Here is a 72,089-nt window from a genome sequence, read left to right on the forward strand (position 1 = left end):
CCCTGAAAATCATAAAAGTCCATACTCATGTCATCCAAGCGTGAGGTTGTTGTAGTATATCATGAACAAAGTTTGTTGTAACCTTTTTAACTGAACTATAAATGGCCACTAACATTCAAATCCCAGGCGGCTTCATTTGTTGATGTCATGAAGGCGGCATGAATGTTGATCTTTATCCAGATTTCTCGGGGGATCACGGCCCTGAATTTTGGTACATCGATCGGTCTTAACAGTATTAGATGTATCCAAATGTATAGAAAACTACAGTAATTAACTCGCGTGGTGATATCTAAAGTAGTGGAAGGTCTTCGGTATATTAATTTTATGTAATAAGAATAATCTTTAAAAATATATAGTAGCGATGATTGTACGACCATATTTGAAGTACAACGTTATTAGTTGTCTTAACATGAAATATTTTTATAATAATATTTGTGGCATTCTGTTGTAGTACTTATCTCTTGATTTGCATTATAGCATATCTTATTTTCGTCCATGTACATGATCTTGTTGCATCATGAAATTACTAGTGATTTTAGGTACTTTCCGATTGGTTTATTCGAGGGATTAGGATTGCAAACGTAGTTGATCTAATATGACCCACATCTAGATGTATTACACATGCCTTGTGTATGGTTAGTCTAAGATAAGTTTAGAGGATAACCGATGATGTTCTTGAAAGACTCAGTCCTACTGGGTATGGAGGATCAAAAAGATGATTTTTCTCTCATTCCGTATAGTTGTTTTTTCCAGTTGAACCTCTCTGGTTCAATGCACTTTTTATAAAAAAATGAAAAGCAATACAAATATGCAGCAGAATCCTGCCGTTTCCCTAAAAAAAGCAACAAGATGATTGAATTTTGCACCAGGTTACCAGATAACATAGCTACTAGGTCAAAATCGTTGCTAACCTTCCCCGCAAAAAAAAAAGCTTTGCTATCTTGACACTCAATAATAAAATTGCATCTTTCTTGTATATCATGCTTTCTTTGTCAAAATTCACATGCCACTTTTGGCCACTTTTTGGCAATAAATTTGGTTGTTGCCACCCAAACCAATTGCGTAGAACCCTAAAACTCAATTGCAAAAAGCTTCACATGTGTGCATAGCGGTGCCAAACAAAGTCGTTTAGATAGAAACCCTATAACTCAAAACCCATTGTTGTGTGAAAAGCTTCGCAGACATTAAACCCATGTGCATTGGTGAGCGTTCTATGCACATCTGGTTTGTCAATTGTTCTTTATATCAGTACCAGCCTTGCATCCAACTAATTTATGACACGTGTAATTTTTGAATGGTTTTGTCACACACACGCATGCACGCACACCGACACGCACGCAGGCACACACGCGCGCGCGCGCACACACACACAGCGGATTTATATTTGGAATACTATTGCCATCAAATGTTCATATTGAAGCATAGTCTACTCTATTTTGGTTCTTCGAAGTTAGCAGCATAACGCATTATAACTTAAGTATTTATTGCCTGGAGAAATCAAATTACTCAAATACCTAGGTGTTTTTGTAAAGTAAAGGAATACGTATGAAATATTGCAAATTAAATTTCAGGAAAGACAAGTCCTAACTTATCTACCATATCGCGCAGACTCGTAAGCAACTAAGTAAATATTTTTTAGGAAACAACAGGACTCTGCTGCATATTCTTAGTATTATGTTTTATAAAAAATACAACTAAGTAAATGTCTCTCTTAATTTTGTCCTACACTACTAAGCGGGAAGTTGCGTCATACACAACTTTGGCATAATTGATCCACAAACTCTGTAAAGTATACACTACTACAAAACGAGCTAGCAGTGGTGGATGACAAGTATATGTGTGCCACCGAAACATTTAGCCCATCACTAACATGGTAAGAATTTATTAGTGGAGGGTGGCATGTTTTGCCCGCTAGTGCACATCCAATACCTGTTGTCAGCCCTCTTCTGTACCCACCCCTGTTGTCAGCCCTCTTTTGTACCCACCACTGTCTAGACGAAATAGCGGTGGCATGTACCTATCGGTGCCCGCCAATAATGTGCCCCACCTATAAGCATTTTCCATGTAGTGATATCATTTTAATCTGTTATTAGGATTCACCACTATAATAGAATAAGATCCAAGAATCAAGCACCTCAATATCATCAAATTCCATACTCTCATACTTACAAATAGGTTGTTTTAATATAGATGAACAAGGTTCAACATTTAGATGTGAACGAAAATGACCACTAACTAGCAATCAATGATGGCTTCACTAGTTTCAGCGGTATGAAAGTTGATCTATATACATATTTCTCAGGGTGGTCGCATCCTTGAATTCTGGTACATCGGTCATTCTTAACATCACCATAAATATGAAAATGATTGAAAAAACTTGTAGTATCTCCTATAACGTAATATCTACAGTACATTACGGTCTTGAAGATACTAATTTTATTCATCTCTGGGAGCCTTCTGTCACAATCTACCCAGCAACGGACGACTGGGAGGCTTTCTTCGCCCGACTGTAGAGATCATGCGCCTTGGTTCCACATGTCATGGATACACGCTGACTATAGAGATCACGCGCCCTTGGGCCACCCGTCATCGAGCTTCCAACTGGGTCGCCCGGTTGCGAGCCGTCCAGGCAGATCAGATGGCCCGGAGCCGCCCCACGAGGCTCCTGTCGCTAGCCAACTGGCAATGGATGGGCAGGAGCCTTTCCTCACCCTCGAAAAGCCTAGGAAGGCCCGCACTTTAGCATTCTTTATATAGGAATAATGGGTTAATTGATTCAACATGATTTACCGGAATCTTTATGATTTAAAAAATTGATAACGATCATTTTTGGACTATCCCCAATTATAGTTCATAACGTGTTTGCAGGCTCATCACAGTTTTTTTATGTTTGATGTATACAATGTAATAAGCGTCAATTCTCCATCATTATTTATGGGAATATTATGGAAGATGTTGTTTTTTCCTCTTTAACTTGACGAAGTAGTATGAAAATAATATTTATACCCATATTAGTTGTTATATTTTATTTTATTTTTGATATAATTAAATATGTATTGTCTATGAAGTGTTCTCATTCTTTTTGACAAGTACTATTGTATGTTATGGATTCTTGATGTGGCAAACAAATTGTATTCCTTTAGTGGTGCTGCTTAAATGAGTACAATGTGATTAAGCCTTTTAAAATTGTACTCTATTGGACAATGTTATTTGTTCATCTTTTAGGAAGTGTTTACCATTATGGCTCATACAAATAAAATTATGAAAAAATGATCCTTAAAAAGGCATGATTAAATTCTTTTCTACAATTGTGATATTTTATTTAACACAAAGATTGTATTGTTTACTTACCATACTAAGGGCATCGAGGTGTCTTGGAGTAGCAAGCCATCCATGATGTACCCATTGATGTGTGGATGCATTGGCTTGTCAGAAATCCCGCCAACTGGATGCAAAGCAGGGGGAGGTGAGCAGGCTTACGAACCCCCACAACGTACTAGTTCAGCACCCCGGTCCAATCAAAATATTCTCTCGAGCACGCGCCATCTCCGGCGCAACTGCATCTCCACTATCCACGCTGCATTCAGGCCGGCCTAGAGGGGACGCGACCGGTCACTAGAGCCATCATTGAATGGGAGTGCTGCCCGAGTGCGCCACCCCCGTCACGTCATGGTCTCCACGCCTGTTCAATGCCGGAGAGACGTGACCGGATGGGGTGATGAGATGACTATCTACCGCATTGAAGTCGGGTGCTCATCTATCTGTGTGTCGACATTAAACAGACGTGATAGCCGAGAAACCCACTCCAGTGTCCGCACTGAAACAACTTGATGTTTGACTTGGTCGATGCCCTTTATTTATACATGGCCGCGCACAACATGATCCGCACCACACCACGTCCATTTTTATTCCTCTGTGCACCACCTTTGCCACGACAAGCTCTAGAGCAAAGTGGGAGACCCTCTCAGCGGAGAAGAAGCACGAGTTGGCCAGGCTTGCGGCTGACTAGCAGCACCGTCATGTGTGACGAATAGAGGCTGGTTCGCCGGAGGTGAGAGACGACGACGTGACGATGAGCCGGCGCCCCCGCTCACACAGGTCCATGGTGAAACCACACTTCAACATCGCCATGATGGAGGAGCAGCCGACACCACTAGTGTTGATGTTTTGGCTGGCGCCGGAGGAGCAAGGCTACAACCTTTCCAACCTCCCGCATTACCGGCAGGCTGAGGGCCAAAATCTATGGCGACGTTGCAAGCAGGGAGGCCACGGCGGCCATGGCTTCGGAGGAGCCGAACTTCGTCGAACAACAGGTAGCGCTCTACGGGAGCACGTGCAGCGCTCGTGCCGGCTGCAACGCTATAACGGTGGAGGTGGGCATGACGGCTTAGGCGATCGGGAACGGGAACGGTTACATAGGCAGCTCCGCGTCACCCGTGGTTCCCGTCGGGCCACAAGGACAACGAGTCTGGCCCGTTCCACGTCCATCTTGGACCTCAAATTGACTGACGACATCCAAGCAACGCAATTCGACAAGGAAAAGTAGGACATGGGAGAAGAAGGGGTTCGTATCCCATGTGGGCATGCCCGTGTCCCATTTCTTACTCTTCATCGCCGGTCAGCCACAACTTCACTTCGTGGAGCTCAGGCCCGGCAAAGATGCCGGACATGGGGAAGACGGGACATGGAACAAGGACGCCTCCACGGCTGGCGAAGATTTAGACTAGATTAACATTTTATGTTAAAAAATGTCATGTACACTTTTTAAAATGAAATATGCAAAAAATGTCATGAATTTAGACCGGTTTAAAGGATCATCCAGTTTGTTCAAATACCGTTTAAAGTGTGTCCGGACGTTTGATGGATAGGGTTGAATGGCCGACTCCTGTATCACTGTCCGTGGACAGATATTAATGTCCATTTTGGGGGATAGCATTGAAGATACCCTAGAGCCTATTTTCTTGAAAAACTCTATAATGCTATAAGACTTTTTGGAGATACATTTATGGAAATGATAAAAATAGAAATACCGAATATTAATCTGACAATCTGACTTGAGATGTTTTTTTATCAGAAAAACTAATTTAATTTATTTTGAAAATTACTTAAACCGTTAAATTCCTAACTTAGCAATGATGCTTAGCCACGTTGGAAAGAAATGCAATGGGAGAAAAGACAACATTCGTTTAAGAAAAGACAAACTTCACACAATATATGTATAAGCAGCAGAAAAGTGTGGTTCCCATCAGCTAAACACACGTAATCTAGGTCTGATCACCTCATCCTCATCCGGGGCATCAGACGATAAGCTAGACTGACATGAAAAGTGCCCGTATCCGGTGACTTTCAGGTACGAGAGCGCACGCTCGACCGAGGAGACGCATGCATCCGCGCGAGAACAGAACGGCAAAGCGATGAAAGCAGTAAAATCAGCAATGCAAGCTGTACTAGTGTACTTAATCCCTTTACGTACACGCCATGATATATATCTTTTGTCGTGTTCCGTTCCAAGCGAGGACGCGCGAGAAAGCAGCCGCATGACCAGCAATCGTGTATACGAGTATAAGCTATACTCTCCATCCGATAATATAAGAACGTTTTTATACTAGTATCAAAAATGTTATTATATTATGGGACAGAGGGAGTAGGAGATATACAACCAAAACAAAAGTTAAAAGTAACAATGCAAGCTTTACGTGCACGCCATCATATGTATTTTTTGTCAGTCTTTATAACCACTCTCCATTCCTGGTGAGGCGGCGTGGTTCCAATGAAGCTGAAACATACGTACGCGACGCACGGCATGATGCCGGCTGGGTAAGCTGCACAAAACCCGCTATTAATATCCATCGTCTTGCACACATCCGGCATCCACCTCAAAGGGAATCTACCTCCGTTCGACTGTCGTAAAGGCCATGGCAGCCGCAGCAGTGGGTGAGAACAGCAAGTTAACTGGAGTGAGAAAGAAGGGGGAGGGCAAGTTCACGGCAACGATCAAGCACCCGGTGACGAAGACACAGTTGTGGCTGGGGACGTACTCTTCCCCCGAGGTCACCGCGTGCGCCTACGACCTCGCGGCTAGGGAGTTGAAGGGCATAAAGGCAAAGCTCAACTTCCCCTACCCTCCGCCGGCCAGACTGGTTAAGGAGGTGATCGCAGCACCGAGGCACCGCTGCCATGGTCACGACACACCGCTCTTTGAAGTCGTTATAAGGGAACCATGGAACATCTCAACCAGCCCACTTGTTTCAGTAGGCATTGTTGCTGTTTTATGAGTAAGAAAACTTTCATGTGAAAATCAAATAATGTTTACACAAGAACAGCAATAAGTACTCTCCACAAAACCAAGGAATTAAGAGAGAGAACGGTTGTACAAATCTGGGTGAAGGAATCAACCTGAAATTAAACAATCAATCGACCACTTCACTATTCTATAACTTAAATTGGCGTTTAACGTGTTATATTACAACATGGGCAGATTCAGTGTTAGAATATGGTGCCCACAAATATTTGGAACGCAGTCCACAACCTAGTCCAGCACACATCTAGTCTTCATGTCTACTATAGTCAATATATAAATAAATCGAGACACTTCCACTGTAAAAAGTTAAAAACAGATGAAAACATGCGCAATACAACTAGGCCATGAGCAATTGAAAAAAACCTTAGTCATGAATTCAATGCCACTGGTGGCGGCAAAAGCGGCTGAGCGAGCATGCGGAACAATAGAGGGTTAGGTCTGTGAGGTAGCGAGTGGAGTTCAGTAGCTGCAGGTGACATGAGGTCGTGTGTTGTCGCTTGGTGTGAGCTCACGGCCATTGTGTAAAACTATTGTTAAACAATCTGTATAATACTTTTGGTAAATTCTCATCCGATATGCCAGAATTCTGATGCATCAGGACTTCAATAACTATTTGTAACGTGGTTGACCGAAAAAAATTGCTACCCGTTGTGATGTTGTCTATGATTGCCCCCATATTGGTCAATAACTCAAATCCTAGATCCGCCGCTTTATTACAATCCTATTATAGCTACAAAAAACTTGCTTCATATATCCCATAACGGTACAGCCAGGATACTAAAATAGCAGCCAGCGGCAAAAAAGAAAGATGTTAATCATACCTACTCACATTGCAAATACAAAAATCACTTGATAGATGAAGGGGTACAAAAGTTTAACGTGTTTTTTGAAGGACATGTTGTGTCCTTAAAATATGCTAGCAGTATTATTTGAAGATGAAGGACACGTTGGTGCCACAAAAATTCCTTGATGGAATCGTAATGAACACAACCATCCTAGGATTGAGATTATCGATTCAATAAAATATACCCATCGTAGCCTTGCATTTACTGGTCAGTAGGAAAGCAGGTTGCTAAATTAACAACAACAGATAAGTGACACATTTAGCTCAAATTAAAGCAAGAGAGACTGACACAAGAAAGTAAACTGAAGAGGGGGCTTACATGCGCCTCATTGTTCTCCTCCACCTCCTCCTGCAGCGGCTCCTCCAACTGCTTCATAAATACCGAAAAAGATAATAATAACTTGTTAGTTTGTACCAACTTCAACCTGTGCAAATGCAAACTTAAGCATGTTAACACTAATATAACATGGCATGCTTTATGTAAGGTAGTCTGAATCCTAGAATGGTTGGTCCATCAATTAATTCCTAATTTTCTATTCATGATTTAATCATATAAAACAGTATAATGATGAAGCACTTCAATAAATTCACAGCCAAACAAGATGAGAAATCTATCTATTACTCCCTCAGTCCCAAAATAAGGGTCGCTGCTTTGGTAAAATGGCCAAATGTCTCTATGTTTTGTTGGATTTTCTGGAATATTGTTCCTTTTCCTCTCTATTGTGCTTTTAGCCTATACTCCATCCGTCCCAAAATAAGTGTCGCTGATTTTATGAGGCAATGCTCAACTGCTATTCCCATCTTGTTTTGTGAAATGTATAGCTAATGGGTCCGTCATTATGGCATTCCCTATGATGACAATTTTATTAAAAGAGAATGAGCCAAACCATCCTATGATTGAGGTCGCCAATTCGATCAAATATGCCCATCGTAGAGCCTTGCATTTGGCGGTCAGAAGGAAAGCGGACTGGTAATTAGCAACAAAGAATACAGTTACACACTTGCATCGAAGCATGAGAGACACAAGAAACTAAATGGAGAGAGAGCTTACCAGAGGCTCATCCTCCTCCTCCTCTCTGCCTGCATCAGCTCCTGCAAATACTCATAAATATCAAAATAATAATAATAATAATAATAGTACTAATAATAATAGTAATAATAATAATAATAATAATAATAATAATAATAATAATAATAATAATAATACAGTTACACACTTGCATGAAAGCATGAGAGTCTATCACAAGAAAGTACAGAGAGAGGGAGCTTACTAGAGGCTGATCCTCCTCCAGCCCCACCTGCATCGGTGCTCGCGCCCAGCACGATGTTCCTTGGATCCTTCCCAAATTCTGGGTATTTGAAGTTCAACGCTTGCCACTGGCTTGCATCCTTAGGGTGACTCAGCATCTTGTCTTTTTTATTTATCTCCGGATCATTTCCGTCATCTTCCCGCTTATTCTCCTCCTTATCCGCATGCCAACGCAGGAGCTTTGCTACCTTAGGGTCCGCGAAATACCGCTGCAGACAAGGAGTGATCGGAAAGTACCACACCGATTTTCGAGGAGCTTTCTTCCTCTTCTTGTATCGAGTGACGCCGCACAGCGGACATATGGTAGACTCCGCGTGCTCGTCCCGATAAATGATGCAATTGTTCATGCACACATGGTATTTCATGTGCTGCAAATTCAGAGGACACATGATTTTCTTCGCCTCCTCGAAACTGGTCGGGCACTTGTTCCCCTTGGGAAGACGTTCGTGTCAGAATGACATGTTCTCGTCGAAGTATGCGTCGGTCATTTTGTGTTTTACCTTCATCTCCAGAGCCATGAGCGTTACTTTCAGGCGGGTATCCTCGGGCCTGCATCCTTCATACAATGGAGTAACCGCGTCTATCTCCAGTTGATCCAGCTTGGCTTTCTCTCAGGCGGCAGCTCTTACGTTATCCGTCTGCTTGAGAAGCAGCTCTTGAATATGAGGGTCCTGTACCCAGCCTCCATCGTCGTCTGCTCCGGCATCTTCATCTTCATGATCATGCCCTTCGTCTTGATCTTCCTCATCATCATGTACGACATCTTCTACATGATCACTGTGTACAGCATCACCACCGTGATCATGTCCTGGAGATTCTTCGTCTTCTCACCCGCCCTCGCCGCGGTGGTACTCAAACTAAGTCCTAAATTTCTATTCATACTTTAGTCAATTGAAACAAGCAGTATAATGATGAAGCATTTCAATAAATTCACAGCCAACAAGATGAGGAATCTATTATGTACTAAAAGCACAAAAGGTGAAAGAACAATATTCTAGAAAGTCCAGCAAAAATTAGAGACATCTACGCATTTCTGTACTTCAGACTCAATTAACCATTAAACAACAGCCATTGGATCCCACAGCACCGCCTCCACTGCCGCCCAAGCTGGAAATTTACTTTCCATTCCCCTTTGAAGCACCCGCCAGCGACACCCCACCGGTGCCAGCATATCCTTTCATGCACATGCCGCTTCCGGCACGAGCACGTCTCGGCCTACAGCCAACGCGCGTGCACGCACCTGCTCCACAGCCACAGCAGCCGATCCGACGGATGGAGATCGTGGCGCATGCAGAAAGCTGCTTAAGCTCCTCAAGTAAACACCTAGGGGCTCCGTCTCGCCACCTGGTGTTCAAGAAACCAAAGTTGTCCGTCGTTCCCGTCACTCCTAGTGCTCCAACAGAAGGGACTGATGATAATTTCACCAAGCCGTGGTATTTCCCTGATTCTCCTACTGTTTAGCCTCGGCCGTGCGCAATATGCACCGAGATCCCATAGTCGTGTGCCATCATAATCCAGAGGCAATCTGATTCTATATATCATTTAAGTTACAATGTATTTTCATTGTTGTTCTCATGTGTCGCTGCCATGTATTGGGTTTACTATGGTGTTGTTTATCACCATGTTGTTTCCTTCTACCAATCATGTAATCTGTTCACTCTTGTCTTGTGTTTTGTTTTGGTGTGGGTGCACTCTTTGCCTTATGTTACCATAATGTATTTTGAATGAAAATAATATAATCAGGTTAGTCCATTAGTTAATCAATATCTTGTTTGGTGTGGTGTTTGAGATAATTGATTTGAGGTGAAGGGAGAAAATATTTCTCAAACACCGATGTTGTTATATGTTTTGATGCAAAGCAAAGAAGTATGAAATATGCAAATTCCAAATTCAGGAAATCATACTCAAAGATCGAACGACCCTGAAAATCATAAAAGTCCATACTCATGTCATCCAAGCGTGAGGTTGTTGTCGTATATCATGAACAAAGTTTGTTGTAACCTTTATAACTGAACTATAAATGGCCACTAACATTCAAATCCCAGGCGGCTTCATTTGTTGATGTCATGAAGGTGGCATGAACGTTGATCTTTATCCAGATTTCTCGGGGGATCACGGCCCTGAATTTCGGTACATCGATCAGTCTTAACAGTATTAGATGTATCCAAATGTATAGAAAACTACAGTAATTGACTCGTGTGGTGATATCTAAAGTAGTGGAAGGTCTTCGGTATATTAATTTTATGTAATAAGAATAATCTTTAAAAATATATAGTAGCGATGATTGTACGACCATATTTGAAGTACAACATTATTAGTTGTCTTAACATGAAATATTTTTATAATAATATTTGTGGCATTCTGTTGTAGTACTTATCTCTTGATTTGCATTATAGCATATCTTATTTTCGTCCATGTACATGATCTTGTTGCATCATGAAATTACTAGTGATTTTAGGTACTTTCCGATTGGTTTATTCGAGGGATTAGGATTGCAAACGTAGTTGATCTAATATGACCCACATCTAGATGTATTACACATGCCTTGTGTAAGGTTAGTCTAAGATAAGTTTAGAGGATAACTGATGATGTTCTTGAAAGATTCAGTCCTACTGGGTATGGAGGATCAAAAAGATGATTTTTCTCTCATACCGTATAGTTGTTTTTTCCAGTTGAACCTCTCTGGTTCAATGCAGTTTTTATAAAAAAATGAAAAGCAATACAAATATGGAGCAGAATCCTGCCGTTTCCCTAAAAAAAGCAACAAGATGATTGAATTTTGCACCAGGTTACCAGATAACATAGCTACTAGGTCAAAATCGTTGCTAACCTTCCCCGCAAAAAAAAAAGCTTTGCTATCTTGACAATCAATAATAAAATTGCATCTTTCTTGTATCTCATGCTTTCTTTGTCAAAATTCACATGCCACTTTTGGCCACTTTTTGGCAATAAATTTGGTTGTTGCCACCCAAACCAATTGCGTAGAACCCTAAAACTCAATTGCAGAAAGCTTCACATGTGTGCATAGCGGTGCCAAACAAAGTCGTTTAGATAGAAACCTTATAACTCAAAATCCATTGTTGTGTGAAAAGCTTCGCAGACATTAAACCCATGTGCATTGGTGAGCGTTCTATGCACATCTGGTTTGTCAATTGTTCTTTATATCAGTACCAGCCTTGCATCCAACTAATTTATGACACGTGTAATTTTTGAATGGTTTTTTCACACACACGCATGCACGCACACCCACACGCACGCAGGCACGCACGCGCGCGCGCTCACACACACACACACACAGCGGATTTATATTTGGAATACTATTGCCATCAAATGTTCGTATTGAAGCATAGTCTACTCTATTTTGGTTCTTCGAAGTTAGCAGCATAACGCATTATAACTTAAGTATTTATTGCCTGGAGAAATCAAATTACTCAAATACCTAGGTGTTTTTGTAAAGTAAAGGAATACGTATGAAATATTGCAAATTAAATTTCAGGAAAGACAAGTCCTAACTTATCTACCATATCGCGCAGACTCGTAAGCAACTAAGTAAATGTTTTTTAGGAAACAACAGGACTCTGCTGCATATTCTTAGTATTATGTTTTATAAAAAATACAACTAAGTAAATGTCTCTCTTAATTTTGTCCTACACTACTAAGCGGGAAGTTGCGTCATACACAACTTTGGCATAATTGATCCACAAACTCTATAAAGTATACACTACTACAAAACGAGCTAGCAGTGGTGGATGACAAGTATATGTGTGCCACCGAAACATTTAGCCCATGACTAACATGGTAAGAATTTATTAGTGGAGGGCGGCATGTTTTGCCCGCTAGTGCACATCCAATACCTGTTGTCAGCCCTCTTCTGTACCCACCCCTGTTGTCAGCCCTCTTTTGTACCCACCACTGTTTAGACGAAATAGCGGTGGCATGTATCTATCGGTGCCCGCCAATAATGTGCCCCACCTATAAGCCTTTTCCCAGTAGTGATAGCATTTTAATCTGTTATTAGGATTCACCACTATAATAGAATAAGATCCAAGAATCAAGCACCTAAATATCATCAAATTCCATACTCTCATACTTACAAATAGGTTGTTTTAATATAGATGAACAAGGTTCAACCTTTAGATGTGAACGAAAATGACCACTAACTAGCAATCAATGATGGCTTCACTAGTTTCAGTCTGTACAGCGGTATGAAAGTTGATCTATATACATATTTCTCAGGGTGGTCGCATCCTTGACTTCTGGTACATCGGTCATTCTTAACATCACCAGAAATATGAAAATGATTGAAAAAACTTGTAGTATCTCCTATAAGGTAATATCTACAGTACATTACGGTCTTGAAGATACTAATTTTATTCATTTCTGAGAGCCTTCTGTCACAATCTACCCAGCAACGGACGCTTGGGAGGCTTTCTTCGCCCGACTGTAGAGATCATGCGCCTTGGTTCCACATGTCATGGACACACGCTGACTATAGAGATCACGCGCCCTTGGGCCACCCGTCATCGAGCTTCCGACTGGGTCGCCCGGTTGCGAGTCGTCCAGGCAGATCAGATGGCCCGGAGCCGCCCCACGAGGCTCCTGTCGCTAGCCAACTGGCAATGGATGGGCAGGAGCCTTTCATCACCCTCGAAAAGCCTAGGAAGGCGCGCACTTTAGCATTCTTTATATAGGAACAATGGGTTAATTGATTCAACATGATTTACCGGAATCTTTATGATTTAAAAAATTGATAACGATCATTTTTGGACTATCCCCAATTATAGTTCATAACGTTTTTGCAGGCTCATCACAGTTTTTTTATGTTTGATGTATACAATGTAATAATGCGTCAATTCTCCATCATTATTCCTGTCGTGGTGCTGCTTAAGTGAGTACAATGTGATTAAGCCTTTTAAAATTGTACTCTATTGGACAATGTTATTTGTTCATCTTTTAGGAAGTGTTTACCATTATGGCTCATACAAATAAAATTATGAAAAAATGATCCTAAAAAAGGCATGATTAAATTCTTTTCTACAATTGTGATATTTTATTTAACACAAAGATTGTATTGTTTACTTGCCATAATGAAAACATACAGGAAATGATAAAAAGAAGTTAACCATTTCAAAGTTTGATCACAATAATTAAAGATGGTGCCCTTGCATATGCGAGGAACACTTTGCAAGTGTCATCTAAAAGAATACTTGGTAATTATCTATTACCTTTGAGAAAAAATCAATTTTTGTGGCTTCCTAAATCCTCTATTCCTAAAAAGTTCATTCCCACTAAAAGCAAAGTATTCTTAAAAAGTTAGTCCTGACCACAAGCAATTCTCTCAACATGCGCAGCCCTCCACCTCAAAAAGTGTTCAATGTCAGCATTCACTATTTTTTAGCCATGCATCACATCAATTACCTTTAAGTCTTACAACATGCACTCACCAACCTCACCAAGACATGAATATTTGGCACATCACAATTAGTCATGTGCTTATCGAAGTCATGCATCTTAGAAAAACTCATGTCATTAGCATGCCATCTTATTGATGTGGTACAGAATACTAACTCAAACTGACAGTATATATTGATCGTTATGGTGTGGATTAAAGAGTGAAAATATCAATTGAAGAATGCAATACGTGCATACAAGTATTGGCTAGTGTGCCGGCTATCTGTAAATACTAAGGGCATCGAGGTGTCTTGGAGCAGCAAGCCATCCACGATGTACCCATTGATGTGCGGATGCATTGGCTTGTCCGAAATCCCACCAACTGGATGCAAACCAGGGGGAGGTGAGCAGGCTTACAAACCCCCACAACGTACTAGTTCGGCACCCCGGTCCAATCAAAATATTCTCTCGAGCACGCGCCATCTCCGGCGCAACTGCATCTCCGCTCTCCACGTTACATTCAGGCCAGCCAAGAGGGGACGCGACCGGTCACTTGAGCCATCATTGAATGGGAGTGTTGGCTGAGTGCGCCACCCCCGTCACGTCATGGTCTCCACGCCTGTTCAATGCCGAAGAGACGTGACCGGATGGGGTGACGAGATGACTATCTACTGCACTGATGTCGGCTGTTCATCTATCTATGTGTCGACATTAAACAGACGTGATAGCCGAGAAACCCAGTCCAGTGTCTGCACTGAAACAACTTGATGTTTGGCTTGGTCGATGCCCTTTATTTATACGTGGCCGCACACAACATGATCCGCACCACACCATGTCCATTTCCGTTCCTCTATGCACCACCTTTGCCACGACAAGCTCTAGAGCAAAGTGGGAGACCCTCTTGGCGGAGAAGAAGCATGAGTTGCCCAGGCTTGCGGCTGACTAGCAGCACTGTCATGTGTGACGAATAGAGGCTGGTTTGCCGGAGGTGAGAGACGACGACGTGACGATGAGCCGGCGCCCCCGCTCACACAAGTCCATGGCGAAACCACACTTCAACATCTTCATGACGGAGGAGCAGCCGACACCACCAGTGTTGATGTTTTGGCTGGCGCTGGAGGAGCAAGGCTACAACCTTTCCAACCTCCCGCATTACCGGCTGGCTGAGGGCCAAAATCTATGGGGACTTCGCAAGCGGGGAGGCCACAGCGGCCATGGCCTCCGAGAAGCCGAACTTTGTCGAACAACAGGTAGGGCTTTATGGGAGCACGTGCAGTGCTTGTGCCGGCTGCAACGCGGTAACAATGGAGGCGAGCACGACGGCTTAGGCGATCGCGAACGGGAACGGTTACATCGGCAGCTCCGCGTCACCCGCGGTTCCCGTCGGGCCACAAGGACAACGAGTCTGGCCCATTCCACATCCATCTTGGACCTCACATTGACCGACGACATCCAAGCAACGGAATTCGACAAGGAAGAGTAGGACATGGGAGAAGAAGGGGTCTGTATCCCATGTGGGCATGCCCGTGTCCCATTTCTGACTCTTCATCGCCGGTGAGCCACAACTTCACTTCGTGGAGCTCAGGCCCGGCAAAGATGCCGGACATGGGGAAGACGGGACATGGAACAAGGACGCCTCCACGCCTAGCGAAGATTTAGACTATATTAACATTTTATGTTAAAAAATGTCATGTACACTTTTTAAGATGAAATATGCAAAAAATGTCATGAATTTAGACCGGTTTAAAGGATCATCCAGTTTGTTCAAATACCGTTTAAAGTATGACCGGGCGTTTGATGGATAGGGTTGAATGGCCAACTCCTGTATCACTGTCCGTGGACAGATACTAATGTCCATTTTATGGGATAGCGTTCAAGATACCCTAGAGCCTTTTTTCTTGAAAAACTCTAGAATGCTATAAGACTTTTTGGAAATACATTTACGGAAATGATAAAAATAGAAATACCGAATATTAATCTGACATTCTGACTTGAGATGTTTTTTTATCCGAAAAAATAATTTCATTTATTTTGAAAATTACTTAAACCGTTAAATTCCTAACCTAGCAATGATGCTTAGCCACGTTGGAAAGAAATGCAATGGAAGAAAAGACAACACTCGTTTAAGAAAAGACAAACTTCACATGATATATGTATAAGCAGCAGAAAAGTGTGGTTCCCATCAGCTAAGCACACGTAATCTAGGTCTGATCACCTCATCCTCATCCGGGGCATCAGACGATAAGCTAGACTGACGTGAAACGTGCCCGTAGCCGGCGCCTTTTAGGTACGAGAGCGCGCGCTCGGCGAGGAGACGCATGCACCTGCGCGAGAACAGAAACGGCAAAGCGATGAAAGCAGTAAAATCAGCAATGCAAGCTGTACTAGTGTACTTAATCCCTTTGCGTACACGCCATGGTATATATCTTTTGTCGTGTTCCGTTCCAAGCGAGGACGCGCGAGAAAGCAGACGCCTGACCAGCAACGTGTATACGAGTATAAGCTACTCCCTCCGACCCATAATATAAGAACGTTTTTATACTAGTATCAAAAACGTTCTTATATTATGGGACGGAGGGAGTAGGAGATATACAACCAAAACAAAAGTGAAGAGTAACAATGCAAGCTTTACGTGCACGCCATCATATGTATTTTTTGTCAGTGTTCATAACCACTCTCCATTTCTGGTGAGGCGGCGTGGTTCCAGTGAAGCTGAAACGTACGTACGCGACGCACGGCATGATGCCGGCTAGGTAAGCTGCGCAAAACCCGCTATTAAAATCTATCGTCTTGCACACATCCGGCATCTACCTCAAAGGGCATCTGCCTCCGTTCGACTGTCGTGAAGGCCATGGCAGCCGCAGCGGCGGGTGAGAACAGCAAGTTAACTGTAGTGAGAAAGACGGGGGAGGGCAAGTTCATGGCAACGATCAAGCACCCGGTGACGAAGACACAGTTGTGGCTGGGGACGTACTCTTCCCCCGAGGTCACCGCATGCGCCTACGACCTCGCGGCTAGGGAGCTGAAGGGCATAAAGGCAAAGCTCAACTTCCCCTACCCTCCGCCAGCCAGACTGGTTAAGGAGGTGATCGCTGCACCGAGGCACCGCAGCCATGGTCACGACACACCGCTCTTTGAAGTCGTTATAAGGGAATCATGGAACATCTCAACCAGCCCACTTGTTTCAGTAGGCATTGTTGCTATTTTTATGAGTAAGGAAGTTTTCATGTGAAAATCAAATAATGTTTACACAAGAACAGCAATAAGTACTCTCCACAAAACCAAGGAACTAAGAGAGAGAACAGTTGTACAAATCTGGGTGAAGGAATCAACCCGAAATTAAACAATCAATCGACCCCTTCACCATTCTATAACTTAAATTGGTGCTTAACTTGTTATATTACAACATGGGCAGATTCAGTGTCAGAATATGGTGCCCACAAATATTTGGAACGCAGTCCACAACCTAGTCCAGCACACATCTAGTCTTCATGTCTACTATAGTCAATATATAAATAAATCGAGACACTTCCACTGTAAAAAGTTAAAAACAGATGAAAACATGCGCAATACAACTAGGCCATGAGCAATTGAGAAAAACCTTAGTCATGAATTCAATGCCACTGGTGGCGGCAAAAGCGGCTGAGCGAGCATGCGGAACAATGGAGGGTTAGGTCTATGAGGTAGCGAGTGGAGTTCAGCAGCTGCAGGTGACATGAGGTCGTGTGTTGTCGCTTGGTGTGAGCTCACGGCTATTGTGTAAAACTATTGTTGAACTATCTGTATAATACTTTTGGTAAATTCTCATCCGATACGCCAGAATTATGGTGCATTAGGACTTCAATAACTATTTCGGTTTTAGAGGATACTATCTCCGTCTTAGAGGATAGCGTTGAAGATACCCTAATGCCCTTTTTCTTGAAAAACTCTAAAATGCCAAAAGACTTTTTGGAGATACGTTTACGGAAATGAGAAAAATAGAAATACGGAATATTAATCTGACAATCAGACTTGATGTTTTCTTATCAGAATAAATAATTTAATTTATTTTGAAAATTACTTAAACCGTTAAATTCCTAACTTAGCAATGATGCTTAGCCACGTTGGAAAGAAATGCAATGGAAGAAAAGACAACATTCGTTTAAGAAAAGACAAACTTCACACAATATATGTATAAGCAGCAGAAAAGTGTGGTTCCCATCAGCTAAGCACACGTAATCTAGGTCTGATCACCTCATCCTCATCCGGGGCATCAGATGATAAGCTAGACTGACGTGTAACGTGCCCGTATCCGGCGCCTTTTAAGTACAAGAGCTCGCGCTCGGCCGAGGAGACGCATGCATCCGCGCGAGAACAGAAACGGCAAAGCGATGAAAGCAGTAAAATCAGCAATACATGTTGTACTAGTGTACTTGATACCTTTACGAAACCACATGCAGTGCTCCGCATCACCCACGGTTCCCATCGAGCCACAACGACCACGAGTCCGGCCCGTCCACATCTATCGTGGACCTTACATCGATGGGCGACGTCCAAGCAATGGAATTCGACAAAGAAGAGTAGCACATGGGAGACGGATGCGCCCGTGTCCTTGCGGGCATGTCCGTGGCCCATGTCTTATTCTTTATGGCCGGCGACTACCAGCTTCACTTCCCGGAGCATAGAACCGGCAAAGATGATGGACATGGGGAAGACAGTACATGGAACATGGACGCCTCCACGGCTGGCGAAGATTTCGACTAAGTTAACATTTTATATTAAAAAATGTCATGTACACTTTTGTTAAATGAAATATGTTAAAAATGTCATGAAATTGGTCCGGTTTAAATGATCGTCGGTTTGTTCAAATACCATTTAAAATGTGACTAGATGTATGATGGATAGGGTTGGATGGCCGGCTCCTGTATCACTATCGTGGTTGGACACTAGCTAGGTCCGCTTTAGGGGATAGCGTTGACGATACCCGAAAGCCTTTTTTCTAGAAAAACTCTACAATGCTACAAGACTTTCTGAAGATATGTTTATGGAAATGTTAAAAATAGAAATACCTAATATTAATCTAACAATCTGACATTTTTTACGGTGAATCTAACAATCTGACTTGAGATGTGTTTTTAACAGAAAATATAATTTAATTTATTTTGAAAATTCCGTAGACACTTAAATTTCTAACTTAATATTGATGCTTAACCACGTTGGAAAGAAATCATTAGAAGAAACAACAACGTCCGTTTAAGAAAAGACAAACTTCACACAATACATGTATAAGCAGCAGAAAAGTGTGGTTCACGGCATGTACAATGGTGGCATATGGATACATATGCCTCATGACAAAAAGTAATTTGAGGCACCTACATTTATTTTTTCTCCCCAATGCAAGCTATCACTAGTGGGCCTCATTAAGAAATAGAAAATAAAGACTTTAGTACACATGTATCTCTACTTTTCACTTCAACCTTTTCAGCTTTTGTCACCGGACCACACTTTTTCTCTTCAAGCACCCGCCTCCTGGAGAGGATCCCGCTTCCCTATCCAAACCTACTTTACGTCATATCCGATCCTACGTGGCATGTGAGGCATCACCTTGAGGCTATGTATTGTACATGCCCTCACATCAGCTAAGCGCACGTAATCTAGGTCTCTGTCCAATCTGGTGCATCAGATGATAGCTTGGCTGACGTGTAACGTGCCCGTATGCGGCGCTTTTCGACCGAGGACGCGCCATAGTAAAATCAGCAATGAAAGATGTACTAGTGTGCTTGACCCCTTTACGTACAGGCCATCGCATATATCTTTTGTCGTGTTAATCAGCGAGAAAGCAGTGTGTGTATAATAGTATAAGCTGGGAAAAATACAACCAAACAAAAGTGAAAAGGAACAATGCAAGCTGCAAGGCGGTTCTATACGTGCACGCTATGATATTTTTTTTTGTCAGTGTTAATAACCACACTCCGTTCATGGTGACGCGGCGAGGTTCAAGTGAGGCTGAAACGTACGTACGCGAGGTGATATCTGCACCGAGGCACCGCAGCCACGATCACAACGCACTGCTCTTTCAGGTTGTTAAGTTGCCACCAGACCCCACAGCACCGCCTCAACCGTCGCCCAAGCTGGTAGTTTACTTTCCCTTTCCCTTTAAAGCGCAAGGCCGGCGACACCCCGCAGGTGCCTGCATGCCTATTCCTGCACATGCCGCTTCCAGCATGAGCACGTCCCAGCCTGCGGCCGGCGCACACACCTGCTCCACATACACAACAGCCGATCTGACGGATGCAGATCGTGGCGCAGGCCGAAAGCTGCTTAAGCTCCTCAAGGGAACCCCTACGTGCTCTGTCTTGCCACCTCTGGTGTTCAAGAAACCCAAGCTATTCGTCGTTCCCGTCACTCCTAGTGCTCCAATAGAAGGGACTGATGACAATTTCGCCAAGCCGTGGTATTTTTCTAATTCTCCTGCTGTTTAGCCTCGGCTGTGCGTAATATGCACCGAGAGCCCATAGTCGTGCGCCATCATAATCCAGAGGCAATCTGAATTTATCTATCATTTAAGTTTTAATTGCAAATGTATTTTCATTGTTATTCTCGTGTGTCACTGCCATGTAATGGTTTTACTGTGGTGTTGTTTATCATCATGTTGTTTGTTTTTACCCGTCACGTAATCTTTTCACTCTTGCCATGTGTTCTGTTTCGGTGTGGGGTGCACTCTTGTCTTATGTTACCATAATGTATTTTGAGTAGAAATCATGTAATCAGTTTACTCCATTAGTTAATAAATATGTTGTTTGGTGTGGCGTTTGAGATAATTGTTTTGGGGTGAAGAGAGAAAATATTGCTCAATCATCGGTGTTTTTACAATTTTTAGTGCAAAGAGAAGAAGTGTGAAATATGCAAATTCCAAATTCAGGAAATCAGGATCAAGGATGGAAGGATGCTGAAAAATCATCAAAGTCCATGCTCTGATGTCATCCAAGTGCACAGTTGTTGTAGTATATCATGAACAAAGTTTGTTTTAACCTTTAGAACTGAACTAAAATGGCTACTGGCAATCAAATCCCTGACGGCTTCAGTAGTTTTTGTCTCGAGGGGGGCATGAACATTGATCTCTATCAAGATATCACGGGTGATCGCGGCCTTGAATTCTGGTATATCGATCGCTCTAGACAGTATTAGAAGTATCCAAATGTATAGAAAACTATAGTAACTCATGGCTGATGATATCTGTATATTGATTTAATTCAATAAGAATAATCTGAAAAAATGTAGAGCAGCAATCATTGCACGACCATATTTAATATAAAAAGTTATTAGTTGTCTTAACATGAAATATTTTTATAATAATAGTTGGGGCATTGTGTTGTAGTACTTATCTCTTGGATTTGTAGTATGGATGTCATATAGTATATCCTTATTTTCTTCCATGTACATGAGCTTGTTGCATCATGAAATTACTAGTGATAGTAGGTATCGTCCAATTGGGTTATTCCAGGGAATGATTGCTAATGTAGTCCATTCTAGTCTGACTCACATCTAAAGGTCTTTCACTTAATGTCTGTTTCGGAATCGCTATTTCAGAAAAGGGTGACATATTCGACCTCACATTTGATGGCAACGTGCAGCTGGAACCCAGCTAAATATAATAGTTATTTTGAATTTTTTGGTGAATTGAAACCTTCACTTTTGGACCAAATACAACTCAAAAAAGAAACTTTTGGACAAAATACAACTCAAACAAAAAAAAAATTTGGACCAATTTCTCCCGCCCCGCCCTTCCGGTCTTCAAATTTCAACCACCTGCCTATCATTCGCATTTTCAACTCTAGGCTCGTTTCCTATCAACCCGGCCCTTCTTCACTGTCCGATCTGTCATCAATGGCGCATAATTCCAAAGATAGGTCCGGCCCGAGCATATATATAGCGCCAGCCCCGATGAAGAATTCCTCCACTCACAGCCAGCCTCCAACGACACCTCGCGTTCCTTTCCGTCTCGTCGTTGTTCACTTTGGCTCTCACCATCCCTCCGCCTCCACAGTTGGCCCTCGATTCACCTCTCCATCTACCCGTGCAGCCGGGCAAACCTGTGACTGCTTCATCGTCTAACGCCAGCCGACCGACCAAGCGCGCGCTTGCTCACTGCAGGTGGAGAGTAGGACTGGACGTACGAGCGAGCTTTTCGGCTCGGCCCGAAGCTCGCTCCAGCTCGGCCCGTTACAGCTCAGCTCGATAGGATAATCGAGCGGGCCGAGGTCTGAAAACAGGCCCGTTTCGCGACCGAGCCGAGCCGAGTTTCGGCCGGTCCAGCTCGGTGACTCGCTTGCGGCCCAGCCCAATTCTATCGTCCATCGCAATGGCTAGCGCAGCATTAGGGCACGGGCAACACAAAGCCAGTCTCTCGTCTCTCCCTTTCTCTCCTCTGCGCCGCTTCGCCCCTCTCTCACCACGCCGCAGATCTGGATCGACGGCGACGAGCGACGCCGCGTTTCCTCGCCACACCGATAACAACGGACTCGGCACCGACGACGACGGGCGGCGCGACCGTTCCTCATCACACCGGACGCAGACGGACGCGCCTCCCCTGGTTTCTCGTGGAACATGACGAGCGGGAGCAGGTACCTCCTTCCTTCCCAATCCCTAGCCGCAGCTCTCTGAACTTCAGTAGTACGCATGTGATGGATCAATGGATGGATGGATCGATGGATGTAGTTATGTAGTTCGAACTTCCAGTACACATCTGATGGATGGATCAATGGATCGATGGATGTAGTCAGGTAGATGTATACAGACAGGTAGATGGATGGACGGATGTAGGGCCGAACTCCCACATCTACGTAGGGCTAGATGGATGGATGTATTATAGCCTGTACGGGTAGATGTAGCGGTGACGGATGGATGGATCATGGATGGATGGAGTTGTAGGGCAGAATGGATGGATGTATTATAGCCTGTACGGGTAGATGTAGCGGCGACGGATGGATGGATCATGGATGGATGGAGTTGTAGGGCAGAATGGATGGATAGATCAAAATTTTCATTGATTCCATGTGTAATTAGTTTTCTGCTGTTGATGACCTAGTTGATGATCTACTTGTTGTAGCATAGTAGCTTGAAAAATAATCTACTTGCTGGAAAATTACATAGACTCCATGTCTAATTAGTTTACTGTTGTTGATGATTGACCGTTTGTTCTTTGCTGATGTATGGAGACAATGGACAAAGAAAAGGGGAAGGCGGGTGGGAAGAAGGAGAAACAAGGTCGTTGGACTCCATTATGAAGAGCAAGTTGCCGGTCTCGGGGATGCAGAAGGAGAATGGGAAGGGCAATGCAGTAGCTACTGTGCGGCTGCCAAGGAAGCTGGCAAATGATTCCAGCAATTTCCCAATCGCTGAGTTGTTGTATAGGGTAAAAAAGGAACCTCTGCTATGACGTCTTCCTGAACCCGCCGGCGCTGGGGTGCGTGCCGGAATCGCTGTTGCCTCCGGCTCCGCAAACTACTATGAGAGGGAGGCTACATCTTCCCAGGTATGTAGGTGCAAAATATATATTTGTGCAAGCTCGTGTATGTGCTGTTTTTCTTTTTGAGAGTCAAATTTATGTGTGCCCAAGCTCATATGTGCTGTTTTTGGTACCTAAATGTCGAATATATGTTTGTGCAAGCTCATGTGTGTGCTCTTTTTGGTACACAAATGTCAAATATATGTTTGTGCAAGCTCACCTAGGTGCTGTTTTTGCTATCGAAAAGTCAAATATATATTTGTGCAAGCTCATGTATGTGCTGTTTTTGCTATCCAAAAGTCAAATAAATGTGTGTCCAAGCTCATGTGTGTGTGTGTGTGTTGTTTTTGTGTGCTAGGCAATGGAACATGATAAGCAAGCGGAGGAGGATCATGAGAAGGTGGAAGAGGATGAGTGTCCAAGCTCATGTGTGTGTGTGTTGTTTTGATGTGTTATGCTATACAAAATTTCTTTGTTTGGCTGTCAATATTTGATGTTTTGTTGTGTAAAGATCAAAGGAAGTTCTGTCCAAAATACAGTAGAAATGCTGCCCAATTCTTTCTCTAATCTGTTACATTGTTACAATTTTCGTAGAAGAACTCATAGAAGAAAGCTTATTTTTCATTACTATGACCATTTCTTAAAACAATAGATTGCTGGATGTTTCATTTTTAGCAATATAAATTGTTTGTTTTCCAAAATATGAGTTTAATTACTGCAAAAGAATCAAGATTGTGGAGTATATACTGATATACATAGGTACAAAGGCTCTGGAGCAGCTGGCTTATGAGCCGGCTCGGTCTGAGCCGAGCCACACCTAAAACGAGCCGAGCCACCTGAACTAGGCTCGTTGGCTGAGCGAGCCGAGCCGAGCCGCTTCAGAGCGAGCCAAAGCCAGGCTCGGAGCAAGCTCGGCTCGGCTCGGCTCGTGTCCAGCCCTAGTGGAGAGACCAACCGGCATGGTCCACTCCTCACCGCGGTTCGACCCTGACCCCAAGGTTTGCTAAATCCTCCCCCGGCTCCTCGATAATCAACTTTTATTTAACGGAAATGTGGTCGGAGAACGGAGATATAGATTCGTTTGCTTAGCGGCAGCCCGCGGGTGGTTTGGTCCGCTGTGCTCTCGCCCGGGGCAGATCTGAGGCATGGCCGTGCGTGCCTGGGTCCGTGAGTTCACGAAGGTACGACAGGCGGCTCCACCCTGACGTATGTTGCCGGGATCTGATCTGGGGCGCCAAAATTATTTCGCCGGCCGCTTTGACTGCCCGTCGCCTCTTGAACTTTTATTAGGATTTTCGTGGTACCGGTCGTGGAGCGCACATAGTACTAGTTTCATCCTGTGGCTGATGGATTTTGGTTTCCGCTTTGCTTCCCTTCATGTGCTGATCTGTATAGCGGTGGTGTCATTTCTGGAGAGAAACTGTGTGCAAGCCTAGTGATATGTGTAAGCTTCTGTGGTTGTTTTTTGCTCTTGCGTCGCTGTCGTTGTCGTTGTCAAGCTTAAGGCTTAGACTGTACTGCTTTCTTTTTAGTCACTTGCTGCAACTAAATTGGGCAATTGGCCACTTCAGCCTTTTTGCTTATATTATATATCTAGATTTGTATCAAGCGAACCACAGACTTAAGTATGTTTGTTTTTGTGAAGGAAGAAGGCGACGGTTTTGAATCCAGCACAGGTGCCTGCTTTCGCGGCGGACGGCGGCGAGTGTTCGGTGGGCCTGCAATCCTCCCTCCCCCCGCTCTCTGATTTTCTTCCCAACGGCGCTAAATTTTTTCCCGTACTCGCCGAAATCAAAAAACGATTCGCAGAAATTTTTGGATGAGTTTGAAATCGGCGGATATCGAGACTTCTGTCGTTACTATATCATGTTGATACTAGTTTATTGGGATTGAAGTTTATTGAGTGTTTTGGGTGTTTTATTTGCTAGATTTGCTGCCTGTTTGTATTTCATCACCATGATTTTCGCCCCTGTATCACATTGGAAATGAAATTTGTATCGTCTCAGCACAAACTTTTATGGAGCTGGATTGAAATTGGCTGATGGATGCACTTTGTAGTTATCACGCTTTTTTCACCTCAGTTATCAGGCATGCCCTTGAGTTGTTACTCTGGCTTAGTTTAATTTGGACACATATTTTCCTCACATTATGTGCAGTAATTTATCCACTGCTAGTTATCGCCATATTTCATGTTTTATAGTTATCAGTCCTATTGCATCTTATTAATCAGGTTTGTAGCCTCACAATTGTAGACCATTTGTCAGTTCATAGTGCTCAATGTCCTAATATTTCACCATGCTAGTTTTATTTTATTTTACCGTGATTGCTATTCTAATGTACCAAGGTCTGTAAGCTCTGGGATTTGTTTTTTCAACTCGTCGGATATATAGTAGTTATCATATTTCTCCTTTGGAAATGGGCATGCCTGCTGTAGCAAAATTACTAGTCTCTTAATTTTCGTTCATGCCAAAAATTAATTTTATTTTTGTTAGTCAACGCGCATCACTGCAGTTCTTTTGTTGCTATGTGTTCACGATGTGTTTCTGCACTTTTGTTTTAAGGCTATGGTCTGTACTTTGCACAATTACCATCACTATTTTGTAGTATTGCCTTGTTTGATGTATATAAACTCTCGCCAAGTATTAGCAAGTCTACCAACCGGTATGTGTTGTACTACTATTTACCTTTCCTCTTTTCTCTTTAAAATTTAGCACATTTTCGTTGATATTCCATAAGTAAATTTCGTTCATGACTATGACTGTCAAATTGTTGTTTCCAGGACAGTTGTGTATAAATTACGATGTAGTAGCAAATTTCACAAAGTTGTTTCTGGGTATTTTTCATCATGTACATTTGAAAGGGGTGGTACGATTTTTCTTGTGGTGTTTCTATACTTTAATTATGAAGGTTACTATGCCCTCTGGTATTTCTATATTTTTTTCAAAAAAAATTGTGGGACATTTTTAACTGTATTCCTCCTCTTGTACGCGACAGGGCACAATGAAAAGGAAACGCAAAGGAGATGCAGCAATTCAGGAGGTAGCTTCTTTGATGAAGTTGAAGTCCCCTACAGATAGAAACAAGGCTTCTTTCAGCTTGCTTCCTGGCAAACAACTTGTTCATGAGTCATATACCAACGATAAGAGCCACGATGATGGTGACGATAACGATGGCTACTCCGATGATGATGGAGACTATCGAATTGTTTTTCGTGCTCAAGAAGGAGCCTATGATTCTTCAGGCAGTAGGGCAGCCTATGTAGACGTCCAAGACAGTGCTACAACAAATGCAAATGTGTTGTCCAGCGGAGCAGCAAATGATGAAGGCACGCCAACAAGTGTGAGGATTGAACATGTTCTCGAGTCGCAAATTATGCTTAGTCAACCTTTTTGCACGACATTAGTTGATGGAGGGGAAGGATGCTTAGCCAGCCAGATATGGCAGACAAGCGGGTTGAGGTGGGCAAAGAATCTTCCTTCAAGGGCTATGGTGCTTCTCTTGTGAAGGCTTTGGATAAGACTTACACAAGACGCAAGAAATTCAAGGTATCTTCTCCGCCGCCACCAGTTGCACCAGTTGACTCTGCCATACTATCGGAAGCTTAAATGGATTACCATATCAAGATCATTGTCGTACAAGAGCTTGGTATTCGGTTCACCGATAAGGGCACCAGTGAGAGCATTCCACCCCTCAGTCAGCAGAAGCAATATTCACGCAGGTGAGCTCTCATTGTCTTTCCTTTTTCTTTTTAGCTTCATCATCACTGTATGGTAATTTTTGGAGTGATTCTATAGTAACTTGAGTAGTTTAACATTGATAACTTATAATTCTCATATTTACACTTTGTTTACTTTTGCTCAAGCCACTTTCTCTTTTTCTCGATAGGAGACCTAACAAGCAGGTTGATACGGCCAAGTAATCATCCAGATCAGCCCTCCCGATGAAGAACAGGAGGTGGCGGCGGCTTCATATCGTAAAACGCGATGATTACATCTCTCTGTTTTCTGGATGAATAGGTATTTATAGAGTTGGAGTTAGGGTTGCCGGAGCTACCAGGGGCGCACAAGCCTGCCAGCCGCGCCCTAGGGGGGTGGGTGTGCCATGGTGGCCTCCCTCTCGTATTTCTCTTCGCCAGTATTATTTATATATTCTAAAAATATTCTCCGTAAAGTTTTAGCCCCATCCAAGAACTTTTATTTCCGTGCAAAAATAACACCATGGCAATTCTTCCCGAAAACATCATCAGTCCAGGTTAGTTCCATTCAAATCATGCAAATTATAGTTCAAAACAAGAGCAAAAGTGGTTGGAAAAGTAGATATGTTTGGGAAGTATTAGTGACCGGATGGGGCGACGAGGCGACTCTCTACCGCATTGAGACCGGCTACCCGTCTGTCTGCATGTCGACATTAAATAAGCGGGATAGCCGAGAAACCCACTTTGGTGCCTGCACTGAAATAACTCGATGTTTGGTTTAGTCGGTGCCTGGTATTTATATGTGGTCGCACATAGCTTGATCTGGACCATGCCACGTCCATTTTAGTTCCTCCTTCGTGCACCAACTCTGCCATGGCGAGCTCTATATCGAAGTGGGAGAACCTCTCAACGGAGCAGAAGCACCAGTTTGTCAGCCTTGCGGCCGACTAGAAGCGTTGTCATGCGCGACGGATAGAAGTCGGCTTGCCGAAGGTGAGAGATGACGACGATCCGGCACCCCCGCCAGTGCCAGTCCATGCATGCAACCGCACTTCAACATCGTCATGATGGACAAGCAGGCAGCACTGCCAGTGTCGATGTTTTGGCTGGCGCAGGAGGAGCCAGGCTCCTACCTCGCCCTCCTCACGCATCCCTAGCTGGCTGAGGACCAAATCTATGGTGGGTTCACGACCACAGCGGCCATGGCCTCGGAGTAGCCGATCTTTGTCGACGAGAAGGGAGCGTTCTGCGAGACCATGTGCAGCGCTTGCGTTGGCTGCAACACAATCATGGTGGAGGCGGGCGTGGTAGCTTAGGTGATCACGAACGGGGACATTGGTAGCTCTGCATCACCCACAGTTCACGTGGGCCACAACGACCACGAGTCTAGCCCGTCCAAGTCTATCATGAACCTCACATCGACTAGCTATGTCCAAGCAGCGGAATTCGACAAGGAAGAGTAGGACATATGAGAGACGTAGGCGTCCGCATTCCATGTGGGCATATCTGTGTCCCATGTCTTATTCTTCCTCGCCGGTGACCCGTAGCTGAACATCGTAGAGCTCTGGCCTGGCAAAGATGTCGGACCTGAGAAAGACAGGATATGGAACACGAACGCTTCCACAATTGGCGAAGATTTAGACTAGGTTAACATTTTATGTTAAAAATGTCATGTACACTTTTGTTAAATGAAATATGTTAAAAATGTCTTGAAATTGGTCTTGTTTAAATGATCGTCTGGTTTGTTCAAATATTGCTTAAAATGTGTCCAGACATTTCATGGATAGGGTTGGATGGCCGGCTCCTGTGTTATTGTCGTGGATGGATACCATTTCTGTATGAGTGGATAGCGTTGAAGATACCCTAAAGCTTTTTTTTTCTTGAAAAACTCTACAATGCTACAAAACTTTTTGGAGATAAGTTTATGGGAATGATAAAAATAGAAATACCGAATACTAATCTAAAAATCTGACTTGAGATGTGTTTTTATCAGAAGAAATGACTTAATTTATTTTGAAAATTCCTTTAACCGTTAAATTTCTAACGTAACAATGATTTTTTTTTGAAAGATCCATCTTGGCTGGCTTCAATAGTTTAGCAGAGAACAGACAGGTTACAAGAGTTGATCAAAAGATCAAAGACTAAGATAAGAGCAGCACGGGACTAAAGGGAAAAGAGAAAGCCAAAAGGGGTAAAAATAATATCTCGCATCTAAATCCCCGAATGGGGTCTCTATAGCTTTGGCTCCCGCTAAATGCCACTGTTCCATGTTTCGCCGTATTAACTTAACAATGATGCTTAACCACGTTGGAAAGAAATGCATTAGAAGAAAGGACAACCATCGTTTAAGAAAAGACATACCTCACACAATATATGTATAAGAAGCAGAAAAGTGTGGTTCACACCAGCTAAGCGCACGTAATCTATGTCTCATCCCATATGGTGCATCAGATGATAGGCTAGGCTGACGTGTAACGTGCCTGTATCCGGCGCTTTTCGGCCGAGGACGCGCGCGAAATCACAAAAATCAGCAATGCAAGCTGTACTAGACTACTAGTGTACTTGATCCCTTCACGTACACGCCATTGCATATATCTTTTGTCGTGTTAATAACCTTTGCTTTTGGGTGGTGATCGTGTTAATCAGCAAGAAACTAGTCTCCTGGTAATAGAAACGGCGGAACTGGAAAGCAGTGCGTGTATAACAGTATAAGCTAGGAGAAATACAACCAAACAAAAGTGAAAGGGCACTAATCTGCGCCGGCGCACCGGCCCAACCGTTCGGCCGGTCGCGTCAGGGCCGTTGGATTTGAGCCGCATGGGCCATTGGATCTGGCGAAAAAAAAGGGTTTGCCCCGCAGCTTCTTCTTCCTCTCGCTGGAAATCACATCTCCCACTCGGCACGTGCGTCCTCTCCCCTCCGGTGCCTGACCTCGTCGCCGGTCCCCACTCCCGCTGGCCGTCCTCGTCGCCGGTCCCCATCCTCGTCGGCTGTCCGCGTCGCCAGTCCCCATCTTCGCCGTCTGTCCTCGTCGCCGCCTTGACCCATGAAATAGCTGCGCCTGCGGTTGTAGCTCTCAGCAGCGACGGGTGAAGCTCAGGTTGCAGCTCCGCCGCTGTCCCTCGCCGCAGCCCTGTCGCCATGGCCACGCCCAGCCAATCTTTTCTCCTTCATCATCCAAGTGCAGATATATTTTGCTTCAACCATGGTTCATTTTTGCTACGACCGGTGACAGGAATCGCTACAACCATTCATGTCGACAGTACGGCGCCGACCACGATTTTATTCAACCTTAGTCGGGTTTTGCCGGGAGTAGCAAGACGTGGCACCGGTTGTAGCTTTTCCCATTGTCGATTGCAGCAAAAAATTGCGTGCAGCTCCTTGCCGTCAACCCGTCGTAGCCTCGCCGTCATAACCATTGTTGGCTCTAGCTTGAAGCTTTTTTCATGGTCGGTTGAAGCTTTTTTCGTAGCTGCTTCCAGCTTTTCTATGAGGATTGAAGCTTTTCTGTCATGCCTGTTGAAGCTTTTTTCTCCATCGGTTGGAACTTATACTAGGCCGGTTGATGCTTTTTTCCATGTCCGTTTGCACCAATTCGTTGCCGTTGCCGTCGCAGGTCGCGGTCTTCCCCACATATGATGGATGTAGCAAAAATCCCGCCGGTAGTAGCAAAATCTTAGGACGGTTGCAACAAAAAAAGGCACCGCGCTAGTAGGTCGCAGACCCGCCGTGATGAATGTAGCAAAATCCGTCACCGGTAGTAGCTTCTATCTCAACTGGTTGTAGCTTTCAGGGGGGGGGGGTCATCGTTGGAGTGGAGCTAGATGGATGGATGGAGTGCGCCATGAGGGGGGGGGGGGGGGGGGTAGGAGCACCGCCCTGGCGAGTGGGATCTGGTCTAGCCGGTTGGCTTTCATCGGCATAGCGTGTGCTTTGGTCGCTCGTGGAGAGAGAAAGAGCTGGGGAGGAAGAAGAGCGGTTGGCAGATGGATAAGGCCGTAGATGCGTGGCTATGAAAGAGGGAAAGAGGGTGTTGCATGTGGGCCGGGATGCGTGGACGAGCGACTTGGCGCAACAAGGAAAAACGGATCGCACGCCCCGTGCGCGACCGGCGGAAGACTCAGCCAGTGCGCCGGGTATAAACGTTTCCCAAAGTGAAAAGGAACAATGCAAGCTGTAAGGCGGTTCTATACGTGCACGCCATGATATATATTTTTTGTCAGTGTTAACAACCACTCCCTATTCATGGTGGGGCGGCGTGGTTCCAGTGAGGCTGAAATGTGTGTATGCGACGCATGGCTTGATGCCGGAGGCTGGGCTGCGCAAGACCCGCTGTTAAACCCCATCGTCTTGCACACATCAGGCATCCACCTCAAAGTGCATCCACCTCCATTCGACTGTGGTATAGGCCATGGCAGCCGCAGCAGCGGGTGAGAACAGCAGGTTAACTAGGGTGAGAAAGAAGGGGGATGGCAAGTTCACCGCAGTTATGAAGCACCCGGTGACGAAGACATTGTTGTGGCTGGGGACGTACCAGTCCCCTGAGGTCGCCGCGTGCGCCTACGACCTTGCGGCTAGGGAGCTGAAGGGCACAAAGGCAAAGCTCAACTTCCCCTACCCTCCGCCGGCCAAACTGGTAATGGAGGTGATTGCTGCACCGAGGCACCGCAGCCGCGGTCACGACGCACATGCACCACTCTTTCAGGTTGTTAAATTTTCACCGGACCCCACAGCACCGCCTCCACCACCGCCCAAGCTGGTAGTTTACTTTTCCTTCCACATTGAAGCGCCCGCTAGAGACACCCCACCGGTGTCTGCATACCCGTTCCTGCACATCCCGCTTCCGGCACGTGCACGTCTCAGCCTGCAGCCGGTGCATGTGCACGCACCTGCTCCACAGCCACAACAGCCTATCCAACGGATGCAGATCATGGCGCAGACGGAAAGCTGCTTAAGCTCCTCAAGGGTCTTAGAGTAATTCTATAGGGATAGGATAGGCTGTTTAACTTGTACCTCAATTCTATCTCTTCTTCTCCCGTATCTCTCTGTAACGACCTGTTTGGTCTATCTCTCTGATCTCTCTTGATTTCTCACTATAACTTGTGTACCAAGGCTTTTGCCCAATATATACAATACGGCCCGAGATAAAGGGTTCTATACTTCCCAAATACTTTCACATGGTAACAGAGCCTCTTCCTCATTAGATTCAAAGAGATCGCATCTACAATTGTGATATTTTATTTAACACAAAGATTGTATTGTTTACTTACCATACTAAGGGCATCGAGGTGTCTTGGAGTAGCAAGCCATCCATGATGTACCCATTGATGTGTGGATGCATTGGCTTGTCAGAAATCCCGCCAACTGGATGCAAAGCAGGGGGAGGTGAGCAGGCTTACGAACCCCCACAACGTACTAGTTCAGCACCCCGGTCCAATCAAAATATTCTCTCGAGCACGCGCCATCTCCGGCGCAACTGCATCTCCACTATCCATGCTGCATTCAGGCCGGCCTAGAGGGGACGCGACCGGTCACTAGAGCCATCATTGAATGGGAGTGCTGCCCGAGTGCGCCACCCCCGTCACGTCATGGTCTCCACGCCTGTTCAATGCCGGAGAGACGTGACCGGATGGGGTGATGAGATGACTATCTACCGCATTGAAGTCGGGTGCTCATCTATCTGTGTGTCGACATTAAACAGACGTGATAGCCGAGAAACCCACTCCAGTGTCCGCACTGAAACAACTTGATGTTTGACTTGGTCGATGCCCTTTATTTATACATGGCCGCGCACAACATGATCCGCACCACACCACGTCCATTTTTATTCCTCTGTGCACCACCTTTGCCACGACAAGCTCTAGAGCAAAGTGGGAGACCCTCTCAGCGGAGAAGAAGCACGAGTTGGCCAGGCTTGCGGCTGACTAGCAGCACCGTCATGTGTGACGAATAGAGGCTGGTTCGCCGGAGGTGAGAGACGACGACGTGACGATGAGCCGGAGCCCCCGCTCACACAGGTCCATGGCGAAACCACACTTCAACATCGCCATGATGGAGGAGCAGCCGACACCACTAGTGTTGATGTTTTGGCTGGCGCCGGAGGAGCAAGGCTACAACCTTTCCAACCTCCTGCATTACCGGCAGGCTGAGGGCCAAAATCTATGGCGACGTTGCAAGCAGGGAGGCCACGGCGGCCATGGCTTCGGAGGAGCCGAACTTCGTCGAACAACAGGTAGCGCTCTACGGGAGCACGTGCAGCGCTCGTGCCGGCTGCAACGCTATAACAGTGGAGGTGGGCATGACGGCTTAGGCGATCGGGAACGGGAACGGTTACATAGGCAGCTCCGCGTCACCCGTGGTTCCCGTCGGGCCACAAGGACAACGAGTCTGGCCCGTTCCACGTCCATCTTGGACCTCAAATTGACTGACGACATCCAAGCAACGCAATTCGACAAGGAAAAGTAGGACATGGGAGAAGAAGGGGTTCGTATCCCATGTGGGCATGCCCGTGTCCCATTTCTTACTCTTCATCGCCGGTGAGCCACAACTTCACTTCGTGGAGCTCAGGCCCGGCAAAGATGCCAGACATGGGGAAGACGGGACATGGAACAAGGACGCCTCCATGGCTGGCGAAGATTTAGACTAGATTAACATTTTATGTTAAAAAATGTCATGTACACTTTTTAAAATGAAATATGCAAAAAATGTCATGAATTTAGACCGGTTTAAAGGATCATCCAGTTTGTTCAAATACCGTTTAAAGTGTGTCCGGACGTTTGATGGATAGGGTTGAATGGCCGACTCCTGTATCACTGTCCGTGGACAGATATTAATGTCCATTTTGGGGGATAGCATTGAAGATACCCTAGAGCCTTTTTTCTTGAAAAACTCTATAATGCTATAAGACTTTTTGGAGATACATTTATGGAAATGATAAAAATAGAAATACCGAATATTAATCTGACAATCTGACTTGAGATGTTTTTTTATCAGAAAAACTAATTTAATTTATTTTGAAAATTACTTAAACCGTTAAATTCCTAACTTAGCAATGATGCTTAGCCACGTTGGAAAGAAATGCAATGGGAGAAAAGACAACATTCGTTTAAGAAAAGACAAACTTCACACAATATATGTATAAGCAGCAGAAAAGTGTGGTTCCCATCAGCTAAACACACGTAATCTAGGTCTGATCACCTCATCCTCATCCGGGGCATCAGACGATAAGCTAGACTGACATGAAACGTGCCCGTATCCGGTGACTTTCAGGTACGAGAGCGCACGCTCGACCGAGGAGACGCATGCATCCGCGCGAGAACAGAACGGCAAAGCGATGAAAGCAGTAAAATCAGCAATGCAAGCTGTACTAGTGTACTTAATCCCTTTACGTACACGCCATGATATATATCTTTTGTCGTGTTCCGTTCCAAGCGAGGACGCGCGAGAAAGCAGCCGCATGACCAGCAATCGTGTATACGAGTATAAGCTATACTCTCCATCCGATAATATAAGAACGTTTTTATACTAGTATCAAAAATGTTATTATATTATGGGACAGAGGGAGTAGGAGATATACAACCAAAACAAAAGTTAAAAGTAACAATGCAAGCTTTACGTGCACGCCATCATATGTATTTTTTGTCAGTCTTTATAACCACTCTCCATTCCTGGTGAGGCGGCGTGGTTCCAATGAAGCTGAAACATACGTACGCGACGCACGGCATGATGCCGGCTGGGTAAGCTGCGCAAAACCCGCTATTAATATCCATCGTCTTGCACACATCCGGCATCCACCTCAAAGGGAATCTACCTCCGTTCGACTGTCGTAAAGGCCATGGCAGCCGCAGCAGTGGGTGAGAACAGCAAGTTAACTGGAGTGAGAAAGAAGGGGGAGGGCAAGTTCACGGCAACGATCAAGCACCCGGTGACGAAGACACAGTTGTGGCTGGGGACGTACTCTTCCCCCGAGGTCACCGCGTGCGCCTACGACCTCGCGGCTAGGGAGTTGAAGGGCATAAAGGCAAAGCTCAACTTCCCCTACCCTCCGCCGGCCAGACTGGTTAAGGAGGTGATCGCAGCACCGAGGCACCGCTGCCATGGTCACGACACACCGCTCTTTGAAGTCGTTATAAGGGAACCATGGAACATCTCAACCAGCCCACTTGTTTCAGTAGGCATTGTTGCTGTTTTATGAGTAAAAAAACTTTCATGTGAAAATCAAATAATGTTTACACAAGAACAGCAATAAGTACTCTCCACAAAACCAAGGAATTAAGAGAGAGAACGGTTGTACAAATCTGGGTGAAGGAATCAACCTGAAATTAAACAATCAATCGACCACTTCACTATTCTATAACTTAAATTGGCGTTTAACGTGTTATATTACAACATGGGCAGATTCAGTGTTAGAATATGGTGCCCACAAATATTTGGAACGCAGTCCACAACCTAGTCCAGCACACATCTAGTCTTCATGTCTACTATAGTCAATATATAAATAAATCGAGACACTTCCACTGTAAAAAGTTAAAAACAGATGAAAACATGCGCAATACAACTAGGCCATGAGCAATTGAAAAAAACCTTAGTCATGAATTCAATGCCACTGGTGGCGGCAAAAGCGGCTGAGCGAGCATGCGGAACAATAGAGGGTTAGGTCTGTGAGGTAGCGAGTGGAGTTCAGTAGCTGCAGGTGACATGAGGTCGTGTGTTGTCGCTTGGTGTGAGCTCACGGCCATTGTGTAAAACTATTGTTAAACAATCTGTATAATACTTTTGGTAAATTCTCATCCGATATGCCAGAATTCTGATGTATCAGGACTTCAATAACTATTTGTAACGTGGTTGACCGAAAAAAATTGCTACCCGTTGTGATGTTGTCTATGATTGCCCCCATATTGGTCAATAACTCAAATCCTAGATCCGCCGCTTTATTACAATCCTATTATAGCTACAAAAAACTTGCTTCATATATCCCATAACGGTACAGCCAGGATACTAAAATAGCAGCCAGCGGCAAAAAAGAAAGATGTTAATCATACCTACTCACATTGCAAATACAAAAATCACTTGATAGATGAAGGGGTACAAAAGTTTAACGTGTTTTTTGAAGGACATGTTGTGTCCTTAAAATATGCTAGCAGTATTATTTGAAGATGAAGGACACGTTGGTGCCACAAAAATCCCTTGATGGAATCGTAATGAACAGAACCATCCTAGGATTGAGATTATCGATTCGATAAAATATACCCATCGTAGCCTTGCATTTACTGGTCAGTAGGAAAGCAGGTTGCTAAATTAATAACAACAGATAAGTGACACATTTAGCTCAAATTAAAGCAAGAGAGACTGACACAAGAAAGTAAACTGAAGAGGGGGCTTACATGCGCCTCATTGTTCTCCTCCACCTCCTCCTGCAGCGGCTCCTCCAACTGCTTCATAAATACCGAAAAAGATAATAATAACTTGTTAGTTTGTACCAACTTCAACCTGTGCAAATGCAAACTTAAGCATGTTAACACTAATATAACATGGCATGCTTTATGTAAGGTAGTCTGAATCCTAGAATGGTTGGTCCATCAATTAATTCCTAATTTTCTATTCATGATTTAATCATATAAAACAGTATAATGATGAAGCACTTCAATAAATTCACAGCCAAACAAGATGAGAAATCTATCTATTACTCCCTCAGTCCCAAAATAAGGGTCGCTGCTTTGGTAAAATGGCCAAATGTCTCTATGTTTTGTTGGATTTTCTGGAATATTGTTCCTTTTCCTCTCTATTGTGCTTTTAGCCTATACTCCATCCGTCCCAAAATAAGTGTCGCTGATTTTATGAGGCAATGCTCAACTGCTATTCCCATCTTGTTTTGTGAAATGTATAGCTAATGGGTCCGTCATTATGGCATTCCCTATGATGACAATTTTATTAAAAGAGAATGAGCCAAACCATCCTATGATTGAGGTCGCCAATTCGATCAAATATGCCCATCGTAGAGCCTTGCATTTGGCGGTCAGAAGGAAAGCGGACTGGTAATTAGCAACAAAGAATACAGTTACACACTTGCATCGAAGCATGAGAGACACAAGAAACTAAATGGAGAGAGAGCTTACCAGAGGCTCATCCTCCTCCTCCTCTCTGCCTGCATCAGCTCCTGCAAATACTCATAAATATCAAAATAATAATAATAATAATAATAGTACTACTACTACTAATAATAATAATAATAATAATAATAATAATAATAATAATAATAATAATAATAATACAGTTACACACTTGCATGAAAGCATGAGAGTCTATCACAAGAAAGTACAGAGAGAGGGAGCTTACTAGAGGCTGATCCTCCTCCAGCCCCACCTGCATCGGTGCTCGCGCCCAGCACGATGTTCCTTGGATCCTTCCCAAATTCTGGGTATTTGAAGTTCAACGCTTGCCACTGGCTTGCATCCTTAGGGTGACTCAGCATCTTGTCTTTTTTATTTATCTCCGGATCATTTCCGTCATCTTCCCGCTTATTCTCCTCCTTATCCGCATGCCAACGCAGGAGCTTTGCTACCTTAGGGTCCGCGAAATACCGCTGCAGACAAGGAGTGATCGGAAAGTACCACACCGATTTTCGAGGAGCTTTCTTCCTCTTCTTGTATCGAGTGACGCCGCACAGCGGACATATGGTAGACTCCGCGTGCTCGTCCCGATAAATGATGCAATTGTTCATGCACACATGGTATTTCATGTGCTGTAAATTCAGAGGACACATGATTTTCTTCGCCTCCTCGAAACTGGTCGGGCACTTGTTCCCCTTGGGAAGACGTTCGTGTCAGAATGACATGTTCTCGTCGAAGTATGCGTCGGTCATTTTGTGTTTTACCTTCATCTCCAGAGCCATGAGCGTTACTTTCAGGCGGGTATCCTCGGGCCTGCATCCTTCATACAATGGAGTAACCGCGTCTATCTCCAGTTGATCCAGCTTGGCTTTCTCTCAGGCGGCAGCTCTTACGTTATCCGTCTGCTTGAGAAGCAGCTCTTGAATATGAGGGTCCTGTACCCAGCCTCCATCGTCGTCTGCTCCGGCATCTTCATCTTCATGATCATGCCCTTCGTCTTGATCTTCCTCATCATCATGTACGACATCTTCTACATGATCACTGTGTACAGCATCACCACCGTGATCATGTCCTGGAGATTCTTCGTCTTCTCACCCGCCCTCGCCGCGGTGGTACTCAAACTAAGTCCTAAATTTCTATTCATACTTTAGTCAATTGAAACAAGCAGTATAATGATGAAGCATTTCAATAAATTCACAGCCAACAAGATGAGGAATCTATTATGTACTAAAAGCACAAAAGGTGAAAGAACAATATTCTAGAAAGTCCAGCAAAAATTAGAGACATCTACGCATTTCTGTACTTCATACTCAATTAACCATTAAACAACAGCCATTGGATCCCACAGCACCGCCTCCACTGCCGCCCAAGCTGGAAATTTACTTTCCATTCCCCTTTGAAGCACCCGCCAGCGACACCCCACCGGTGCCAGCATATCCTTTCATGCACATGCCGCTTCCGGCACGAGCACGTCTCGGCCTACAGCCAACGCGCGTGCACGCACCTGCTCCACAGCCACAGCAGCCGATCCGACGGATGGAGATCGTGGCGCATGCAGAAAGCTGCTTAAGCTCCTCAAGTAAACACCTAGGGGCTCCGTCTCGCCACCTGGTGTTCAAGAAACCAAAGTTGTCCGTCGTTCCCGTCACTCCTAGTGCTCCAACAGAAGGGACTGATGATAATTTCACCAAGCCGTGGTATTTCCCTGATTCTCCTACTGTTTAGCCTCGGCCGTGCGCAATATGCACCGAGATCCCATAGTCGTGTGCCATCATAATCCAGAGGCAATCTGAATCTATATATCATTTAAGTTACAATGTATTTTCATTGTTGTTCTCATGTGTCGCTGCCATGTATTGGGTTTACTATGGTGTTGTTTATCACCATGTTGTTTCCTTCTACCAATCATGTAATCTGTTCACTCTTGTCTTGTGTTTTGTTTTGGTGTGGGTGCACTCTTTGTCTTATGTTACCATAATGTATTTTGAATGAAAATAATATAATCAGGTTAGTCCATTAGTTAATCAATATCTTGTTTGGTGTGGTGTTTGAGATAATTGATTTGAGGTGAAGGGAGAAAATATTTCTCAAACACCGATGTTGTTATATGTTTTGATGCAAAGCAAAGAAGTATGAAATATGCAAATTCCAAATTCAGGAAATCATACTCAAAGATCGAACGACCCTGAAAATCATAAAAGTCCATACTCATGTCATCCAAGCGTGAGGTTGTTGTAGTATATCATGAACAAAGTTTGTTGTAACCTTTATAACTGAACTATAAATGGCCACTAACATTCAAATCCCAGGCGGCTTCATTTGTTGATGTCATGAAGGCGGCATGAACGTTGATCTTTATCCAGATTTCTCGAGGGATCACGGCCCTGAATTTCGGTACATCGATCAGTCTTAACAGTATTAGATGTATCCAAATGTATAGAAAACTACAGTAATTGACTCGTGTGGTGATATCTAAAGTAGTGGAAGGTCTTCGGTATATTAATTTTATGTAATAAGAATAATCTTTAAAAATATATAGTAGCGATGATTGTACGACCATATTTGAAGTACAACATTATTAGTTGTCTTAACATAAAATATTTTTATAATAATATTTGTGGCATTCTGTTGTAGTACTTATCTCTTGATTTGCATTATAGCATATCTTATTTTTGTCCATGTACATGATCTTGTTGCATCATGAAATTACTAGTGATTTTAGGTACTTTCCGATTGGTTTATTCGAGGGATTAGGATTGCAAACGTAGTTGATCTAATATGACCCACATCTAGATGTATTACACATGCCTTGTGTAAGGTTAGTCTAAGATAAGTTTAGAGGATAACTGATGATGTTCTTGAAAGATTCAGTCCTACTGGGTATGGAGGATCAAAAAGATGATTTTTCTCTCATACCGTATAGTTGTTTTTTCCAGTTGAACCTCTCTGGTTCAATGCAGTTTTTATAAAAAAATGAAAAGCAATACAAATATGGAGCAGAATCCTGCCGTTTCCCTAAAAAAAAGCAACAAGATGATTGAATTTTGCACCAGGTTACCAGATAACATAGCTACTAGGTCAAAATCGTTGCTAACCTTCCCCGCAAAAAAAAAGCTTTGCTATCTTGACACTCAATAATAAAATTGCATCTTTCTTGTATCTCATGCTTTCTTTGTCAAAATTCACATCCACTTTTGGCCACTTTTTGGCAATAAATTTGGTTGTTGCCACCCAAACCAATTGCGTAGAACCCTAAAACTCAATTGCAGAAAGCTTCACATGTGTGCATAGCGGTGCCAAACAAAGTCGTTTAGATAGAAACCTTATAACTCAAAATCCATTGTTGTGTGAAAAGCTTCGCAGACATTAAACCCATGTGCATTGGTGAGCGTTCTATGCACATCTGGTTTGTCAATTGTTCTTTATATCAGTACCAGCCTTGCATCCAACTAATTTATGACACGTGTAATTTTTGAATGGTTTTGTCACACACACGCATGCACGCACACCCACACGCACGCAGGCACGCACGCACGCGCGCGCACACACACACACAGCGGATTTATATTTGGAATACTATTGCCATCAAATGTTCGTATTGAAGCATAGTCTCCTCTATTTTGGTTCTTCGAAGTTAGCAGCATAACGCATTATAACTTAAGTATTTATTCCCTGGAGAAATCAAATTACTCAAATACCTAGGTGTTTTTGTAAAGTAAAGGAATACGTATGAAATATTGCGAATTAAATTTCAGGAAAGACAAGTCCTAACTTATCTACCATATCGCGCAGACTCGTAAGCAACTAAGTAAATGTTTTTTAGGAAACAACAGGACTCTGCTGCATATTCTTAGTATTATGTTTTATAAAAAATACAACTAAGTAAATGTCTCTCTTAATTTTGTCCTACACTACTAAGCGGGAAGTTGCGTCATACACAACTTTGGCATAATTGATCCACAAACGCTATAAAGTATACACTACTACAAAACGAGCTAGCAGTGGTGGATGACAAGTATATGTGTGCCACCGAAACATTTAGCCCATGACTAACATGGTAAGAATTTATTAGTGGAGGGCGGCATGTTTTGCCCGCTAGTGCACATCCAATACCTGTTGTCAGCCCTCTTCTGTACCCACCCCTGTTGTCAGCCCTCTTTTGTACCCACCACTGTTTAGACGAAATAGCGGTGGCATGTATCTATCGGTGCCCGCCAATAATGTGCCCCACCTATAAGCCTTTTCCCAGTAGTGATAGCATTTTAATCTGTTATTAGGATTCACCACTATAATAGAATAAGATCCAAGAATCAAGCACCTAAATATCATCAAATTCCATACTCTCATACTTACAAATAGGTTGTTTTAATATAGATGAACAAGGTTCAACCTTTAGATGTGAACGAAAATGACCACTAACTAGCAATCAATGATGGCTTCACTAGTTTCAGTCTGTACAGCAGTATGAAAGTTGATCTATATACATATTTCTCAGGGTGGTCGCATCCTTGACTTCTGGTACATCGGTCATTCTTAACATCACCAGAAATATGAAAATGATTGAAAAAACTTGTAGTATCTCCTATAAGGTAATATCTACAGTACATTACGGTCTTGAAGATACTAATTTTATTCATTTCTGAGAGCCTTCTGTCACAATCTACCCAGCAACGGACGACTGGGAGGCTTTCTTCGCCCGACTGTAGAGATCATGCGCCTTGGTTCCACATGTCATGGACACACGCTGACTATAGAGATCACGCGCCCTTGGGCCACCCGTCATCGAGCTTCCGTGTGACGCCCGGGTAATTAAGCTACAGTGATCCTCTGCTAGTGATGCCACGTCATCTCGATTATAGTTGCTAATCTCGAGTTAATTCGAAACCGATTCAAATTCAAATTTAAAATTTGGTAAATAATAAAAGTTTTCAAACATTAAAATAAAATTGTTCGGTTTGTACTATATATTACATAGATAATTATGGTGTAGAAGACACAGTTTTATAAGATGCATAAATATTTTAAATTGAATTAAAACAGAGGAGAAAATAAATAAAAGAAAACAAACAAAACAAACAAAAAAAACAGAAGACCAGAAACCCCCCCCCCCCGCTGGGCCATGAGGCCCAGCTAGCTAGCCAGCCAACCGGCCCACCCCGGCCGTGGCCTATATGGCCTGCCTCTCCATTCCCCGAACCCTAGTGCCCCACTCCCTCACGATCCCCACTTCTCCCTCGTCTCCCTCCCAGCGCCGCCACTCGCAACACACACACATACGCATCGGCACAGGGAGAGGAGCGCCCCTGTTCGATCACCTCCCCCCGCACGCTCGTGCCCGATGCAAACCGCCGCCGGCGCCGCCCCTCCCGGACTCCTCCGGGCCCCTCCTCTCCCTCGCACGGCGCTCGCTTGAAGCTGCGTCCTCGCCTCGTCACCGACCCGATGTCGTCGCCCGTCGTCACGCCACCACCGCCCGGAGACCTCGCCGCCTCGACCTCATCTCCGTCGCCGACCCGACCCCGACCTCGTCGTCCCTGTCCTCCCCGAGCCCATTGCCATGACCCTGCAACCCTTTGTGAGGACCCCCCCTCCTTCTCCTCTTCCCCGCGCTCCAGCAGCGCACCTGCACGCCCGCGTCGTCCGCGCCGGCGCATGGCTCCCTGCCATGCTCCGACCCCCTCCCATCGCCGTCATTCTCCGCCCGCGCCTGCCCCGTCCGGCCTCAAGACGCGCCCCGCCCGCGCTCACCGTGGCCTCGCCCCGCACCGTTGCCTCACTCCCGCGCCGGTTCCCTCTCCCCTCTGTCCCCGCGCGAGCACCACCGCTCCTCGCTCGCCCCGTCGACGGCGCCCTCGCCTCCGTCCCCCTGCTCCCCCGACAGCGCCGGCCCCGAGCGCTCCTCCCCACGGTCGCCTCTCCACAGGCCACGGCCGGCGCGCCCCGCTCCGGCCATGACCTCGCCGTGGTCACCGCTTCCCAGATCCGGCCCCTGCCGGGTACACCCATCTGGGCGGCGCTCGTTAACCCGTTAGCCCACACCCGCTTTTGGCCCTTGTGAGCCTATGATAGGGGGCCCCACGCCCAGAACGGTTTTATAAAAAAAAAGAATTAAAAAAAATATATATTAAATAAATAAATAATAATTAAATTAATTAATTAATTAAGGAATCAATTAAGTTAATTAATCATAATTAGATTAACCTAATTAACTAAATAGTTTAATTAAACAGTAATTAGATTAGCTAAACATTAATTAGACTAAACAGTCAATGACGAACGGGACCCACCTGTCAGGTTGACCAAGTCAACCCTGTTGACTGCTGATGTCAGCATGACATCATGCTGATGTCATAAATCCATTTTCGAATTAAATTAAATAATTAATTAAATTTCAAAATTAATAAAATCTTTAGAAAATCATATCTTTTAATCCGTAACTCGGATTAAAATATTTTCAACATGAAAGTTGCTCAGAACGACGAGACGAATCCGGATACGCAGTCCGTTCGTTCGCCACACACCCCTAACCTATCGAACTCGCAACTTTCCCCCTCCGGCTCCTCTGCCCGAAAACGCGAAACACCGAGAATACTTTCCCGGATGTTTCCCCCCTTAACCGGTACCACCTCATACCACGTTAGGGCACACCTAGCACCGCTCATTGTCACGTCACGCATCGTCGTGTTTATGTTTGCATTGTATTCATTGTTTCTCCCCCCTCTTATCTCCGGTAGACTATGAGACCGACGCTGATGCCACCGAGTACGACTACGTCACCGACGACCCCTCCTTGTCTGAGCAACCAGGCAAGCCCCCCCTTTGATCACCAGATATCGCCTACTCTTCTCTATACTGCTTGCATTAGAGTAGTGTAGCATGTTACTGCTTTCCGTTAATCCTATTCTGATGCATAGCCTGTCATTGCTGCTACAGTCATTGATACCTTACCTGCAATCCTAAATGCTTAGTATAGGATGCTAGTTTATCATCATTGGCCCTACATTCTTGTCAGTCTGCCTCGCTATACTATTGGGCCGTGATCACTCGGGAGGTGATCACGGGTATATACTATACATACATACATACTATACAGATGGTGACTAAAGTCGGGTCAGCTCGATGAGTACCCGCAAGTGATTCTGATGAGGGGGCTGAAAGGACAAGTGGCTCCATCCCGGTAGAGGTGGGCCTGGGTTCCCGACGGTCCCCGACGGTTACTTTGTGGCGGAGCGACAGGGCAGGTTGAGACCACCTAGGAGACAGGTGGGCCTGGCCTTGTTCGGCATTCGCTGATACTTAACACGCTTAACGAGATCTTGGTATTTGATCTAAGTCTGGCTATTGGCCTATACGCACTAACCATCTACGCGGGAGTAGTTATGGGTATCCCGGCGTCGTGGTATCAGCCGAAGCACTTCAGACGTCAGCGACGGAGCGGCGCGCGCCGGATTGGAACGTAAGCCTGCTCTTGTATTAAGGGGGCTAGTTCTGCTTCCGGCCGCCCTCGCAACGTGCAGGTGTGCTATGGGCGATGGGCCCAAACCCCTGTGCGCTTAGGTTTAGACCGGCGTGCTGGCCTCTCTGTTTTGCCTAGGTGGGGCTGCGACGTGTTGATCTTCCGAGGCCGGGCGTGACCCAGGAAAGTGTGTCCGGCCAAATAGGATCGAGCGTGTTGGGCTATGTGGTGCACCCCTGCAGGGAAGTTAATCTATTCGAATAGCCGTGATCTTCGGTAACAGGACGACTTGGAGTTGTACCTTGACCTTATGACAACTAGAACCGGATACTTAATAAAACACACCCTTCCAAGTTCCACAGACAACCCGGTGATCGCTTTTCTACAGGGCGACGAGGAGAGGATCGCCGGGTAGGATTATGCTATGCGATGCTACTGGAGATGCTACTTGGAGATGCTACTTGGAGGACTTAAATCTACTCTCATCTACATGCTGCAAGACGGAGGCTGCCAGAAGCGTAGTCTTCGACAGGATTAGCTATCCCCCTCTTATTCTGGCATTCTGCAGTTCAGTCCACCGATATGGCCCTTTACACATATACCCATGCATATGTAGTGTAGCTCCTTGCTTGCGAGTACTTTGGATGAGTACTCACGGTTGCTTTCTCCCTCTTTTCCCCTTTCCCTTCTACCTGGTTGTCGCAACCAGATGCTGGAGCCCTGGAGCCAGACGCCACCGTCGACGACGACCCCTACTACACTGGAGGTGCCTACTACTACGTGCAGGCTGACGACGACGACCAGGAGTAGTTAGGAGGATCCCAGGCAGGAGGCCTGCGCCTCTTTCGATCTGTATCCCAGTTTGTGCTAGCCATCTTATGGCAACTTGTTTAACTTATGTCTGTACTCAGATATTGTTGCTTCTGCTGACTCGTCTATGATCGAGCACTTGTATTCGAGCCCTCGAGGCCCCTGGCTTGTATTATGATGCTTGTATGACTTATTTTATTTGTAGAGTTGTGTTGTGATATCTTCCCGTGAGTCCCTGATCTTGATCGTACACATTTGCGTGCATGATTAGTGTACGATTGAATCGGGGGCGTTACAAGTTGGTATCAGAGCCGACTGCCTGTAGGAATCCCCCTTTCCAACTCCTTGGTCGAAGTTGAGTCTAGCCATTGCAAAACTTTTACTAACTTGGCTGTGTGCCTTACGGGCCCACGTCGCCTTTGGGTGGTAGTAGGATCTTTTATTCCTCGACCTATGCTCTGGGACTCTGACATCTCTTCTATTCGGGTTAAACGATTTTACTAACTCGGAATCTAGGTTCTCGATAATACTTTCTCCCGGAGAGCCCCTTCAGTCCAGATGATTACTTTGTGCATCGAAGGATTCTGAACATACCTTCCGATATTCTCCCGAGACCTTGTGCCTGTTGCTTTTGCAATTCCCTACCACTGCAATATCCCTAACGATAAATACTTACACCCGTCATTCTTACTTTATACCCAATCGATCTTATTATTACAAGATACCTCGAAATTCTCTCTAATGTTCCGACAATACTTTGTGCCTACTGCCTTGCAGTTCCTTGCCACTTGAATACCCCTAAGAATAATTCTCGCACTTATCGAGTATCCGCTCATCCCCCAGTTGTTCATGTGTTTCACAATGGTCTTCGAAATACTATTTGATCCTCCAAAAATCCTTAATAGCTTATTGCTCTGCAATACTTATCTGCTTGCATTATGGATGCTTTCCATATGTCTGGCAATATTCGTTAGTATCCTTAGGCATCGTCATTTTGATCCTATTGATTCAGCATGTGTGCGAATGCACACAATCATCTATCAACCCTTCTAAATTATCCTTCCGGCTCAGACATCATTTTTGAACATGAGCTGGTTCTCGACCAAACTATTTGTCGTCAATTGTGCCACTGGTATATCCAACTTATCCATCCTTGATCAGAGCGACTGCTTCTGATCCTTTGTTTTGGAAATCGAAATTCCTTTATTATCTAAGCATCGAATCATTCTGATGTTCTATAATATGATGCCCGTGCATTCTTCTTCCTCTGGTTGAGTACCGGTGCTCACCTCAGATCCCTTGTGGACCATCGGTTCCTTTGTTGGATTTTATCCGACAGTGTCCTTCATATTGAATAACCTTGAGAGCCTTTCCATGGGTATATAATGCCTTGGTAAATTGTATCATCTGCTTTTGAACAATGCTCTACTTTCGAGCTTGTATTATTTACCCCGAAGTTTGTGGTATATGTTCGTAAGACGCCCTGATGGGTTGAACCTATGCCTTCCTTACTATGTGTGAACTCGGAAGTTTTCACGGGTCATACTCATCTGGTATTTCACCAGGTATAACTTTCAACACTAATGCCATTATCGAAACGAGAAGTGAATGTAAGGTTATGCTTTGGAGAAGTGGGAGTCGACCTCGAACCTTGTGTTCATGCCCATGGACGCGATGTATATCCTATCATGGAAGCTTCTTGTAATAATAACTATTTCCTTGATAACTAACATATGGTATCTGTGAATTGATCCCTTGCAACCGTGGTTCCGACCATGATTGTTCTTCCTTGATTCCATTTCTCGCACAAGTTAAAACAATTGTCTTCTATGGATTAATACACCCGTCCAATCTTTACTTGATCTTGTGTCGAGTATTACCCCCTGGTATCTCAAGATTATCATGGAACTGCATAACTTCTTATGAGTTCTTCATCAAGTGCTACCTTTCCACTGATTCCAATTTTTCACGGGCTCTGAGTTATTATACACTCAAAGACACCGATAACTGAATCGAGTTCGCATTGCGATTCAACAAGTATTTGAACCCATCACTGCTTACAAATTTATTAATCCTTCAAGTCATACCTAGCCTGATCGGCTATACCATTATCGAGCTAATTTTAACTGTGCTACCCGGTCCTTCTTCCCGGAGCACAATTTTTGACGATGAACTAACCTTACGTCGATCATCATCGTCATATCATTTCGCCTTGAACAACAAGCTTGGTTTCGAGTTTGTGTCGTACCCTTGGTTCCAATAACCTTTCACTTTATCATTACTCTGACTTGATGTCATCACCGATCGATTACATCTTCATGAACTCTCGCGACAAATGTGTCGTGAATATCATCAACATTCTGAGCACTTCCAGGATACCAGTTGAATTCATGTTGAGTAATACCATCCTTGCCCTCGATGATTTGTGTTATCAGTGACCACTTTATTGTCTTCCGTTCAACACAAAACTTGTTCATGTTTTGTGTTATACCTTGAGTTCCTTGCTATCCAACGTTTGTTCTTCTTTAGCTTGGAATATTACCATCTTTTATGTGAAAAATGTCGTGGTAATTTCACCACCTCTTGAGAATTCTTGATGCAAGTGATACTTCTCACCATCACCATTCCTTCTTGTTCCCTGTGTTGATTCTAACCGGGATTCCAACAAGGGAATGATGCTGCTTGGATTCTGTACTTTTAGCAACCCTATTGCTTGAAGTTAATGATTGACAGTTTGTTCTTAGACTGTTGGTTATTGAATCGTCACTCTAATAGTGATCTTGCTGCCTAAGGTCATATTTTGGGCACACCTTTCAACCAATGTTTAATTGTGTATGTTTTCCTCGAGCATACATCACTATACGATTTGATCTGACAAATGTCATCTTCTTGTTCACATTATTGTGGAAATCCATCTTTTGAAAATCTCAATGAATTGTCGCTGAGTCAATCAGCCACCCCCTCACCTCTCCTTGGTTTAATGATGAACTATTGTTTCAGGAACCCGCTCCCATAGTTCATTTCCCGAGAATCTTGCAATGCCATTTCAATGATTTGTGTTGCGCCTTTTCTTCTCGGACATCCTGAGTCTGAGGCATCATGACACCAATTGGATCTGAATCTCGGTCAGATATAATGGTTGGTACAACTTTCCAGGAGTTATGACGTTGATCCTTTGATGACCCGGTAACATGATGTCATGCCTAGCACCCCCCCCCCCCCGGCTGGAGGACCTATCATTATAGATTCCTTTTCAACAAGGTTATCCGTTCATCCATGGGGAAATTGTAAGACTTATTCTACAAGTTATTCCTGATGGATCCTTCGTGTTTCCAAAGTTTGATCTTCACCTGAAGACCATGTCAATTCTATCTCGAAGCATGTCTATGGTACTCCGATGTTTCAACAAGAACATTTGAAGCCCAATGCTAAACGTTTCTTGCTCAATTATCCAAACACCGCTGTATGGATAATGTCATGAAAATTTCTCTCCCCTCACCTAGAGGCTTTTCTACTTAATATCATGTCATGGTTATCATGTTCTGCTTGTCCTTGGGAAGGATATACCCCTGAAATAGGTGTATAAACATATTTTCCATTCCATTGTTCTATTTGATCTGATGATCACCTTTTCCTTTCCATTGTTTTGTTTAACCTTTCTTGTGATTTATATGATCTAAGAAGTAAAGATTCGCTGCTTATATAAACACCTCGGTTGTACGACTCTGTCAATAAGACCCCGTTACTATTGTTGATGACATTCTGGTAGCCACCGATGGACGAGAACCTTGCCTATTGGTCCGCCTCGTTCGACGAGCAGGAAAATGGTTCTCTTCGTCCCTCGCCCTTGGTATCGATGTTGTTGCCGACATATCTGACAGGCTACCCTTTGACACACCTTACTATCATGACCGTGCAAAATGTCGGCCCCCTTCCTACTTTCAACCACATGGTGGGCCCATAACCCACAGTTCCACAGGATCGAAACCTGACTCTCCTGCACCCCTGTTACTAAAGCTAATCCTCACGCTTGGCTTCGTATGAAAGATCACGAGCCACCTTCCTAGTGATCTATTCTCGTATCAGACGCAATGCTTATTCCCGTTGCTCTGAACCCCTTTCACGCCTTGTAACAGGCATCGAACGATTGCCTACCCGCTTGGAACTTCTCGTGGTACTTACTTACTTTGCTCTCGATAATTCGTTAAGTTTCAATTCGAGAGTTACTTTCCGCCACCTTCCCCGATCTTATCGACCAGATAGTTAACCTTGCAGAGGTTCGTTCTCCCTGTATGCCCACCCTTTATTCCTTCGTAAGTACGATGGAGTTCCGGAAGAAAGGACGCCGACTTCATCTTGATGACCTAAAGCAGCGAAATGAAGACATCAATGTATTGGACCGGCCTCTTCGAGAAGAGCAAGCCAGGATGAGAAGACCCGCTAGATTCGTTACCAAATTTCCCCCCTTACACCCCTCTTAAATCTCGGGACGAGATTTCTTGTAGTGGAGGAGAATTGTGACGCCCGGGTAATTAAGCTACAGTGATCCTCTGCTAGTGATGCCACGTCATCTCGATTATAGTTGCTAATCTCGAGTTAATTCGAAACCGATTCAAATTCAAATTTAAAATTTGGTAAATAATAAAAGTTTTCAAACATTAAAATAAAATTGTTCGGTTTGTACCAGATATTACATAGATAATTATGGTGTAGAAGACACAGTTTTATAAGATGCATAAATATTTTAAATTGAATTAAAACAGAGGAGAAAATAAATAAAAGAAAACAAACAAAACAAACAAAAAAAACAGAAGACCAGAACCCCCCCCCCCCCCGCTGGGCCATGAGGCCCAGCTAGCTAGCCAGCCAACCGGCCCACCCCGGCCGTGGCCTATATGGCCTGCCTCTCCATTCCCCGAACCCTAGTGCCCCACTCCCTCACGATCCCCACTTCTCCCTCGTCTCCCTCCCAGCGCCGCCACTCGCAACACACACACATACGCATCGGCACAGGGAGAGGAGCGCCCCTGTTCGATCACCTCCCCCCGCACGCTCGTGCCCGATGCAAACCGCCGCCGGCGCCGCCCCTCCCGGACTCCTCCGGGCCCCTCCTCTCCCTCGCACGGCGCTCGCTTGAAGCTGCGTCCTCGCCTCGTCACCGACCCGATGTCGTCGCCCGTCGTCACGCCACCACCGCCCGGAGACCTCGCCGCCTCGACCTCATCTCCGTCGCCGACCCGACCCCGACCTCGTCGTCCCTGTCCTCCCCGAGCCCATTGCCATGACCCTGCAACCCTTTGTGAGGACCCCCCTCCTTCTCCTCTTCCCCGCGCTCCAGCAGCGCACCTGCACGCCCGCGTCGTCCGCGCCGGCGCATGGCTCCCTGCCATGCTCCGACCCCCTCCCATCGCCGTCATTCTCCGCCCGCGCCTGCCCCGTCCGGCCTCAAGACGCGCCCCGCCCGCGCTCACCGTGGCCTCGCCCCGCACCGTTGCCTCACTCCCGCGCCGGTTCCCTCTCCCCTCTGTCCCCGCGCGAGCACCACCGCTCCTCGCTCGCCCCGTCGACGGCGCCCTCGCCTCCGTCCCCCTGCTCCCCCGACAGCGCCGGCCCCGAGCGCTCCTCCCCACGGTCGCCTCTCCACAGGCCACGGCCAGCGCGCCCCGCTCCGGCCATGACCTCGCCGTGGTCACCGCTTCCCAGATCCGGCCCCTGCCGGGTCCACCCATCTGGGCTGCGCTCGTTAACCCGTTAGCCCACACCCGCTTTTGGCCCTTGTGAGCCTATGACAGGGGGCCCCACGCCCAGAACGGTTTTATAAAAAAAAAGAATTAAAAAATATATATATTAAATAAATAAATAATAATTAAATTAATTAATTAATTAAGGAATTAATTAAGTTAATTAATCATAATTAGATTAACCTAATTAACTAAATAGTTCAATTAAACAGTAATTAGATTAGCTAAACATTAATTAGACTAAACAGTCAATGACGAACGGGACCCACCTGTCAGGTTGACCAAGTCAACCCTGTTGACTGCTGATGTCAGCATGACATCATGCTGATGTCATAAATCCATTTCGAATTAAATTAAATAATTAATTAAATTTCAAAATTAATAAAATCTTTAGAAAATCATATCTTTTAATCCGTAACTCGGATTAAAATATTTTCAACATGAAAGTTGCTCAGAACGACGAGACGAATCCGGATACGCAGTCCGTTCGTTCGCCACACACCCCTAACCTATCGAACTCGCAACTTTCCCCCTCCGGCTCCTCTGCCCGAAAACGCGAAACACCGAGAATACTTTCCCGGATGTTTCCCCCCTTAACCGGTACCACCTCATACCACGTTAGGGCACACCTAGCACCGCTCATTGTCACGTCACGCATCGCCGTGTTTATGTTTGCATTGTATTCATTGTTTCTCCCCCCTCTTATCTCCGGTAGACTACGAGACCGACGCTGATGCCACCGAGTACGACTACGTCACCGACGACCCCTCCTTGTCTGAGCAACCAGGCAAGCCCCCCCTTTGATCACCAGATATCGCCTACTCTTCTCTATACTGCTTGCATTAGAGTAGTGTAGCATGTTACTGCTTTCCGTTAATCCTATTCTGATGCATAGCCTGTCATTGCTGCTACAGTCATTGATACCTTACCTGCAATCCTAAATGCTTAGTATAGGATGCTAGTTTATCATCATTGGCCCTACATTCTTGTCAGTCTGCCTCGCTATACTATTGGGCCGTGATCACTCGGGAGGTGATCACGGGTATATACTATACATTCATACATACTATACAGATGGTGACTAAAGTCGGGTCAGCTCGATGAGTACCCGCAAGTGATTCTGATGAGGGGGCTGAAAGGACAGGTGGCTCCATCCCGGTAGAGGTGGGCCTGGGTTCCCGACGGTCCTCGACGGTTACTTTGTGGCGGAGCGACAGGGCAGGTTGAGACCACCTAGGAGACAGGTGGGCCTGGCCTTGTTCGGCATTCGCGGATACTTAACACGCTTAACGAGATCTTGGTATTTGATCTGAGTCTGGCTATTGGCCTATACGCACTAACCATCTACGCGGGAGTAGTTATGGGTATCCCGGCGTCGTGGTATCAGCCGAAGCACTTCAGACGTCAGCGACGGAGCGGCGCGCGCCGGATTGGAACGTAAGCCTGCTCTTGTATTAAGCCTGCTTCCGGCCGCCCTCGCAACGTGCATGTGTGCTATGGGCGATGGGCCCAAACCCCTGTGCGCTTAGGTTTAGACCGGCGTGCTGGCCTCTCTGTTTTGCCTAGGTGGGGCTGCGACGTGTTGATCTTCCGAGGCCGGGCGTGACCCAGGAAAGTGTGTCCGGCCAAATGGGATCGAGCGTGTTGGGCTATGTGGTGCACCCCTGCAGGGAAGTTAATCTATTCGAATAGCCGTGATCTTCGGTAACAGGACGACTTGGAGTTGTACCTTGACCTTATGACAACTAGAACCGGATACTTAATAAAACACACCCTTCCAAGTTCCACAGACAACCCGGTGATCGCTTTTCTACAGGGCGACGAGGAGAGGATCGCCGGGTAGGATTATGCTATGCGATGCTACTGGAGATGCTACTTGGAGATGCTACTTGGAGGACTTAAATCTACTCTCATCTACATGCTGCAAGACGGAGGCTGCCAGAAGCGTAGTCTTCGACAGGATTAGCTATCCCCCTCTTATTCTGGCATTCTGCAGTTCAGTCCACCGATATGTCCCTTTACACATATACCCATGCATATGTAGTGTAGCTCCTTGCTTGCGAGTACTTTGGATGAGTACTCACGGTTGCTTTCTCCCTCTTTTCCCCTTTCCCTTCTACCTGGTTGTCGCAACCAGATGCTGGAGCCCTGGAGCCAGACGCCACCGTCGACGACGACCCCTACTACACTGGAGGTGCCTACTACTACGTGCAGGCTGACGACGACGACCAGGAGTAGTTAGGAGGATCCCAGGTAGGAGGCCTGCGCCTCTTTCGATCTGTATCCCAGTTTGTGCTAGCCATCTTATGGCAACTTGTTTAACTTATGTCTGTACTCAGATATTGTTGCTTCCGCTGACTCGTCTATGATCGAGCACTTGTATTCGAGCCCTCGAGGCCCCTGGCTTGTATTATGATGCTTGTATGACTTATTTTATTTGTAGAGTTGTGTTGTGATATCTTCCCGTGAGTCCCTGATCTTGATCGTACACATTTGCGTGCATGATTAGTGTACGATTGAATCGGGGGCGTTACATTCCGACTGGGTCGCCCGGTTGCGAGTCGTCCAGGCAGATCAGATGGCCCGGAGCCGCCCCACGAGGCTCCTGTCGCTAGCCAACTGGCAATGGATGGGCAGGAGCCTTTCATCACCCTCGAAAAGCCTAGGAAGGCGCGCACTTTAGCATTCTTTATATAGGAACAATGGGTTAATTGATTCAACATGATTTACCGGAATCTTTATGATTTAAAAAATTGATAATGATCATTTTTGGACTATCCCCAATTATAGTTCATAACGTTTTTGCAGGCTCATCACAGTTTTTTTATGTTTGATGTATACAATGTAATAATGCGTCAATTCTCCATCATTATTCCTGTCGTGGTGCTGCTTAAGTGAGTACAATGTGATTAAGCCTTTTAAAATTGTACTCTATTGGACAATGTTATTTGTTCATCTTTTAGGAAGTGTTTACCATTATGGCTCATACAAACAAAATTATGAAAAAATGATCCTAAAAAAGGCATGATTAAATTCTTTTCTACAATTGTGATATTTTATTTAACACAAAGATTGTATTGTTTACTTGCCATAATGAAAACATACAGGAAATGATAAAAAGAAGTTAACCATTTCAAAGTTTGATCACAATAATTAAAGATGGTGCCCTTGCATATGCGAGGAACACTTTGCAAGTGTCATCTAAAAGAATACTTGGTAATTATCTATTACCTTTGAGAAAAAAATCAATTTTTGTGGCTTCCTAAATCCTGTATTCCTAAAAAGTTCATTCCCACTAAAAGCAAAGTATTCTTAAAAAGTTAGTCCTGACCACAAGCAATTCTCTCAACATGCGCAGCCCTCCACCTCAAAAAGTGTTCAATGTCAGCATTCACTATTTTTTAGCCATGCATCACATCAATTACCTTTAAGTCTTACAACATGCACTCACCAACCTCACCAAGACATGAATATTTGGCACATCACAATTAGTCATGTGCTTATCCAAGTCATGCATCTTAGAAAAACTCATGTCATTAGCATGCCATCTTATTGATGTGGTACAGAATACTAACTCAAACTGACAGTATATATTGATCGTTATGGTGTGGATTAAAGAGTGAAAATATCAATTGAAGAATGCAATACGTGCATACAAGTATTGGCTAGTGTGCCGGCTATCTGTAAATACTAAGGGCATCGAGGTGTCTTGGAGCAGCAAGCCATCCACGATGTACCCATTGATGTGCGGATGCATTGGCTTGTCCGAAATCCCACCAACTGGATGCAAACCAGGGGGAGGTGAGCAGGCTTACAAACCCCCACAACGTACTAGTTCGGCACCCCGGTCCAATCAAAATATTCTCTCGAGCACGCGCCATCTCCGGCGCAACTGCATCTCCGCTCTCCACGTTACATTCAGGCCAGCCAAGAGGGGACGCGACCGGTCACTTGAGCCATCATTGAATGGGAGTGTTGGCTGAGTGCGCCACCCCCGTCACGTCATGGTCTCCACGCCTGTTCAATGCCGAAGAGACGTGACCGGATGGGGTGACGAGATGACTATCTACTGCATTGATGTCGGCTGTTCATCTATCTATGTGTCGACATTAAACAGACGTGATAGCCGAGAAACCCAGTCCAGTGTCTGCACTGAAACAACTTGATGTTTGGCTTGGTCGATGCCCTTTATTTATACGTGGCCGCACACAACATGATCCGCACCACACCATGTCCATTTCCGTTCCTCTGTGCACCACCTTTGCCACGACAAGCTCTAGAGCAAAGTGGGAGACCCTCTTGGCGGAGAAGAAGCATGAGTTGCCCAGGCTTGCGGCTGACTAGCAGCACTGTCATGCGTGACGAATAGAGGCTGGTTCGCCGGAGGTGAGAGACGACGACGTGACGATGAGCCGGCGCCCCCGCTCACACAAGTCCATGGTGAAACCACACTTCAACATCTTCATGACAGAGGAGCAGCCGACACCACCAGTGTTGATGTTTTGGCTGGCGCTGGAGGAGCAAGGCTACAACCTTTCCAACCTCCCGCATTACCGGCTGGCTGAGGGCCAAAATCTATGGGGACTTCGCAAGCGGGGAGGCCACAGCGGCCATGGCCTCGGAGAAGCCGAACTTTGTCGAACAACAGGTAGGGCTTTATGGGAGCACGTGCAGTGCTTGTGCCGGCTGCAACGCGGTAACAATGGAGGCGAGCACGACGGCTTAGGCGATCGCGAACGGGAACGGTTACATCGGCAGCTCCGCGTCACCCGCGGTTCCCGTCGGGCCACAAGGACAACGAGTCTGGCCCATTCCACATCCATCTTGGACCTCACATTGACCGACGACATCCAAGCAACGGAATTCGACAAGGAAGAGTAGGACATGGGAGAAGAAGGGGTCTGTATCCCATGTGGGCATGCCCGTGTCCCATTTCTTACTCTTCATCGCCGGTGAGCCACAACTTCACTTCGTGGAGCTCAGGCCCGGCAAAGATGCCGGACATGGGGAAGACGGGACATGGAACAAGGACGCCTCCACGCCTAGCGAAGATTTAGACTAGATTAACATTTTATGTTAAAAAATGTCATGTACACTTTTTAAAATGAAATATGCAAAAAATGTCATGAATTTAGACTGGTTTAAAGGATCATCCAGTTTGTTCAAATACCGTTTAAAGTATGACCGGACGTTTGATGGATAGGGTTGAATGGCCAACTCCTGTATCACTGTCCGTGGACAGATACTAATGTCCATTTTATGGGATAGCGTTCAAGATACCCTAGAGCCTTTTTTCTTGGAAAACTCTAGAATGCTATAAGACTTTTTGGAGATACATTTACGGAAATGATAAAAATAGAAATACCGAATATTAATCTGACATTCTGACTTGAGATGTTTTCTATCCGAAAAAATAATTTCATTTATTTTGAAAATTACTTAAACCGTTAAATTCCTAACCTAGCAATGATGCTTAGCCACGTTGGAAAGAAATGCAATGGAAGAAAAGACAACACTCGTTTAAGAAAAGACAAACTTCACATGATATATGTATAAGCAGCAGAAAAGTGTGGTTCCCATCAGCTAAGCACACGTAATCTAGGTCTGATCACCTCATCCTCATCCGGGGCATCAGACGATAAGCTAGACTGACGTGAAACGTGCCCGTAGCCGGCGCCTTTTAGGTACGAGAGCGCGCGCTCGGCGAGGAGACGCATGCACCTGCGCGAGAACAGAAACGGCAAAGCGATGAAAGCAGTAAAATCAGCAATGCAAGCTGTACTAGTGTACTTAATCCCTTTGCGTACACGCCATGGTATATATCTTTTGTCGTGTTCCGTTCCAAGCGAGGACGCGCGAGAAAGCAGACGCCTGACCAGCAACGTGTATACGAGTATAAGCTACTCCCTCCGACCCATAATATAAGAACGTTTTAATACTAGTATCAAAAATGTTCTTATATTATGGGACGGAGGGAGTAGGAGATATACAACCAAAACAAAAGTGAAAAGTAACAATGCAAGCTTTACGTGCACGCCATCATATGTATTTTTTGTCAGTGTTCATAACCACTCTCCATTTCTGGTGAGGCGGCGTGGTTCCAGTGAAGCTGAAACGTACGTACGCGACGCACGGCATGATGCCGGCTAGGTAAGCTGCGCAAAACCCGCTATTAAAATCTATCGTCTTGCACACATCCGGCATCTACCTCAAAGGGCATCTGCCTCCGTTCGACTGTCGTGAAGGCCATGGCAGCCGCAGCGGCGGGTGAGAACAGCAAGTTAACTGTAGTGAGAAAGACGGGGGAGGGCAAGTTCATGGCAACGATCAAGCACCCGGTGACGAAGACACAGTTGTGGCTGGGGACGTACTCTTCCCCCGAGGTCACCGCGTGCGCCTACGACCTCGCGGCTAGGGAGCTGAAGGGCATAAAGGCAAAGCTCAACTTCCCCTACCCTCCGCCGGCCAGACTGGTTAAGGAGGTGATCGCTGCACCGAGGCACCGCAGCCATGGTCACGACACACCGCTCTTTGAAGTCGTTATAAGGGAATCATGGAACATCTCAACCAGCCCACTTGTTTCAGTAGGCATTGTTGCTATTTTTATGAGTAAGGAAGTTTTCATGTGAAAATCAAATAATGTTTACACAAGAACAGCAATAAGTACTCTCCACAAAACCAAGGAACTAAGAGAGAGAACAGTTGTACAAATCTGGGTGAAGGAATCAACCCGAAATTAAACAATCAATCGACCCCTTCACCATTCTATAACTTAAATTGGTGCTTAACTTGTTATATTACAACATGGGCAGATTCAGTGTCAGAATATGGTGCCCACAAATATTTGGAACGCAGTCCACAACCTAGTCCAGCACACATCTAGTCTTCATGTCTACTATAGTCAATATATAAATAAATCGAGACACTTCCACTGTAAAAAGTTAAAAACAGATGAAAACATGCGCAATACAACTAGGCCATGAGCAATTGAGAAAAACCTTAGTCATGAATTCAATGCCACTGGTGGCGGCAAAAGCAGCTGAGCGAGCATGCGGAACAATGGAGGGTTAGGTCTATGAGGTAGCGAGTGGAGTTCAGCAGCTGCAGGTGACATGAGGTCGTGTGTTGTCGCTTGGTGTGAGCTCACGGCTATTGTGTAAAACTATTGTTGAACTATCTGTATAATACTTTTGGTAAATTCTCATCCGATACGCCAGAATTATGGTGCATCAGGACTTCAATAACTATTTCGGTTTTAGAGGATACTATCTCCGTCTTAGAGGATAGCGTTGAAGATACCCTAATGCCCTTTTTCTTGAAAAACTCTAAAATGCCAAAAGACTTTTTGGAGATACGTTTACGGAAATGAGAAAAATAGAAATACGGAATATTAATCTGACAATCAGACTTGATGTTTTCTTATCGGAATAAATAATTTAATTTATTTTGAAAATTACTTAATCCGTTAAATTCCTAACTTGGCAATGATGCTTAGCCACGTTGGAAAGAAATGCAATGGAAGAAAAGACAACATTCGTTTAAGAAAAGACAAACTTCACACAATATATGTATAAGCAGCAGCAAAGTGTGGTTCCCATCAGCTAAGCACACGTAATCTAGGTCTGATTACCTCATCCTCATCCGGGGCATCAGATGATAAGCTAGACTGACGTGTAACGTGCCCGTATCCGGCGCCTTTTAGGTACGAGAGCGCGCGCTCGGCCGAGGAGACGCATGCATCCGCGCGAGAACAGAAACGGCAAAGCCATGAAAGCAGTAAAATTAGCAATACATGTTGTACTAGTGTACTTGATACCTTCATGAAACCATATGCAGTGCTCCGCATCACCCACGGTTCCCATCGAGCCACAACGACCACGAGTCCGGCCCGTCCACATCTATCGTGGACCTTACATCGATGGGCGACGTCCAAGCAATGGAATTCGACAAAGAAGAGTAGCACATGGGAGACGGATGCGCTCGTGTCCTTGCGGGCATGTCCGTGGCCCATGTCTTATTCTTTATGGCCGGCGACTACCAGCTTCACTTCCCGGAGCGCAGAACCGGCAAAGATGCTGGACATGGGGAAGACAGTACATGGAACATGGACGCCTCCACGGCTGGCGAAGATTTCGACTAAGTTAACATTTTATATTAAAAAATGTCATGTACACTTTTGTTAAATGAAATATGTTAAAAATGTCATGAAATTGGTCCGGCTTAAATGATCGGTCGGTTTGTTCAAATACCATTTAAAATGTGACTAGATGTATGATGGATAGGGTTGGATGGCCGGCTCCTGTATCACTATCGTGGTTGGACACTAGCTAGGTCCGCTTTAGGGGATAGCGTTGACGATACCCGAAAGCCTTTTTTCTAGAAAAACTCTACAATGCTACAAGACTTTCTGAAGATATGTTTATGGAAATGTTAAAAATAGAAATACCTAATATTAATCTAACAATCTGACTTTTTTTAGGGTGAATCTAACAATCTGACTTGAGATGTGTTTTTAACAGAAAATATAATTTAATTTATTTTGAAAATTCCGTAGACACTTAAATTTCTAACTTAACATTGATGCTTAACCACGTTGGAAAGAAATCATTAGAAGAAACAACAACGTCCGTTTAAGAAAAGACAAACTTCACACAATACATGTATAAGCAGCAGAAAAGTGTGGTTCACGGCATGTACAATGGTGGCATATGGATACATATGCCCCATGACAAAAAGTAATTTGAGGCACCTACATTTATTTTTTCTCCCCAATGCAAGCTATCACTAGTGGGCCTCATTAAGAAATAGAAAATAAAGACTTTAGTACACATGTATCTCTACTTTTCACTTCAACCTTTTCAGCTTTTGTCACCGGACCACACTTTTTCTCTTCAAGCACCCACCTCCTGGAGAGGATCCCGCTTCCCTATCCAAACCTACTTTACGTCATATCCGATCCTACGTGGCATGTGAGGCATCACCTTGAGGCTATGTATTGTATATGCCCTCACATCAGCTAAGCGCACGTAATCTAGGTCTCTGTCCAATCTGGTGCATCAGATGATAGCTTGGCTGACGTGTAACGTGCCCGTATGTGGCGCTTTTCGACCGAGGACGCGCCATAGTAAAATCAGCAATGAAAGATGTACTAGTGTGCTTGACCCCTTTACGTACAGGCCATCGCATATATCTTTTGTCGTGTTAATCAGCGAGAAAGCAGTGTGTGTATAATAGTATAAGCTGGGAAAAATACAACCAAACAAAAGTGAAAAGGAACAATGCAAACTGCAAGGCGGTTCTATACGTGCACGCCATGATATATTTTTTTTTGTCAGTGTTAATAACCACACTCCGTTCATGGTGACGCGGCGAGGTTCAAGTGAGGCTGAAACGTACGTACGCGAGGTGATATCTGCACCGAGGCACCGCAGCCACGATCACAATGCACTGCTCTTTCAGGTCGTTACGTTGCCACCAGACCCCACAGCACCGCCTCAACCGTCGCCCAAGCTGGTAGTTTACTTTCCCTTCCCCTTTAAAGCGCAAGGCCGGCGACACCCCGCAGGTGCCTGCATACCTATTCCTGCACATGCCGCTTCCAGCATGAGCACGTCCCAGCCTGCAGCCGGCGCACACACCTGCTCCACATACACAACAGCCGATCTGACGGATGCAGATCGTGGCGCAGGCCGAAAGCTGCTTAAGCTCCTCAAGGGAACCCCTACGTGCTCTGTCTTGCCACCTCTGGTGTTCAAGAAACCCAAGCTATTCGTCGTTCCCGTCACTCCTAGTGCTCCAATAGAAGGGACTGATGACAATTTCGCCAAGCCGTGGTATTTTTCTGATTCTCCTGCTGTTTAGCCTCGGCTGTGCGTAATATGCACCGAGAGCCCATAGTCGTGCGCCATCATAATCCAGAGGCAATCTGAATTTATCTATCATATAAGTTTTAATTGCAAATGTATTTTCATTGTTATTCTCGTGTGTCACTGCCATGTAATGGTTTTACTGTGGTGTTGTTTATCATCATGTTGTTTGTTTTTACCCGTCACGTAATCTTTTCACTCTTGCCATGTGTTCTGTTTCGGTGTGGGGTGCACTCTTGTCTTATGTTACCATAATGTATTTTGAGTAGAAATCATGTAATCAGTTTACTCCATTAGTTAATAAATATGTTGTTTGGTGTGGCGTTTGAGATAATTGTTTTGAGGTGAAGAGAGAAAATATTGCTCAATCATCGGTGTTTTTACAATTTTTAGTGCAAAGAGAAGAAGTGTGAAATATGCAAATTCCAAATTCAGGAAATCAGGATCAAGGATGGAAGGATGCTGAAAAATCATCAAAGTCCATGCTCTGATGTCATCCAAGTGCACAGTTGTTGTAGTATATCATGAACAAAGTTTGTTTTAACCTTTAGAACTGAACTAAAATGGCCACTGGCAATCAAATCCCTGACGGCTTCAGTAGTTTTTGTCTCGAGGGGGGCATGAACATTGATCTCTATCAAGATATCACGGGTGATCGCGGCCTTGAATTCTGGTATATCGATCGCTCTAGACAGTATTAGAAGTATCCAAATGTATAGAAAACTATAGTAACTCATGGCTGATGATATCTGTATATTAATTTAATTCAATAAGAATAATCTGAAAAAATGTAGAGCAGCAATCATTGCACGACCATATTTAATATAAAAAGTTATTAGTTGTCTTAACATGAAATATTTTTATAATAATATTTGGGGCATTGTGTTGTAGTACTTATCTCTTGGATTTGTAGTATGGATGTCATATAGTATATCCTTATTTTCTTCCATGTACATGAGCTTGTTGCATCATGAAATTACTAGTGATAGTAGGTATCGTCCAATTGGGTTATTCCAGGGAATGATTGCTAATGTAGTCCATTCTAGTCTGACTCACATCTAAAGGTCTTTCACTTAATGTCTGTTTCGGAATCGCTATTTCAGAAAAGGGTGACATATTCGACCTCACATTTGATGGCAACGTGCAGCTGGAACCCAGCTAAATATAATAGTTATTTTGAATTTTTTGGTGAATTGAAACCTTCACTTTTGGACCAAATACAACTCAAAAAAGAAACTTTGGACAAAATACAACTCAAACAAAAAAAAATTGGACCAATTTCTCCCGCCCCGCCCTTCCGGTCTTCAAATTTCAACCACCTGCCTATCATTCGCATTTTCAACCCTAGGCTCGTTTCCTATCAACCCGGCCCTTCTTCACTGTCCGATCTGTCATCAATGGCGCAGAATTCCAAAGATAGGTCCGGCCCGAGCATATATATAGCGCCAGCCCCGATGAAGAATTCCTCCACTCACAGCCAGCCTCCAACGACACCTCGCGTTCCTTTCCGTCTCGTCGTTGTTCACTTTGGCTCTCACCATCCCTCAGCCTCCACAGTTGGCCCTCGATTCACCTCTCCATCTACCCGTGCAGCCGGGCAAACCTGTGACTGCTTCACCGTCTAACGCCAGCCGACCGACCAAGCGCGCGCTTGCTCACTGCAGGTGGAGAGTAGGACTGGACGTACGAGCGAGCTTTTCGGCTCGGCCCGAAGCTCGCTCCAGCTCGGCTCGATAGGATAATCGAGCGGGCCGAGGTCTGAAAACAGGCCCGTTTCGCGATCGAGCCGAGCCGAGTTTCAGCCGGTCCAGCTCGGTGACTCGCTTGCGGCCCAGCCCAATTCTATCGTCCATCGCAATGGCTAGCGCAGCATTAGGGCACGAGCAACACAAAGCCAGTCTCTCGTCTCTCCCTTTCTCTCCTCTGCGCCGCCTCGCCCCTCTCTCACCACGCCGCAGATCTGGATCGACGGCGACGAGCGACGCCGCGTTTCCTCGCCACACCGACAACAACGGACTCGGCACCGACGACGACGAGCGGCGCGACCGTTCCTCATCACACCGGACGCAGACGGACGCGCCTCCCCTGGTTTCTCGTGGAACATGACGAGCCGGAGCAGGTACCTCCTTCCTTACCAATCCCTAGCCGCAGCTCTCTGAACTTCAGTAGTATGCATGTGATGGATCAATGGATGGATGGATCGATGGATGTAGTTATGTAGTTCGAACTTCCAGTACACATCTGATGGATGGATCAATGGATCGATGGATGTAGTCAGGTAGATGTATACAGACAGGTAGATGGATGGACGGATGTAGGGCCGAACTCCCACATCTACGTAGGGCTAGATGGATGGATGTATTATAGCCTGTACGGGTAGATGTAGCGGCGACGGATGGATGGATCATGGATGGATGGAGTTGTAGGGCAGAATGGATGGATGTATTATAGCCTGTACGGGTAGATGTAGCGGCGACGGATGGATGGATCATGGATGGATGGAGTTGTAGGGCAGAATGGATGGATAGATCAAAATTTTCATTGATTCCATGTGTAATTAGTTTTCTGCTGTTGATGACCTAGTTGATGATCTACTTGTTGTAGCATAGCAGCTTGAAAAATAATCTACTTGCTGGAAAATTACATAGACTCCATGTCTAATTAGTTTATTGTTGTTGATGATTGACCGTTTGTTGTTTGCTGATGTATGCAGACAATGGACAAAGAAAAGGGGAAGGCGGGTGGGAAGAAGGAGAAACAAGGTCGTTGGACTCCATTATGAAGAGCAAGTTGCCGGTCTCGGGGATGCAGAAGGAGAATGGGAAGGGCAATGCAGTAGCTACTGTGCGGCTGCCAAGGAAGCTGGCAAATGATTCCAGCAATTTCCCAATCGCTGAGTTGTTGTATAGGGTAAAAAAGGAACCTCTGCTATGACGTCTCCCTGACCCCGCCGGCGCTGGGGTGCGTGCCGGAATCGCTGTTGCCTCCGGCTCCGCAAACTACTATGAGAGGGAGGCTACATCTTCCCAGGTATGTAGGTGCAAAATATATATTTGTGCAAGCTCGTGTATGTGCTGTTTTTCTTTTTGAGAGTCAAATTTATGTGTGCCCAAGCTCATATGTGCTGTTTTTGGTACCTAAATGTCGAATATATGTTCGTGCAAGCTCATGTGTGTGCTCTTTTTGGTACACAAATGTCAAATATATGTTTGTGCAAGCTCACCTAGGTGCTGTTTTTGCTATCGAAAAGTCAAATATATATTTGTGCAAGCTCATGTATGTGCTGTTTTTGCTATCCAAAAGTCAAATAAATGTGTGTCCAAGCTCATGTGTGTGTGTGTGTGTTGTTTTGGTGTGCTAGGCAATGGAACATGATAAGCAAGCGGAGGAGGATCATGAGGAGGTGGAAGAGGATGAGTGTCCAAGCTCATGTGTGTGTGTGTTGTTTTGATGTGTTATGCTATACAAAATTTCTTTGTTTGGCTGTCAATATTTGATGTTTTGTTGTGTAAAGATCAAAGGAAGTTCTGTCCAAAATACAGTAGAAATGCTGCCCAATTCTTTCTCTAATCTGTTACATTGTTACAATTTTCGTAGAAGAACTCATAGAAGAAAGCTTATTTTTCATTACTATGACCATTTCTTAAAACAATAGATTGCTGGATGTTTCATTTTTAGCAATATAAATTGTTTGTTTTCCAAAATATGAGTTTAATTGCTGCAAAAGAATCAAGATTGTGGAGTATATACTGATATACATAGGTACAAAGGCTCTGGAGCAGCTGGCTTACGAGCCGGCTCGGTCTGAGCCGAGCCACACCTAAAACGAGCCGAGCCGCCTGAACTAGGCTCGTTGGCTGAGCGAGCCGAGCCGAGCCGAGCCGAGCCGCTTCAGAGCGAGCCAAAGCCAGGCTCGGATCAAGCTCGGCTCGGCTCGGCTCGTGTCCAGCCCTAGTGGAGAGACCAACCGGCATGGTCCACTCCTCACCGCGGTTCGACCCTGACCCCAAGGTTTGCTAAATCCTCCCCCGGCTCCTCGATAATCAACTTTTATTTAACGGAAATGTGGTCGGAGAACGGAGATATAGATTCGTTTGCTTAGCGGCAGCCCGCGGGTGGTTTGGTCCGCTGTGCTCTGGCCCGGGGCAGATCTGAGGCATGGCCGTGCGTGCCTGGGTCCGTGAGTTCACGAAGGTACGACAGGCGGCTCCACCCTGACGTATGTTGCCGGGGATCTGATCTGGGGCGCCAAAATTATTTCGCCGGCCGCTTTGACTGTCCGTCGCCTCTTGAACTTTTATTAGGATTTTCGTGGTACCGGTCGTGGAGCGCACATAGTACTAGTTTCATCCTGTGGCTGATGGATTTTGGTTTCCGCTTTGCTTCCCTTCATGTGCTGATCTGTATAGCGGTGGTGTCATTTCTGGAGAGAAACTGTGTGCAAGCCTCGTGATATGTGTAAGCTTCTGTGGTTGTTTTTTGCTCTTGCGTCGCTGTCGTTGTCGTTGTCAAGCTTAAGGCTTAGACTGTACTGCTTTCTTTTTAGTCACTTGCTGCAACTAAATTGGGCAATTGGCCACTTCAGCCTTTTTGCTTATATTATATTTCTAGATTTGTATCAAGCGAACCACAGACTTAAGTATGTTTGTTTTTGTGAAGGAAGAAGGCGACGGTTTTGAATCCAGCACAGGTGCCTGCTTTCGCGGCGGACGGCGGCGAGTGTTCGGTGGGCCTGCAATCCTCCCTCCCCCCGCTCTCTGATTTTCTTCCCAACGGCGCTAAATTTTTTCCCGTACTCGCCGAAATCAAAAAACGATTCGCAGAAATTTTTGGATGAGTTTGAAATCGGCGGATATCGAGACTTCTGTCGTTACTATATCATCAATTTGTAGTTGGTTTGTTGATACTAGTTTATTGGGATTGAAGTTTATTGAGTGTTTTGGGTGTTTTATTTGCTAGATTTGCTGCCTGTTTGTATTTCATCACCATGATTTTCGCCCCTGTATCACATTGGAAATGAAATTTGTATCGTCTCAGCACAAACTTTTATGGAGCTGGATTGAAATTGGCTGATGGATGCACTTTGTAGTTATCACGCTTTTTTCACCTCAGTTATCAGGCATGCCCTTGAGTTGTTACTCTGGCTTAGTTTAATTTGGACACATATTTTCCTCACATTATGTGCAGTAATTTATCCACTGCTAGTTATCGCCATATTTCATGTTTTATAGTTATCAGTCCTATTGCATCTTATTAATCAGGTTTGTAGCCTCACAATTGTAGACCATTTGTCAGTTCATAGTGCTCAATGTCCTAATATTTCACCATGCTAGTTTATTTATTTTACCGTGATTGCTATTCTAATGTACCAAGGTCTGTAAGCTCTGGGATTTGTTTTTTCAACTCGTCGGATATATAGTAGTTATCATATTTCTCCTTTGGAAATGGGCATGCCTGCTGTAGCAAAATTACTAGTCTCTTAATTTTCGTTCATGCCAAAAATTAATTTTATTTTTGTTAGTCAACGCGCATCACTGCAGTTCTTTTGTTGCTATGTGTTCACGATGTGTTTCTGCACTTTTGTTTTATGGCTATGGTCTGTACTTTGCATAATTACCATCACTATTTTGTAGTATTGCCTTGTTTGATGTATATAAACTCTCGCCAAGTATTAGCAAGTCTACCAACCGGTATGTGTTGTACTATTATTTACCTTTCCTCTTTTCTCATTGATAATTTAGCACATTTTCGTTGATATTCCATAAGTAAATTTCGTTCATGACTATGACTGTCAAATTGTTGTTTCCAGGACAGTTGTGTATAAATTACGATGTAGTAGCAAATTTCACAAAGTTGTTTCTGGGTATTTTTCATCATGTACATTTGAAAGGGGTGGTACGATTTTTCTTGTGGTGTTTCTATACTTTAATTATGAAGGTTACTATGCCCTCTGGTATTTCTATATTTTTTTCAAAAAAAATTGTGGGACATTTTTAACTGTATTCCTCCTCTTGTACGCGACAGGGCACAATGAAAAGGAAACGCAAAGGAGATGCAGCAATTCAGGAGGTAGCTTCTTTGATGAAGTTGAAGTCCCCTACAGATAGAAACAAGGCTTCTTTCAGCTTGCTTCCTGGCAAACAACTTGTTCATGAGTCATATACCAACGATAAGAGCCACGATGATGGTGACGATAACGATGGCTACTCCGATGATGATGGAGACTATCGAATTGTTTTTCGTGCTCAAGAAGGAGCCTATGATTCTTCAGGCAGTAGGGCAGCCTATGTAGACGTCCAAGACAGTGCTACAACAAATGCAAATGTGTTGTCCAGCGGAGCAGCAAATGATGAAGGCACGCCAACAAGTGTGAGGATTGAACATGTTCTCGAGTCGCAAATTATGCTTAGTGAACCTTTTCGCACGACATTAGTTGATGGAGGGGAAGGCATGCTTAGCCAGCCAGATATGGCAGACAAGCGGGTTGAGGTGGGCAAAGAATCTTCCTTCAAGGGCTATGGTGCTTCTCTTGTGAAGGCTTTGGATAAGACTTACACAAGACGCAAGAAATTCAAGGTATCTTCTCCGCCACCACCAGTTGCACCAATTGACTCTGCCATACTATCGGAAGCTTAAATGGATTACCATATCAAGATCATTGTCGTACAAGAGCTTGGTATTCGGTTCACCGATAAGGGCACCAGTGAGAGCATTCCACCCCTCAGTCAGCAGAAGCAATATTCACGCAGGTGAGCTCTCATTGTCTTTCCTTTTTCTTTTTAGCTTCATCATCACTGTATGGTAATTTTTGGAGTGATTCTATAGTAACTTGAGTAGTTTAACATTGATAACTTATAATTCTCATATTTACACTTTGTTTACTTTTGCTCAAGCCACTTTCTCTTTTTCTCGATAGGAGACCTAACAAGCAGGTTGATACGGCTAAGTAATCATCCAGATCAGCCCTCCCGATGAAGAACAGGAGGTGGCGGCGGCTTCATATCGTAAAACGCGATGATTACATCTCTCTGTTTTTTGGATGAATAGGTATTTATAGAGTTGGAGTTAGGGTTGCCGGAGCTACCAGGGGCGCACAAGCCTGCCAGGCGCGCCCTAGGGGGGTGGGTGTGCCATGGTGGCCTCCCTCTCGTATTTCTCTTCGCCAGTATTATTTATATATTCTAAAAATATTCTCCGTAAAGTTTTAGCCCCATCCAAGAACTTTTATTTCCGTGCAAAAATAACACCATGGCAATTCTTCCCGAAAACATCATCAGTCCAGGTTAGTTCCATTCAAATCATGCAAATTATAGTTCAAAACAAGAGTAAAAGTGGTTGGAAAAGTAGATATGTTTGGGAAGTATTAGTGACCGGATGGGGCGACGAGGCGACTCTCTACCGCATTGAGACCGGCTACCCGTCTGTCTGCATGTCGACATTAAATAAGCGGGATAGCCGAGAAACCCACTTTGGTGCCTGCACTGAAATAACTCGATGTTTGGTTTAGTCGGTGCCTGGTATTTATATGTGGTCGCGCACAGCTTGATCCGGACCACGCCACGTCCATTTTAGTTCCTCCTTCGTGCACCAACTCTGCCATGGCGAGCTCTATATCGAAGTGGGAGAACCTCTCGACGGAGCAGAAGCACCAGTTTGTCAGCCTTGCGGCCGACTAGCAGCATTGTCATGCGCGACGGATAGAAGTCGGCTTGCCGAAGGTGAGAGATGACGACGATCCGGCACCCCCGCCAGTGCCAGTCCATGCATGCAACCGCACTTCAACATCGTCATGATGGACAAGCAGGCAGCACTGCCAGTGTCGATGTTTTGGCTGGCGCAGGAGGAGCCAGGCTCCTACCTCGCCCTCCTCACGCATCCCTGGCTGGCTGAGGACCAAATCTATGGTGGGTTCACGACCACAGCGGCCATGGCCTCGGAGTAGCCGATCTTTGTCGACGAGAAGGGAGCGTTCTGCGAGACCATGTGCAGCGCTTGCGTTGGCTGCAACGCAATCATGGTGGAGGCGGGCGTGGTAGCTTAGGCGATCACGAACGGGGACATTGGTAGCTCTGCATCACCCACAGTTCACGTGGGCCACAACGACCACGAGTCTAGCCCGTCCAAGTCTATCATGAACCTCACATCGACTAGCTATGTCCAAGCAGCGGAATTCGACAAGGAAGAGTAGGACATATGAGAGACGTAGGCGTCCGCATTCCATGTGGGCATATCTGTGTCCCATGTCTTATTCTTCCTCGCCGGTGACCCGTAGCTGAACATCGTAGAGCTCTGGCCTGGCAAAGATGTCGGACCTGAGAAAGACAGGATATGGAACACGAACGCTTCCACAATTGGCGAAGATTTAGACTAGGTTTACATTTTATGTTAAAAATGTCATGTACACTTTTGTTAAATGAAATATGTTAAAAATGTCTTGAAATTGGTCTTGTTTAAATGATCGTCTGGTTTGTTCAAATATCGCTTAAAATGTGTCCAGACATTTCATGGATAGGGTTGGATGGCCGGCTCCTGTGTTATTGTCGTGGATGGATACCATTTCTGTATGAGTGGATAGCGTTGAAGATACCCTAAAGCTTTTTTTTTCTTGAAAAACTCTACAATGCTACAAAACTTTTTGGAGATAAGTTTATGGGAATGATAAAAATAGAAATACCGAATACTAATCTAAAAATCTGACTTGAGATGTGTTTTTATCAGAAGAAATGACTTAATTTATTTTGAAAATTCCTTTAACCGTTAAATTTCTAACGTAACAATGATTTTTTTTTGAAAGATCCATCTTGGCTGGCTTCAATAGTTTAGCAGAGAACAGACAGGTTACAAGAGTTGATCAAAAGATCAAAGACTAAGATAAGAGCAACACGGGACTAAAGGGAAAAGAGAAAGCCAAAAGGGGTAAAAATAATATCTCGCATCTAAATCCCCGAATGGGGTCTCTATAGCTTTGGCTCCCGCTAAATGCCACTGTTCCATGTTTCGCCGTATTAACTTAACAATGATGCTTAACCACGTTGGAAAGAAATGCATTAGAAGAAAAGACAACCATCGTTTAAGAAAAGACATACCTCACACAATATATGTATAAGCAGCAGAAAAGTGTGGTTCACACCAGCTAAGCGCACGTAATCTATGTCTCATCCCATATGGTGCATCAGATGATAGGCTAGGCTGACGTGTAACGTGCCTGTATCCGGCGCTTTTCGGCCGAGGACGCGCGCGAAATCACAAAAATCAGCAATGCAAGCTGTACTAGACTACTAGTGTACTTGATCCCTTCACGTACACGCCATGGCATATATCTTTTGTCGTGTTAATAACCTTTGCTTTTGGGTGGTGATCGTGTTAATCAGCAAGAAACTAGTCTCCTGGTAATAGAAACGGCGGAGCTGGAAAGCAGTGCGTGTATAACAGTATAAGCTAGGAGAAATACAACCAAACAAAAGTGAAAGGGCACTAATCTGCGCCGGCGCACCGGCCCAACCGTTCGGCCGGTCGCGTCAGGGCCGTTGGATTTGAGCCGAGTGGGCCATTGGATCTGGCGAAAAAAAAGGGTTTGCCCCGCAGCTTCTTCTTCCTCTCGCTGGAAATCACATCTCCCACTCGGCGCGTGCGTCCTCTCCCCTCCGGTGCCTGACCTCGTCGCCGGTCCCCACTCCCGCTGGCCGTCCTCGTCGCCGGTCCCCATCCTCGTCGGCTGTCCTCGTCGCCAGTCCCCATCTTCGCCGTCTGTCCTCGTCGCCGCCTTGACCCATGAAATAGCTGCGCCTGCGGTTGTAGCTCTCAGCAGCGACGGGTGAAGCTCAGGTTGCAGCTCCGCCGCTGTCCCTCGCCGCAGCCCTGTCGCCATGGCCACGCCCAGCCAATCTTTTCTCCTTCATCATCCAAGTGCAGATATATTTTGCTTCAACCATGGTTCATTTTTGCTACGACCGGTGACAGGAATCGCTACAACCATTCATGTCGACAGTCACGGCGCCGACCACGATTTGATTCAACCTTCGTCGGGTTTTGCCGGGAGTAGCAAGACGTGGCACCGGTTGTAGCTTTTCCCGTTGTCGATTGCAGCAAAAAATCGCGTGCAGCTCCTTGCCGTCAACCCGTCGTAGCCTCGCCGTCATAACCATTGTTGGCTCTAGCTTGAAGCTTTTTTCATGGTCGGTTGAAGCTTTTTTCGTAGCTGCTTCCAGCTTTTCCATGAGGATTGAAGCTTTTCTGTCATGCCTGTTGAAGCTTTTTTCTCCATCGGTTGGAACTTATACTAGGCCGGTTGAAGCTTTTTTCCATGTCCGTTTGCACCAATTCGTTGCCGTTGCCGTCGCAGGTCGCGGTCTTCCCCACATATGATGGATGTAGCAAAAATCCCGCCGGTAGTAGCAAAATCTTAGGACGGTTGCAACAAAAAAAGGCACCGCGCTAGTAGGTCGCAGACCCGCCGTGATGAATGTAGCAAAATCCGGCGCCGGTAGTAGCAAAAAAAGACGACGGTTGCAGCTTCTATCTCAGCTGGTTGTAGCTTTCAGGGGGGGGGGGGTCATCGTTGGAGTGGAGCTAGATGGATGGACGGAGTGCGCCATGAGGGGGGGGGGGTAGGAGCACCGCCCCGGCGAGTGGGATCTGGTCTAGCCGGTTGGCTTTCATCGGCATGGCGTGTGCTTTGGTCGCTCGTGGAGAGAGAAAGAGCTGGGGAGGAAGAAGAGCGGTTGGCAGATGGATAAGGCCGTAGATGCGTGGCTAGGAAAGAGGGAAAGAGGGTGTTGCATGTGGGCCTGGATGCGTGGACGAGCGACTTGGCGCAACAAGGAAAAACGGATCGCACGCCCCATGCGCGACCGGCGGAAGACTCAGCCAGTGCGCCGGGTATAAACGTTTCCCAAAGTGAAAAGGAACAATGCAAGCTGTAAGGCGGTTCTATACGTGCACGCCATGATATATATTTTTTGTCAGTGTTAACAACCACTCCCTATTCATGGTGGGGCGGCGTGGTTCCAGTGAGGCTGAAATGTGCGTATGCGACGCATGGCTTGATGCCGGAGGCTGGGCTGCGCAAGACCCGCTGTTAA

At 45.1% G+C, this 72,089-nt stretch overlaps 2 protein-coding genes across 2 annotated transcripts; both read left to right on the top strand.

Annotated features, from left to right (window-relative positions):
* The first annotated feature begins 5,915 nt into the window (after positions 1-5,915).
* LOC123161941 (ethylene-responsive transcription factor ABI4-like) lies at positions 5,916-9,915 on the top strand. The gene is made up of 3 exons (XM_044579751.1): positions 5,916-6,206; positions 7,243-7,251; positions 9,523-9,915. The coding sequence occupies exons 1-3, from the start codon at positions 5,916-5,918 to the stop codon at positions 9,913-9,915; spliced, it is 693 nt and encodes a 230-aa protein (XP_044435686.1).
* Positions 9,916-34,860: 24,945 nt separating this feature from the next.
* On the top strand, positions 34,861-38,860 carry LOC123161940 (ethylene-responsive transcription factor ABI4-like). The gene is made up of 3 exons (XM_044579750.1): positions 34,861-35,151; positions 36,188-36,196; positions 38,468-38,860. Exons 1-3 carry the CDS (start codon positions 34,861-34,863, stop codon positions 38,858-38,860), a joined length of 693 nt encoding a protein of 230 aa, XP_044435685.1.
* The last annotated feature ends 33,229 nt before the right edge of the window (positions 38,861-72,089 follow it).

The sequence above is a fragment of the Triticum aestivum genome, chromosome 7B (assembly GCF_018294505.1).
Source record: "Triticum aestivum cultivar Chinese Spring chromosome 7B, IWGSC CS RefSeq v2.1, whole genome shotgun sequence".
NCBI classification, from domain to species: Eukaryota; Viridiplantae; Streptophyta; class Magnoliopsida; order Poales; family Poaceae; genus Triticum; species Triticum aestivum.

Excerpts from the sequence above, each read along its gene's own strand:
- LOC123161941 (XM_044579751.1), top strand. The coding sequence starts at position 5,916 with ATGGCAGCCGCAGCAGTGGGTGAGAACAGCAAGTTAACTGGAGTGAGA.
- LOC123161940 (XM_044579750.1), top strand. The coding sequence starts at position 34,861 with ATGGCAGCCGCAGCAGTGGGTGAGAACAGCAAGTTAACTGGAGTGAGA.